General features: G+C 39.4%; 5 protein-coding genes across 17 annotated transcripts in view; 2 read left to right on the top strand and 3 right to left on the bottom strand.

The window, feature by feature from the left end:
• The window catches only part of herc1 (HECT and RLD domain containing E3 ubiquitin protein ligase family member 1), a 70,591-nt gene extending 60,892 nt beyond the window's left edge, over positions 1-9,699 (bottom strand). For 7 of the 8 annotated variants that reach the window (XM_074658228.1, XM_074658277.1, XM_074658271.1 and 4 more), the window contains exons 1-2: positions 9,471-9,699; positions 1-747 (exon numbers count right to left, since the gene is read on the bottom strand). The exon at positions 1-747 is cut by the window's left edge and continues 230 nt beyond it. In XM_074658228.1, the coding sequence (XP_074514329.1) occupies positions 1-721 (721 nt within the window). In that variant the 5' untranslated portion in view covers positions 722-747; positions 9,471-9,699. The other variant, XM_074658236.1, reaches the window with a different exon arrangement.
• A 6,497-nt stretch (positions 9,700-16,196) lies between these two features.
• Positions 16,197-36,121, bottom strand: dapk2a (death-associated protein kinase 2a). 4 transcript variants are annotated; one of them, XM_074658310.1, is made up of 11 exons: positions 36,000-36,121; positions 32,392-32,624; positions 29,808-29,893; positions 29,433-29,550; positions 25,274-25,495; positions 24,052-24,190; positions 20,855-20,984; positions 19,457-19,532; positions 18,622-18,774; positions 18,200-18,245; positions 16,197-17,548 (listed from the first exon to the last, which is right to left on the bottom strand). In XM_074658310.1, the coding sequence occupies exons 4-11, from the start codon at positions 29,492-29,494 to the stop codon at positions 16,892-16,894; spliced, it is 1,485 nt and encodes a 494-aa protein (XP_074514411.1). In that variant the 5' UTR covers positions 29,495-29,550; positions 29,808-29,893; positions 32,392-32,624; positions 36,000-36,121; the 3' UTR covers positions 16,197-16,891. The 4 variants fall into 4 exon arrangements, with proteins under 4 accessions (XP_074514411.1, XP_074514420.1, XP_074514440.1 ...); XM_074658319.1 differs by having other exon boundaries at positions 32,444-32,624; XM_074658339.1 differs by lacking the exon at positions 32,392-32,624 and having other exon boundaries at positions 36,000-36,106.
• On the top strand, positions 32,398-37,593 carry sh2d7 (SH2 domain containing 7). The gene is made up of 6 exons (XM_074658298.1): positions 32,398-32,603; positions 33,064-33,153; positions 33,262-33,427; positions 35,113-35,355; positions 35,657-36,505; positions 36,593-37,593. Exons 1-6 carry the CDS (start codon positions 32,461-32,463, stop codon positions 36,635-36,637), a joined length of 1,536 nt encoding a protein of 511 aa, XP_074514399.1. The 5' UTR covers positions 32,398-32,460; the 3' UTR covers positions 36,638-37,593.
• Positions 37,594-41,132: 3,539 nt separating this feature from the next.
• On the top strand, positions 41,133-52,204 carry LOC141782275 (ras-related protein Rab-11A). Its single transcript, XM_074658418.1, has 5 exons — positions 41,133-41,317; positions 43,352-43,547; positions 44,143-44,336; positions 45,684-45,764; positions 48,368-52,204. Exons 1-5 carry the CDS (start codon positions 41,278-41,280, stop codon positions 48,502-48,504), a joined length of 648 nt encoding a protein of 215 aa, XP_074514519.1. The 5' UTR covers positions 41,133-41,277; the 3' UTR covers positions 48,505-52,204.
• A 3,235-nt stretch (positions 52,205-55,439) lies between these two features.
• LOC141782119 (multiple epidermal growth factor-like domains protein 11) overlaps positions 55,440-71,389 on the bottom strand; it is a 156,109-nt gene continuing 140,159 nt past the window's right edge. Inside the window, exons 19-26 of one of the 3 annotated variants that reach the window (XM_074658180.1) lie at positions 67,767-67,895; positions 66,156-66,284; positions 65,482-65,715; positions 64,807-64,961; positions 63,863-63,932; positions 63,473-63,526; positions 60,652-60,870; positions 55,440-57,960 (exon numbers count right to left, since the gene is read on the bottom strand). In XM_074658180.1, the coding sequence (XP_074514281.1) occupies positions 57,752-57,960; positions 60,652-60,870; positions 63,473-63,526; positions 63,863-63,932; positions 64,807-64,961; positions 65,482-65,715; positions 66,156-66,284; positions 67,767-67,895 (1,199 nt within the window). In that variant the 3' untranslated portion in view covers positions 55,440-57,751. Of the gene's footprint in view, positions 57,961-60,651; positions 62,717-63,472; positions 63,527-63,862; positions 63,933-64,806; positions 64,962-65,481; positions 65,716-66,155; positions 66,285-67,766; positions 67,896-71,389 lie in introns of those variants that run through there. The other 2 variants (XM_074658170.1, XM_074658162.1) reach the window with 2 other exon arrangements.

Below are 71,389 nucleotides of genomic sequence, written 5' to 3'. Positions count from 1 at the left end.
TGGTCACCCCCTTCAGGAAAGTGGTGACCTGGGCCAGGCAGTCCAGGCCCATTGGCGGGATCTTGCTCTCGTTGGCCAGAGAGAGGGGTGGCAGGGAGCTAACCACATCAATGGCGGTGTGAATGACATCATTACACAAGTTTATGTTGCCCCCGGGACCTCCACCGGGGCTAGGTGGGGGAGGCATCATCCAGCTCTGGCGCAGCAGAGCAAACAGAAGGCTGAGGCCCGTGCGAACACCCATCTCGATGAGGGCGTCGGTGCTGGAGCGCGGCCGCTCGCTGACAGAGTGCAGATCAGCCGAGCCCGAGTTGTTCTCTGGGGAGTGCTGCTGCTGCTTGACCTTTCCCTTGTCGTGGTACTTGTTGGAAAGTGCGTAGAAGATGCGCTGGAGCACCAGCACACGTTTGCGCAGGGCAGCGGCAAAGGGGGAGTCAGAGCAGACCATCTTGGCCAAGGCCAACTGGCTGCTGAGCAGAGCGTCCAGGTAGTGCTCCTGCTCATCGCTGGAGAGGGATTCACGTTCAAAGTCTGGAAGCTGGGGGCCTTTCAGACACAGCACCTGCTGGGGCAGCAGTACGGCCTCTTTGTTGGCCAGCAGCTTCGAGTAGAGCACCGAAACTCCCTCCCGCGTGGCTATCGACTCGCTGTCCTCCGTGATCCATGAGCTGTTTAGGTGCTCCAGCCATTTGAGCTTCACCGGGGGGATCATTAGAGCCATGGCATGTCACTCTGGAGCCATCAGTCCTGAAAACATTGAGTCGGCATCATACAAAATGTTAATATCAAGCTGGTGAACAGCAATTTGTGTTTGCATAAGCTGTCTTTCCTCAGGACTATATAAAATGTTGGGTGAAAAAACAATATTCTTCAGTTACAGGTTATCAAAAGTTTCCAGTTTGCAAAATTCATCTAAGCACTGACCAACTTAACGCTGCTTCTTCACTGGATAATCATATGAATCAAGATGAAGAAACAAACATTATCCTTAACATGGACCTATGTGCTATCAAAGCAGATGAGGTAAACAAGATAAATACGACCCTTTATATATCGAGACAGAAAATAGTGCCAGTTATCTATATCTAGGGCTGAGTATTGGCAAGAATCTGCCAATACAATACGTATCATGACACTGGGGCATGCAAAAAACTGCATGATTTTTGTCCAAAACTGCATGTGATTATCATAAAGTGGGCATGTCTGTAAAGGGGAGACTCGTGGGTACCCATAGAACCCATTTCATTCACATATCTTGAGGTCAGAGGTCAAAGGAACCCTTTTAAAATAGCCATGCCAGTTTTTCCTTGCCAAAATTTAGTGCAACCTTGGAGCGTCATTTAGCCTATTTCCTGACAAGCCAGTATGACATAGTTGGTACCGATGGATACCTTAGGTTTTCTAGTTTTATATGATGCCAGTACCTTCACTCTAGCTGTAAAACTGAGCCCACTACAACCTCCGAAAGAGCGAATAGCAGCTGGGCCCAACAGCGGCCGTCAGATTTTTAAAAGGTTAAGGTTGTTTTGGAGAATCAATATCGAATCGATATAGTATCGCACCACAAAATATCGCGATACTCATGTGTATCGATATTTTCTTACACCCCTAACGATATCTGCCCAATAGAGTAGGACTGTCTGTTGACTGAACATTTCAGATTACCAGTCTTATACTGTCCACCATGCTGCAGTAACTGTGATCTGAAAGCAGAGCACTTCTCTCAGTGAAACTACTCTGGTTAAATAAAGGTTTTAAATGCTTTATCATGTTACTCAAAAGTATTATTATTATTATAAAATTATATTTGCACACTGATTACATTCTATTTCATCACATTTGTCAGTTTACAAAGTTTAGCCATACATTTGATAAACTAACAGTCTGTATTGTAAACACCACACACGTGTTGACCTTTGCATAACAGGTCAGAGAAGTCCAAACTTCAAACAAAAAGTATGCCCATGCTCATAACGAAAGTAAAAATATGACACCAGTTGCAATCTAGACCTGGTTCTCTGTAGCCAACCCTTTATCTTGACATGAGGTACACCAGGTATTAAGATGTGATGAGTAAAGTGTGTGTTGTGGGTCAAAATTAAGGCCAACATCCCATCCAAATATGTTTATTAAAAACCCCAACTGGCATTCTCTAGTGGAAGAATATATTCAATACTCCTTGAGTAAAGGGGTGATAAGTAAACTCAACAAATTCTGACAAGGTTCAAATTGAAGTGTGTGTATGGGAGGGACTGAGGTGCTACGAATAATCTATCTGAGCAACCAAGCATTTTATACAGCAGGATTCACCAGCAATAATCATTCACCAGCACCAGCAAGACCTCTTTGGGATGAAGTCAACAAAAACTGAATATGCATTTTGTTACATAACCAACCACAGATTAGATCCCTCATAGATTTAATGTAATCAATGTAAACAGCCTATTATCTTACTGCTGAATAAAACCCCATTCAGACACAGCGTCTGCACTGATCTATTTGACTTGAGAACATTAACTGCAATAACCATCCATGGAAGAAGCATATGGATTGACAAGACGATGGATCTGCCGACAGACAGACTACTGCCGACTATCAGTCTGGCTACATCCTGTAAGGTTGAATAGAGTAACATACAACTCCAGGCTCAGACAGCACCTTGTAAGATTTTAGCAAATCCTATGCAAGGTATAGTAACCAAAACATAAGGTATAGTAACCAAAAGATAATGTATAGCAACCAAAAGATAAGGTATAGTAACCAAAAGATAATGTATAGCAACCAAAAGATAAGGTATAGTAACCAAAACATAATGTATAGCAACCAAAAGATAAGGTATAATAACCAAAAGATAAGGTATAGTAACCAAGGCATAGTAACCAAAAGATAAGGTATAGTAACCAAGGTATAGTAACCAAAAGATAAGGTATAGTAACCAAGGTATAGTAACCAAAAGATAAGGTATAGTAACCAAAAGATAAGGTATAGTAACCAAAACATAAGGTATAGTAACCAAAAGATAATGTATAGCAACCAAAAGATAAGGTATAGTAACCAAAACATAATGTATAGCAACCAAAAGATAAGGTATAGTAACCAAAAGATAAGGTATAGTAACCAAAAGATAATGTATAGCAACCAAAAGATAAGGTATAGTAACCAAAACATAATGTATAGCAACCAAAAGATAAGGTATAGTAACCAAAACATAATGTATAGCAACCAAAAGATAAGGTATAGTAACCAAAACATAATGTATAGCAACCAAAAGATAAGGTATAGTAACCAAAAGATAAGGTATAGTAACCAAAAGATAATGTATAGCAACCAAAAGATAAGGTATAGCAACCAAAACATAATGTATAGCAACCAAAAGATAAGGTATAGTAACCAAAACATAATGTATAGCAACCAAAAGATAAGGTATAGTAACCAAAACATAATGTATAGCAACCAAAAGATAAGGTATAGCAACCAAAAGATAAGGTATAGTAACCAAAAGATAAGGTATAGTAACCAAAAGATAAGGTATAGTAACCAAAAGATAAGGTATAGTAACCAAAAGATAATGTATAGCAACCAAAAGATAAGGTATAGTAACCAAAACATAATGTATAGCAACCAAAAGATAAGGTATAGTAACCAAAAGATAAGGTATAGTAACCAAAAGATAAGGTATAGTAACCAAAAGATAAGGTATAGTAACCAAAGTATAGTAACCAAAAGATAATGTATAGCAACCAAAAGATAAGGTATAGTAACCAAAAGATAATGTATAGCAACCAAAAGATAAGGTATAGTAACCAAAACATAATGTATAGCAACCAAAAGATAAGGTATAGCAACCAAAAGATAAGGTATAGTAACCAAAAGATAAGGTATAGTAACCAAAAGATAAGGTATAGTAACCAAAGTATAGTAACCAAAAGATAAGGTATAGTAACCAAGGTATGGCAACCAAAAGATAGGGTATTGTAACCAAAAAATAAGGTATATTAACCAAGGCATAGTAACCAAAAAGTAACCAAAAGATAAGGTATAGTAATCAAAAGATAAGGTATAGTAATCAAAAGATAAGGTATAGTAACCAAAAGATAAGGTAAAGATAAGGTATAGTAATCAAAAGATAAGGTATAGTAACCAAAAGATAAGGTATAGTAATCAAAAGATAAGGTATAGTAATCAAAAGATAAGGTATAATAACCAAAAGATAAGGTATAGTAACCAAAAGATAAGGTATAGTAACCAAAGTATAGTAACCAAAAGATAATGTATAGCAACCAAAAGATAAGGTATAGTAACCAAAAGATAATGTATAGCAACCAAAAGATAAGGTATAGTAACCAAAACATAATGTATAGCAACCAAAAGATAAGGTATAGCAACCAAAAGATAAGGTATAGTAACCAAGGCATAGTAACCAAAAGATAAGGTATAGTAACCAAAAGATAAGGTATAGTAACCAAAGTATAGTAACCAAAAGATAATGTATAGCAACCAAAAGATAAGGTATAGTAACCAAAAGATAAGGTATAGCAACCAAAAGATAAGGTATAGTAACCAAAAGATAAGGTATAGTAACCAAAAGATAAGGTATAGTAACCAAAGTATAGTAACCAAAAGATAAGGTATAGTAACCAAGGTATGGCAACCAAAAGATAGGGTATTGTAACCAAAAAATAAGGTATATTAACCAAGGCATAGTAACCAAAAGATAAGGTATAGTAATCAAAAGATAAGGTATAGTAATCAAAAGATAAGGTATAGTAACCAAAAGATAAGGTAAAGATAAGGTATAGTAATCAAAAGATAAGGTATAGTAACCAAAAGATAAGGTATAGTAATCAAAAGATAAGGTATAGTAATCAAAAGATAAGGTATAATAACCAAAAGATAAGGTATAGTAACCAAAAGATAAGGTATAGTAACCAAAGTATAGTAACCAAAAGATAATGTATAGCAACCAAAAGATAAGGTATAGTAACCAAAAGATAATGTATAGCAACCAAAAGATAAGGTATAGTAACCAAAACATAATGTATAGCAACCAAAAGATAAGGTATAGCAACCAAAAGATAAGGTATAGTAACCAAAAGATAAGGTATAGTAACCAAAAGATAAGGTATAGTAACCAAAGTATAGTAACCAAAAGATAAGGTATAGTAACCAAGGTATGGCAACCAAAAGATAGGGTATTGTAACCAAAAAATAAGGTATATTAACCAAGGCATAGTAACCAAAAGATAAGGTATAGTAATCAAAAGATAAGGTATAGTAATCAAAAGATAAGGTATAGTAACCAAAAGATAAGGTATAGTAATCAAAAGATAAGGTATAGTAACCAAAAGATAAGGTATAGTAATCAAAAGATAAGGTATAGTAACCAAAAGATAAGGTATAGTAATCAAAAGATAAGGTATAGTAATCAAAAGATAAGGTATAATAACCAAAAGATAAGGTATAGTAACCAAAAGATAAGGTATAGTAACCAAGGTACAGTATAGTAACCCAAAGAAAAGGTATAGTAACCAAAAGATAAGGTATATATCCAGACAGTAGTACATGAGACATCATGTGCCTCTGTGTCCTCTGGTGTCCTCTGGTGTCCTCTGGTGCTCCTAAAGGCATCTGCAAGGTTTCACAGAGGAAAACAACCAATCAGAGCTGATCTGGAGCCTGCCAGCAGCTGCTCAGAGACTGCTCGGCTCTGATTCGGTGTTTTTCTTCGGTGGAATCTTACAAATTTCATTGGAGCACCAGAGGACACAGACAAACCTGATTTTCCCACAGGTTATCTGTCTCATGTACTCAGGATATTCTGATAGTTTGAGCAAATAGGACAAAAAGTTATTGTATTAAAGTTACCAACTGAAGCTTTAAAGTGATGAATACATTAATGCACCAATAATTATTATTCAGTAATATAATAAACATTATTCTGAAATGGGCCATTCTGCATAATGAGTACTTTTACTTTTGGTACTTTAAGTATATGTTGATGCTAATACTTTTGTACTCTATACAGAACAGAGCTGCACGCTGTTGTTCTTAAGTTTGCTCCTACTTTGGCTGTTCAGGGTGATATGGGATGGACTCCTGGCTCAATAATGCGAAAATGTGAAATGATAAGACTGTGGAATTGTTTATGTCAGAATACATGGTCAATAAGAGTAAATCACATAATGCTCCATGGGCTACAGAACTTCATGCTAGTTTTGAGCAAGCTGAATTGCAATATATGATTAGTAATAGTTTATCATGCAGCATGAACACAATTAGAAGAAAGTTACTTGCTAGATTTGAAGAAAAATGGTTGGAAGATATATTGTTAAAACCAAAATTACGAACATAATATTCAAATCAAGCACAATTATGGCACTGAAGCTTATGTTATAGCAAACTTATCAAGGAGTCAAAGGTCTTTAGTTGCACAGTTAAGAAGAGGAATCCTTTCTTGAAATGAAATGTCTGTTCAAAATCCAGAAATGTTTTGGTGCTCGGATGATGACAAAATGGAACGGCTATTTAATCTTAATGCTTAGAAGTTGGATTCTTTTGTTTCTGAAGCTTTGGGATGTCAGGATGGCTTATTTGTTTAGTACTATTTGTGATTTATGCTGCTAGTTTCTGCCTTTGTCTTTTTCTTCATTTTCAAAATAATGGCATCTTGTAAGCCCATCTGGGCTGGGCATATTATTTATACATGACACAATAATAAAATAAAATAAAATAAAGACTTTTACTTAATTGAACCTCAGGTGTTGCTTCTCGCTTTACCCAGTCCTCGTATTAAAGGCTCCTATCAAAGAGAGCTGTTCAGTATTCTTACATTTGCTGCCCGGAAAATATATATCGCTTAAATGGATTGATGATAAACTACCAACATTTTAGGGGTGGCATAAACTGATATTTGTGCTAATACCAATGGAATATCTAACATACAGATTTAAATGTGAAATGGGTGATTTCTTTAAGACTTGGCCATCTTTCTTTAAATATGCTGTTAAAAGACTTAAAAATATTGTACTAAATGATCTGATGGATTGCAATATTGAAAATGTGCAAAGTGACATTTTTGCGTTGTAAGGTGATATTTATTTACTGACTTTTTGTTTTGTTTTCTTATTTTTCTTAAATTGTTCTGTTGTTAAATCACTGACGATTGTAATCAACTATAACAGACTGAGAGCCTCCTTATCCTTACACATCACACACATAGATGCTATGACATTTTCCACTACATATTTATTTGATTGTGTACATTTTGAGTATATTATGTGTTATGTGTACCATGTGTTGGGGATCACGGTCTGATGTTTAGTTCTTGTGGCCCGTGTGTGTTGGTGTAATGTTGGTTTTGTCTGTGTATAAAAGCGTAATAAAAATATTGTTGGAAAAAAACTGGACTGAACACAGGACCTTTACTTGTAACAGGGTATTTCTACACTGTAGTATTACTTTAAGAGTACTTCTTGCACCACTGACTACAGCCTGAGCTACTGTAAATCACCCTGTTTGTGCTGCATGCTTCCTTTCATGGTGCCTGTTCTGCTCCAGCTTCTAGTGAAGGTGGGTGACTTTCTTCAGACTCCTTCCCCGTGTTGACAGCCACACTGATTACACTGATTACACTGATTACACTGATAACACTGATTACACTGATTACACTGATAACACTGCAGCTGTTTAGGTGCTAGCTAGCTGTATGATAAGGCAGTTAGCAGCTAGCTAGCTACTGTTTATGTTAGTTAGCTAGCTACTGTTGATGTTAGCTAGTTAGCTACTGTTGATGTTAGCTAGTTAGTTAGCTACTGTTGATGTTAGCTAGTTAGCTACTGTTGATGTTAGCTAGTTAGTTAGCTACTGTTGATGTTAGCTAGTTAGTTAGCTACTGTTGATGTTAGCTAGTTAGCTACTGTTGATGTTAGCTAGTTAGCTACTGTTGATGTTAGCTAGTTAGCTACTGTTGATGTTAGCTAGTTAGCTACTGTTTATGTTAGCTAGTTAGTTAGCTACTGTTTATGTTAGCTACTGTTTATGTTAGTTAGCTAGCTACTGTTGATGTTAGCTAGTTAGCTACTGTTGATGTTAGCTAGTTAGCTACTGTTGATGTTAGCTAGTTAGCTACTGTTTATGTTAGCTAGTTAGCTACTGTTTATGTTAGCTAGCTAGCTACTGTTGATGTTAGCTAGCTAGCTACTGTTTATGTTAGCTAGTTAGCTACTGTTTATGTTAGCTAGCTAGCTACTGTTGATGTTAGCTAGTTAGCTACTGTTGATGTTAGCTAGTTAGTTAGCTACTGTTGATGTTAGCTAGTTAGCTACTGTTGATGTTAGCTAGTTAGTTAGCTACTGTTGATGTTAGCTAGTTAGTTAGCTACTGTTGATGTTAGCTAGTTAGCTACTGTTGATGTTAGCTAGTTAGCTACTGTTGATGTTAGCTAGTTAGCTACTGTTGATGTTAGCTAGTTAGCTACTGTTTATGTTAGCTAGTTAGTTAGCTACTGTTTATGTTAGCTACTGTTTATGTTAGTTAGCTAGCTACTGTTGATGTTAGCTAGTTAGCTACTGTTGATGTTAGCTAGTTAGCTACTGTTGATGTTAGCTAGTTAGCTACTGTTTATGTTAGCTAGTTAGCTACTGTTTATGTTAGCTAGCTAGCTACTGTTGATGTTAGCTAGCTAGCTACTGTTTATGTTAGCTAGTTAGCTACTGTTTATGTTAGCTAGTTAGCTACTGTTGATGTTAGCTAGCTAGCTACTGTTGATGTTAGCTAGTTAGCTACTGTTGATGTTAGCTAGTTAGTTAGCTACTGTTGATGTTATCTAGTTAGCTACTGTTGATGTTAGCTAGCTAGCTACTGTTTATGTTAGCTAGTTAACTACTGTTGATGCTAGCTAACTAGCTAACATCAACAGTAGCTAACCAGCTAACATCAACAGTAGCTAACCAGCTAACATCAACAGTAGCTAGCTAACTAGCTACTGTTGATGCTAGCTAACCAGCTAACATCAACAGTAGCTAACCAGCTAACTAGCTACTGTTGATGCTACCAAGCTAGCTAGCTTGGTAGCATCAACAGTAGTTAGCTACTGTTGATGTTAGCTAGTTAGCTAGCATCAACAGTAGTTAGCTAACTACTGTTGATGCTAGCTAGCTAGCTTGGTAGCATCAACAGTAGTTAGCTACTGTTGATGTTAGCTAGCTATCTTCCCTCCCCGTCACTCAGCTAGCATAAAAGCATCAACATACCTGATTATAAAACCCCGAGGTGTGACAGGTGACAGGTGAAGTAATAACCAGTCAACTCGTCAGAGCTGTGTCCTCACCTGTCTCTTCAGAGCTGTGTCCTCACCTGTGTCCTCACCTGTCTGAACCCTCTGCAGCTGGAGCTGTTCAGTGCTAGCTGGGTGATCTGCTGTCTCATAGCAGCTTAGCATGCTAGCTACAGTAAATAAAGCAGCAGCTCACCAGTAACCTGTCAAAGGCCTCTTCCTCCTCCTCCTCTTCCTCCTCCTCCTCCTCTCAGGGTGCGCTGTGCTGCTCTACACTAACAGTGCATCGCATAAACACATAAACACATAAACACGAGCAGTCCAGTCAGATATCCGTGATGAGGTGTTTACTGTGGAAGGAGACAGATCCTGCATGTTCCACCATGTCTCCGCCTCTCTCTCGCTCTCGCTCTCTCTCTCGCTCTCTCTCTCGCTCTCTGCCGGAGCTCCACTGCAGCCAGAGGACCAGAGACCAGAGAGCTGCTCTCAGTCTCAGACCCAACCCCTCACCGAGCCCCAGACCCAACCCAGGACCCAACCCAGGACCCGTCTGTCGGTCTACCTGTCTGTCTCTCTGACAGGCCTATATGTTTGTCTGTCTGTCTCTCTGCCTGCATGTACACTCACACAGTCATCATCACGCCCACAAAGACAAAAGAAACACACAAGTGCTGTCAGCTATAGTGTCCAACACTGCCATCTGTTATATGTCTTTATTATACGGTATGTTTTGACAGTTTCTGCTGCTATTGCATGGATTGCTCGATTAATTCAAATGTGAAATGTAAAATATAATAATTTGTAGGCTATAGTTCAATTATTATGGAGTCGTAGGAGTGCCATAATAAAGATGAGTAACATGTGTAAATATAAAGAGGAATAAATAAAACAATAGATGAGTAAATAAATAAATATGTAAATATGAGGAATAAACAAAAAAATATATAAGTAAATACAAAAATGTGTATATATAAAGACAAATAAATAAAAGAATAAATAAGTAAATAATAAATGTGTAAATATAAATAAGAATAAATAAAAGAATATTTAAGTAAATTAATAAATGTGTAAATATAATGAGGAATAAATAAAACAATATACAAGTAAAAATTTAAAGACAAATAAATAAAAGAATAAATAAGTAAATAAAAAATTTGTAAATATAAAGAGGAATAAATAAAAGAATATACTAGTGAATAAAAAAATGTGTAAATATAAAGACAAATAAATAAAACAAATAAGTAAATAAAAATGTGTAAATATAAAAAGGAATCAATAAAAGAATATATAAGAAATGTGGAAATATAAAGAGGAATAAATAAAATAATATATCAGTAAATAAATAAACTTTCCTGTCTGTCTGTCTGCCTGCATGTACACTCACACAGTCATCACGCCCACAAAGACAAAAGAAACACACACAGCGGTTTAACATGACAAGTGCTTTCAGCAGCAACACTGCCATCTGTTATATGTCTTTATTATACAGTTTATTCTGACACTTTCACTGCTGTCATTGCATGGATTGCAAGATTAATTAAAATGTGAACAATTTGTAGGCTACAGTTCAATTATTATGGAGTCGTAGGAGTGCCATAATAAAGAATAAATCTGTTAAAGAATAAGAAAATATAACTATAAAGAGGAATATATAAAAGAATACATAAGTAAATTAATAAATGTGTAAATATAGACAAATAAATAAAACAATATACAAGTAAAAATATGAAGACAAATAAATAAAGGAATATATAAGTAAATAAATAAATGAGTAAATATAATGAGAAATAAATAAAAGAATATACTAGTGAATAAAAACATGTGGAAATATATGGACAAATAGATAAAAGAATAAATAAGTAAATAAAAGGTGTAAATCTGAAGAGGAATAAATAAAAGAATGTATAATTAAATTAATAAATGTGGAAATATAATGAGGAATACATAAAAGAATATACTACTGAATAAAAATGTGTAATTATAAAGACAAATAAATAAAAGAATATATAAGTATATAAATGAATGTGGAAATATAATGAGGAATAAATAAAATAATAAACAAGTAAATAAAAAAATTGGAAATATAAAGACAAATAAATAAAAGAATAAATATGTAAATAAAAACTTTTTAAATATAAAGAGGAATAAACAAAAGAATATATAAGTAAATGAAAAAATGTGTAACTATAATGAGGAATAAATAAAAAAATATACCAGTGAATACAAAATGTTGAAATATAAAGAAAAATTAATAAAAGAATAAATAAGTAGATACAAATTTGTAAATATAAAGAGGAATAAATAAAAGAATATTTAAGTAAATAAATAAATGTGTAAATATGAGGAATAAATAAAGAAATATACTAGTAAATAAAAAAATATGGAAATATGAAGACAAATAAATAAAATAATAAATAAGTTAATAAAAATGTGTAACTATAAAGAGGAATAAATAAAATAATATATAAGTAAATAAGAAATGTGGAAATATGAAGACAAATAAATAAAAGAATAAATAAGTTAATAAAAATGTGTAACTATAAAGAGGAATAAATAAAATAATATATAAGTAAATAAGAAATGTGGAAATATAAAGACAAATAAATAAAACAATAAATAAGTAAACAAAAATGTGTAAATGTAAAGACAAATAAATAAGTAAATTAATAAATGTGTAAATATAATGAGGAATAAACAAAAGAATATACTAGTAAATAAGAAATGTGGAAATATAAAAAGAAATAAAGAATAAATAAATGTGGAAATATAAAGAGAAAAAAATGATTAATTTATTTTCACATTTAATTATTTTTGTATGTACATGATTCTGTCTTTTTTGTATAATTTTAATTATTTAGTATTTATTTATTTTGATATAATGTCAATACAATGTATTCCTTTATTTTTCCTTAATCTTTTCCCTAATGCTTTTGCTTTTTCCTTATTGCTTTTGCTCTTCCTTGATAGGCGAAGCTGTCAATCAACTGGCTTTGGGCGGGTCTTCCTGCAGTCAGGAAGTCGATTCCTGCACACATGAACCGACATGAACCGATGCTTTGAGAAGCCTGAGAACGCCTTGAGCGAATTTCTTCAAATTTGGCACAAACATCCACTCGGGACTCAAGGATGAACTGATTAGATTTTGGTCATCAAAGGTCATAGGTCAAGGTCACTGTGACCTTACGTCCCTCCCATTCCCGTGATATCTCAGGAACACTCCATAGATCTCAGGCTCCCTCCATCAATTAAATATGTATAAAAAGAAAATAACGCAAGTAAGAAATGAGAATCCAAAACACAAACTAGTTAAAACATAGGGATAAGATATAAAATCAATTTTGTGGTACACAGGTTTACAGTAATTGCAAAATGAATAAACTGTAATATAAACAGGGATGTAGTAAATGGACCTCTATATTGTTGTGTTGTTTCCGTTTTTGCTCTTGTGAATGTTTCTTGTTCTTAGGTCTATATATGTGTCTGTATAAGTGACATATAGGTCCAGCAATAAAGAAGGGGTTAATGGAAATCCACTCAGTGGTGACATGATGTATGTCAAGTGGTGTCTAAAGTGTGTTTTGTGGTTATCTTGGCAGTGCAGACACAGAGAAGCCCAGCCAGCTCCCTCTTTATCTAGGAAGCAGATCCTGTTTTTTTAAATATTTTTTTGTTTACGCCTGTTTTGAGGAAGCTGACATTAGAGAGTATTTTCTGTATCTTTGTTTCCATTCTGGTGTTGTGGATGATGCCATAGAAGGAGGCTAACAGCTTCAATATTGTGAGTTGTCTTATCACCAGTGGCTCCTCTCAGCAGAGGTCTAAATTCTTTACACTGCAACACTTGACTAAAGCCTCAGCCTCAGCCCTGTGTATGCTCGTTCACCACAATCTGTAGTCATGCCTACTAGAGATGTGACCTCTGCACATAAACATTTAGAAAGGTTATAAAATCGTACGTACATAAAGTTGCATGATTGATTTTTGGCCAGAAAAACCCTCACATATTATCACCCGTAGACTTTATATAAAGATGGATGACATGACAGCTCCCAAAAGTGAAGCCAGAACATCTGGATCGCCCCCTGGTGGCTGGCTGCAGTATAGGTCATAAACCCCGCCTCCTCCATGTTAGCAGATGGGACATGAACCAAACTAAAAAGTCAAAGTACACGTCAAATACATTTTTCCCAAAGATGGTTTCTGTCATTTAATGCCCGGTTCAGACTACACGATATCAACCCGATTATAGCCCAACACGGCCATTGTAGGGGATCGGGAACGATAAATGGGTGTTGTGTGAAAATCGATCCTCTTATCTTGTGTAGTGTGTCATGGTACACGACAACCGACGCCACGTCTGGGACGCCCACCGCCACCCTTTGCGTTGACCAATCAGGTGCTCTCTCCAACGCTCAGTCGCAGTCAGGTCACTTGGTAATAAACAAACATGGCGAAAAGGAGGAGGGATGCCGAGTTTGCTGCTGTCACGTGGGACAACCAAACTGACCGAAGTATTGACAGCCCCGTACCGTCCTCTCTGTGCCACCCAGGAGCGCATCCACAACCGTTTTTACTTTCTTTTCTTTTTCTTTTCGCAACACAAGACCGCCAGCATCACACACAACGCTTCTGTCGCCATGATTGACAGTTGCTTCAACTGCCTCCCCGATGACGTCTGAACTCGCGCATGATCGTGGAATACGACGTGCCGTTATTGGTCGTGGTCATACGTGTAGTTTTGCCAGTCACCCGACCAAGACACTGCAAGAGTTTATGGCGCTGTGATCGTTAGATCTGACATGGTGACCATCGTCAAAGACAAAAATATCATGTAGTCTGATCCCGGCATTAGGTGGTTCTTATCACGCTGATGTATGTTCCAAGTGTTCACTACTGATCACTACTGCGCAGACTCTGGCAGAAATGAATATGGATTAGATCAGATGATGCTAGGCTGATATGTATGAAATCAGGTAACTGTCCGTCAAACCAATGACATGATTTTTGAATCACAAGGCCCGGCATGTTGGAGACGATTTCTCCACACTGTAGTTCCAAACACACAATACTCACCTTCCTTATAGTTCTGGTTCGGTCTGATGATGTTCATTTAGTAAATGATGGTCCCATTTAGAGTCGGGGCTACCTTGTGATTGACAGGTCGCTACCACCTCGTTGTCCGGTCTGGGAGTTTGCATTTCTGATCATTTACAAAGAATGTTTGCTGGCATAGGAGCCATTCAACAGCACCATGTTATTCACAGAGAGCTTATTTTTTCAGAGTGGTGTGAAAAGGTTAACAGCCATGTTCAGTTCAGTAAAATGCTTTTAAATGTGCCACTTTAAAGCGTGCCGAGTGGTAAACAGGCTTTGTGTTTTGTCTTCTGTGGGTTAAGTGTGTTGGATTTGGAGAATGGATACATTTTTTATCGCGTGTGTGCTGAGTCATTTTTCTAAAAGAAGAAACTGCAGGTGGTGGTTAAATATAGTGAGTGAGAAAAAACGTTTAAATAACTCAGAAGTGGGTAAAAATGAGCATCCCATGAATACATAAGTGCTCTCAGAATAGTAGTGAGTATCTACATAAGGTGAGGAAGCTCTCTCTCTCTCTGTTGATTTCAGGAGCTTCGCCTCCTGGTCTGAAGTCTGGTTCGTGTCCCAGCTGGTCTTTGTTTCTGATCTGTTCCAGCTTATCCTCGCAGACAGCAGCTAACGCCCCGTGGCTGACACACTTGTTAGCTCCATGGTTCAGCAGCTGGCCCAGGGTGTCTGCAAGTTCAAGTTTAAAGAGCATTTCACACAAATCATGAGACCATTTTCAACACCAAAAAAAAAACTGTGAAAATGAACACGAACAGTCCAGCAGCTTTTTCTGCATGACTGGTCTGAAAACTCATCAGGAAACACTGACATCAACTAACACAGCTATTCTTAAACTCTGCATTTAACTAATGTACAGTGTATTCAAGCATTACATTTTAAGACTTCTCTTTGTAGTAATTTTGTGTCTCTTTGTTGTCATTTTGAGCCTCTTGGTAGTTGCTTTATGTCTCTTTTATAGTTATTTTGTTTCACTTTGTAGTTGTTTCGAGTCTTTGTAGTTGCTTTGCATCTCTTTGTAGTCATTTTGAGTCCCTTTGTAGTTGCTTGGTGTCTCTTTGTAGTCATTGTGTGTCTCTTTGTAGTTGTTTTGTGTCTCTTTGTAATCGTTTTGTCTTTTTGTGTTTTTTTGCCCCTTTTTATAGTCACTGAGTCTCTTTGTAGTTGCTTTGTGTCTTTGTAGTCATTTTGTGTCTCTTTGTAGTTGCTTTGTTTCTTTGTAGTCATTTTGTGTCTCTTTGTAGTTGTTTTGTCTCTTTGTAGTCATTTTGTTTCTCTTTGTAGTTGTTTTGTGTCTCTTTGTAATCGTTTTGTCTTTTTGTGTTTTTTTGCCCCTTTTTATAGTCACTGAGTCTCTTTTTAGTTGCTTTGTGTCTCTTTGCAGTAATTTTTTAGTCGTTTTATGTTACTTTGTGGTCATTTTGAGTCTTATCCTGGTTGGTACGGAGGGGGGCGTTGACACTTTGGGCCTGTACCTGGTAGGCCCGTTCAGTAATCCATCCATGATTGTTGTAGCGATATTTCATTTTTTTCATGACCTGCAAGCACCTTAAATGCCCAAAATGCTACCAGCTCTGTTTTAGATCCAGTTGCCTTCCTGACTCAGTAATGTGGAAGTCCACAACAAAGACTCATAAATCCATAAATGTAGATTTAAGTGAACACTGTGCTGATCTTCTGTACGTGCCGATGTTCACGAGACTCCTGAAATAGCACTAATGTTGGGTGCTACAATCTAGTACAAATTTACAAAGTAAACAATATTGTGTAAGCGTGCCTGTGTCAACATCAGCTGGCTGTCACAGTATTGATCAATCTGAACTCATGAGTAACATGCTCTTTAATGTTTGAATGAAGCCAATTTCATTTAAACACATTTGATGGGACATTGATTGATACAGTTAAGCAAATAGGGGGGGCGGATGTGACTCAGAGGGTACAGCGGGTCAACCTTTACTCACTCGGTTGGCGGTTCCATCCTTGGCTCCTCCGGCTCAGTTTTAAAGCCATAGTGAAGATACTGGTATCATATTAAATTAGAAAACCTAAGGAATCCATTGGTACCAACCATGTCATACTAGCTTGTCACGAAGGAGGCTAAATAACAGTCACAACTTTTTGAGCGTTTCAGCCCAATTTTGCCGAGGAAAAACTGGCATGTCCATTTTCAAAGGGGTCCCTTGACCTCTGACCTCCAGATATGTGAATGAACATGGGTTCTATGGGTACCCACAAGTTTTTTAAGAAATGTCAGAATATAATTATTAAATAATGTTTATAATAAAGTGATTTTCGATAAATTATGGGGTAAATATTGGGTTCATTTCGGCAGTAATTGAAAAGAAATTTAAAATAGGTTACTTGCTAATTATCACCTAATTAACATTAAATTTGCGGACCTGTTAAATGAAGTGTTATTGAATAAACTTCTTCTTTGTGAAGGTATTGTGACATAGCATCTGCTCCAGTCACCGTGATTTTAAATGTTTTTCTAATAATCATAAAGCATCTTATTCTTTATCTTTGCTGTCCGGATTCAAAGTCCAGGTTGATCCCGGCCAGCAGCTCTCCTCCACAGGAGCGGTTCAGCAGCTCCTTCAGGGCTTCGTTCACGTCGTTGTTGAAGACGGTGGAGAAGCTGCAGTTGGGGTACCCGCCACCTCCTCCTCCATCCAGAGGAAACGAACCCATCACCTCCTGCACCCACTTCAGCTCGTCGCTCAGCTCCAGACGCAGCGCGTCGAAGTGGTTCTGTCTCTCCTGGAAGCGGCTGCTGACGGCGCCGAGGCCGGAGCTGAAGGCCTGCATGTCGTCCTGCAGGCTCCTCTTGAAGGCCTCCACCTTACGGAACTCGTAGCGGATCTGCGAGAGCTCGTGGCGCACGTCCTCGCTCTCCTCCTTGTACCAGGCCTCCTTCTCGTTGTATATAGACACCATGGCGTCGATGTCCTCCTGCAGGGAGTCGTGGGCTGCTGCCAGGCTGACGAACGAGCTCTCCATCTGGTCTATGTCCTCCACCACCTGGGCGAAACGCTCAAAGTTTACATAGGTGTTGTTGGGCGGCATGCTGGAGTGGGACTTGATGGTGTACTCCCTCAGGCGCTTCGTCTTCAGCTGGCGCCGCTCCCGTTTCTTCGGCTCCTTGGCTTTATTCTCCTCCTTGTGCTCGTTGGACTTCAGGGTTTAAAGAAGGGAGAGTTAGTAACTGTCATCTAAAGGAGGGAAGAGCACGCAGACACAGATACAGACAGCTAATCCAATTATATACTACGTCTACGTCAGAAATGTTCTACACATGGGATTGTTAAAAATAATAAGAAGAGAAGAAATCATTGGTAAAAGAAACTGGAAGCTAAGCATCTAAATGTGTGCAGATTTAAACAGGAACAGGTTCCTGTTTCAGTGTCAACGTCACAATAATGCAGCCAATAACAAGCTGTTAATAGAGAGGTGAAGTCCCGCCCCCTGTGGACCACCATGGGACTTTATTTCGGAAAAAATATGAACGGTAGAAACGGAGAGAGACAAATATTCTTTCGATCCCGTTTGAATTGCTCCATGTTTCTGATGACTGGAAAACGAATTCAACATCCAGGTTCCGACAGTATTCTCCCATCATGCAACACAGTGGGGACATCGACTAAACGGCAGTTTGAAATGTTCTTTTGGGGCCAAAACTATTTCAAATGTAAATAATATGTTTGTAATATGTGTGTCTGAATTATAGTGTTTTTTTATCTCATATCAAACATCAATACGGGCGATACAGGTGATGCATAACTTTTGAACAGCAGCGTAGATTTTAAAAAAGGTTATTCACTTTACCTTGATCCATGGGTGATTAAGAGCATCTTGGATTGTTAATCTCTTCCTGTAAGAGAAAAGTAATATTACTAAACTACTACAGTCACAGAAGGGTTATGTGATTCTGGAGAAGATTACAAAACTGAAATTAACTTTAAGATTGCCCTGAAGTAGCCTACTACAGGCTACAAATAACACAGGAAAGCACATTAACTATTAACACTAAACATACCACCTTAACCCTATAATGTTCCAGTGTGAATAGTATTGGAGTATTATAGACCTACTATAGAAAATGCATAGCCCAAGTATAATAATAATAAATCAATAGGAGCAAGAGATTGCGGATACCGGCCGATACACACGCCAACATGTGAATAAGAGGAGTACTGGCACTTCTTATTTTCCACTTCAAGCAGTGTACGTTAGGCTTGAGCTCTTACATCTTATCCTTCTCCAACAGCTGGCTGATGAATTTCTTGGCCAGCTCGCTGGTGTGGCAGAAGAACTCCTCATCAAACTCATAATTGATGGCAGAAATGTTCCCCAGTGTGTCGTGTTTGGTCTCCCCCAGGAACGGTGAAGCTCCACTCAGCCTGGAACCAAAACACAAAGAGGTTCATCATCATCGTCACCCTCTTTGACGGCAGCTGCTGCTGATGCTGTATAACGTGCAGTATACACTAACCCAGGGGTCAACAACCTTTACTATCAAAAGAGCCATTTTAGAATGAAGGTAACACAGCTTATAGTCTAAGTATATAGTATATAAGTCTAATGCAGTGAGGGCAAATGTACTACAGAGTATTAGGAACACATTGAGGGAAAAAACATCTGAGATTTACACAATAAAGTCATAATATTACGAGAAAAGAAGTTGTAATATTAGAAGAATAAAGACATAAGTTTACGAGAAAAAAAGTCATAATATTACGCAAATAAAGTCATTACTTCACGAAAAAAAAGAAAATAACACGTAAAATTACTACATTATAATATGACTTTATTCTCATAATATTACAATTTTCTTTCTCGTAATATTTTGACTTTATTCTCGAAATCTCAGATTAATTTTTCCCTCAATGTGGCCCTAATACTCCGTCATACCGTCGTACCGTCGTACCAAAGACCTACAACAATGATAAATACAACAAAAAACAGTTATTAATTTCCATTTTTATAAGTCCATAGGGAGCCGCTGGAGAGGAGCTAAAGAGCCGCAGGTTGCTGACCCCTTCACTCGTCTAAGTTACATTATGGTGTGTGTGGTTAACTTGCAGGATGTAGGTGATGACCCCGATGCTCCACATGTCAGCTTCTAACCCCAGAGGCTCGTAGTTGACGATCTCCGGTGCTTGAAAGACAAACAGATGACGGGCAGAATGCTGTTAAAGCAGCTGGAAAGTAAACAATTCAGTTTCACGTATGAATGCTTCCATTCACATGATGGGTATCCAATGAAGTACTCTGTTGTTATCGGTATTACTTTACAGGTACTGTTATTGTAATTCTTTTAAAAGGTCCCATATTGTGCTCATTTTCAGGTTATTACTTGTATTTTGTGTTTTGACTAGAACATGTTTACATGCTGTAATTTAAAGAAAATACCTTTATTTTCGTATATTTTCTTATTCTCGTATTGTCAGCCTGAATATACCTGTATTTACCCTCTGCCTGAAACGCTCCGTTTTAGCTCATTTCAACGGAATTGCAACGGAATTGCGTTGCTAGGCAACAGCTTGGGTCCATGTTTACTTCCTGTCAGCTGATGTTATTTACATACACTGCAACAGGAAATAAACTGGGACACATTTAGAATGTTTATGTCTAAAACTGTGTAATGGTCTAAATATTGTATATTTGTGACATCACAAATGGACAGAAATCCTAACGGCTTGTTTCAAACGCACAATTTCTGAATAAGGGCTGTGTGTATTTCTCCGTATATTGAGCGTTTTGATAGTTTAACAGTATTTATATAGCACTTAAACCTGCTTTATAATATAAAAAGACACGAAAATCGCCCTTTTTACAATATGGGACCTTTAAACAATACCCAGCCCTATCCTCGTCTTACTCTCTGAAGACAGGAAACCTCCTCTTGCCCTCTCTGTTGATGTGTGAGTCACTCAGATAATTGGATGAATACTTGCATTTGAAAATTTTTTATTTTAAGTTGTTAATTAGAGTCAAGATTATTACTATAAATGGCAAAACTGTATTAATGGGCCCCATTAATGGGAGGCAATAGGACCCACTCTTCTTATTCTTCCACGCCATCTTTCCCTGTTACCTTTTCTTTTAATTTCCTTATTTCTTTTTTCTACTCTTTTGTCTTTTGTTTCATTGTGTGTTTATCTTCTTTTAACTTTTTCCCTTTATGTATGTGTGTATGCTTGTGTACGTATATTTATAGTTTAAAATGTTTTATATATTGGTGGAATCCCTGGACCGTGTCTGTCTGTCTGGACATTTTCAGCCTGGATGGACATTAACATTACAACAGCTACAGACACTGGAGATATAATACATCTCAGCATGCATGAGCATCTGATTATTTGCAACATTTTTCTTTCATTTTCTCTGACTGTACGTCAGCAGGTGTATCGGGGTGGAGGAATTTAACCTGCGTTTAGTTGTTTTCTTGGTCGTGTTTGTGTTTACGTGTCGTCTTACCTACAAACTCCGGTGTTCCAAAGATGTTTTTGAACTCAACGCCGGCTTCGATCTTGTGGGCGAGACCGAAGTCGATGAGTTTGATTCTCGGCAGCGGCACGTTCTTGTCCAGCAGCATGATGTTTTCAGGCTGCAGAGGAGAGAGAGACGTTTCAAATGTTTGAGAAAAACTACAAATGACATAAACTATTACACTGTTTCCTGCATGATGTTTATTTTACATTGCAAAACAATAAAATGAGTATAAGTATACGTTCTGTTACAACGGAAGTTGTAAAACTGTCTGTTCATGAGAGCTTCATTCGCAGCTATTCATTTCAAAGTTACTGTGCACACAAGTCAAAGTCATATTTTCTAGATTAAACACAGATAATTGCTCCATCTAGTGGAACAAATCTCCCTCCTGTATTTTACTAAACTCTCTCCTGGTGAGACCGAGGTGATGGCCAAACGGTTCCAGTCAGTGAACTGGAAAAACATCCAAAACCAGCTTCTCCACTTTACAGAGAAAGAAACTCAGAGGAGTCGAGAGGAACACAAAATTAACTTCCATTATTATTTAAGTGTAAAGTTATGTTTTGACCATGGAAACAGCAGAAAATAATCTCACACAAGCTCCATTTAGTAGCGGTTCTGGAGCTTTTGATCATATCACATGATCCGTCATCAGCAGGTGAAGTTTAGACACATCTGGCTCACAAATTCTCACAACGGAAAATGTACAAAATGTGAAAGAAAATCTTCCACTTAACCCACACTTATTATAATAATAATATTAATATTAATATTTTCTCAAATGGTAAAATTTTGATGATTTATTGATGAATAACATAAATGTTGGATGAGTGTTTTGCTTCCAAGATAACAAAATAAGTAATCATAATTATTTTATTTATTTATTTATGTCGCAAGGCTTTTTTATTTAATTCACAAAAACAGAAATACGAAAGGCAAGTTATTAGAGAGCAAGACGTTTTAGTTGTGAGTAATTCAGCAGCATGAGACGAGGGGAAATAAAAAGAGACACCTGTTAATGTCACATGAATACATTCACTAACTCATTAACGTCTCCTTTTCTTCACTAATTCAGTTTTGTCTGCTGGCATTTTCACAAAAACGTAGGAGAAATAAATCTTAGATAGATTTTGTTTAGCTTTAACTCTGTGATTGTTTTGATACAAGAGCAGTAAAGAGTTCAGTTTCTACATCAGCAACATTACAGGTACTTTTATCAAGGATCCAAGACATCGGGTCGTGTGTTCCTTCCTATGATTTAATAAGCATAAAAGGAAGTAATCTATTATGTCTAAAGTTCCGAAAAAAAGTTAGGATACGCTCTGGAAACCTTTTTTTTCATGTTTCCATTTCTGTCTCCCTTTTTTAAATCATGGCTTTATGATAGTTATTAAAGTATTCTACATGTTCTGATCTAAGAAGTGCTACTAAATGGACGCTGTGGGGAGATTGCTGTCTCAAAAACCAGAAGATGAGGCGTTCCTGAGATATCACAAGAATAAGACGGACATGAACTTTGTGACCTTTGACCACCAAACTCTCATCTTTGCGTCAAGTGGACTTTTCGTCAAATTTGAAGAACTTCCCTCCAGGCGTTCCTGAGATATCACGTTCACGAGAATGGACCGGATGGGCAGACAACCTGAGAACAACATGCCTCCGGCCACGGCTGGCGCGGAGGCATAATAACTGTCACATGCTTTGACAGCTGCTTGTCTCTTGATGTGACTGATGTGACCTCAGGATATCTCATTATTTGCAGATTTATTTTGTTGTTGTTGTTGTTTGTTGATGTCTAATGGTTCGTTTCCTTTTTGCTTTTGTCTTCAAATCACATAAATGGTCCATTAATAATAGTTTAATCTGGGATAATCGCTGAGCGTATCTCTGAGAGAAGCCTCACAGAAGATGCTGAATCATCCGGAGTAACAACGTTTGATCGTGAAACGAGCTTTTTACCGCTTTGACAAAATGTCACGGCGGAGCTGAACGAGGTCATTTCAGAGTGACTTTTGTTATGGAAATTGTAGAATTAAAGGTTTATGAAATGTAATCAGTCTTGAATTACATAAATTGGGTATCACTGTAAAGCTGAGACTCTTGTGGATCCAATGAGCCCAACTGTATTCATGTGAGATGATGTTAGTCCCCATAGGAGACATTTCATTGACCTCACTGTTTAAAATGACCTGTGGTGACCTCTAGGATAATCACAGCCTCATGAAACTTTACAGCCACAAACTAGAGCATTCAAAGAATGGATGGATCAGACTAGAGACCTAGAGCATTCAGAGGATGGATGGATCAAACTAGAGACCTAGAGCATTCAGAGGATGGATGGATCAAACTAGAGACCTAGAGCATTCAGAGGATGGATGGATCAGACTAGAGACCTAGAGCATTCAGAGGATGGATGGATCAGACTAGAGACCTAGAGCATTCAGAGGATGGATGGATCAGACTAGAGACCTAGAGCATTCAGAGGATGGATGGATCAGACTAGAGACCTAGAGCATTCAGAGGATGGATGGATCAGACTAGAGACCTAGAGCATTCAGAGGATGGATGGATCAGACTAGAGACCTAGAGCATTCAGAGGATGGATGGATCAGACTAGAGACCTAGAGCATTCAGAGGATGGATGGATCAGACTAGAGACCTAGAGCATTCAGAGGATGGATGGATCAGACTAGAGACCTAGAGCATTCAGAGGATGGATGGATCAGACTGGAGACCTAGAGCATTCAGAGGATGGATGGATCAAACTAGAGACCTAGAGCATTCAGAGGATGGATGGATCAAACTAGAGACCTAGAGCATTCAGAGGATGGATGGATCAAACTAGAGACCTAGAGCATTCAGAGGATGGATGGCTTTCCTAGCTAGATTGACAATAAGGGGGTTTCTGAGCAGTTTACACAACACAAGTGCTCGCCATCCAATCATGTTTATTACAGATTTATGACTAGAAGTCCTTGACACACAGCGCTGAGCAGCATCTCAAATTAAATCGTCAGGTTCCCAGCTTTCAGATGATGTACACCACTTCTATGTGACATCTACTGTTGACCTGCTATCTCCCCCTAAAGACACCCTGTACCCCCCTAAAGAAGACTAAAACGGGTCTATTGTGGGTCTACAGCACATGTAGTTAAAAAGCATCTTGTCTTGTCTGGACAAACCTTGAGATCAAAGTGGGCTATTTTCCTGGCGTGGAGGTAGTTGACCCCCTCGAGGATTTGCTTGATGAACTGAGTGGCCTCTTCCTCGCTCAGAGACTCTTTCTGTGCCAGGAAGTCAAACAGCTCACCTCCAGAGACCCTGGATCACAGACACGCATCATCATCCAACATGCTAAAAATCACTAAATCAATGCAGAGTAACTCTGTGGAGAATGTTTTACATGCTCTAAATCAGCATAAAACAAAGTGAGAGGCTGATATTACAGGAGGACATGAAAACTCACACTGGTAGCATATAGTTCCCTCTCTTTTTCTCCAGACTCTACATGCAAAAACATCGTTTTTTCATGCACAAAACATCCAACATACACATTTAGGTGTACATTTTACTACTTTGTCTGTTTGTGTCTGTAGATTTCTCCTAAATTCATCAAACGTTAGCATTAGATAATGCCTCATTTACATATTTAAACATAACATTTTGTCCGTCGCCATCTTGATTTTTTGCAACCTGAAGTGACACTACAGGGTGGAGCTACGTACAACTGAACGCTGGATAAGACGTTTTTAGGTGACCAAAATGTTGTAAAAAAAAAAAAAAAAGTCATAATATTACAAGAATAAAGTCATAACTTTACGAGAAAAAAAGAAAATAAGTAAAATTACTACTTTATAATATTATGACTTCATTCTCATAATATTATGACTATTCTCGAAATCTCAGATTTATTTTTTTTCCTCAATGTGGCCCTAATACTCCGTCGTACCATAGACCTACAAATATGATAAATAAAAACGAAAATGTAAAAAAAAAAAAGTTATTAATTTCCACTAATTCTTTTTAAAAATCCACAGGGAGCCACTGGAGAAGAGCTAAAGAGCTGCAGGTTGCTGACCTCTGGGCTATGTGAACCCTGGTGGGGAGCTGCATCGCTCAAACTAATGTAAATATTCTACATGTTTTGTGCATCATTTTGTGCACGTATTCCAAAATTCAGCACATTTGGCATGTTTGAAAACTTAAAGATTAAAAGTTTAGAATTTAAAATAAAGTTTTGCAGCACAGCGTGAGTTTGTAATGACGAACTCACCAACTTGACATGAGCCAAAAGGACACAGACTGTTATAAAGAGGCTTTAGATGATGTCATTAACTGTCTAACAGCAGCGCTCTGAATAATTCCAGTAAAGTGATGGTCTGTCTGTCTGTCTGTCTGACTCACAGCTCCAGGATGAGTACCACGTCGGTGCGGTTCTCGTAGACATCGTGCAGCGTGACGATGTTGGGGTGCTGAATCTGCTGCAAGATGTCCACCTCCCGCTCGATCTCCTCTCGCCTCACCCCCCGAGAGCTCGCCATGCTCTGACGCTTCTTGATGAACTTGGCGGCGAATTCCAGACCTGTGCTTTTCTCTCTGCATTGCTTTACGATGGCGAACTGCCCACTGAAACACACAGAGGAGGAACCACAGAGAGTTAAAGACAGGCTGGACTAAAGTAGATTTTATTAACTGCTAAAAAAAGACACAAAAAAGAAACAATGTCATCATTACTTAATTTGTCCACCAGACAAGTTCGTTTTTCTGCTGTAAAATTCAACCATTTTCTGTAACCGCCTATCCTATTCAGGGTCGTGTGGGGGCTTGAGCCGATCCCAGCTGACATTGGGTAAAGGCTGGATTCACCCTGGACAGGTCGCCAGACTATCAAAGAGCTGACACATAGAGACAGACAACCATTTACTCTCACGTTAATTTTTAAGTATTGCGATTCGATATTACGATTTATTGTGATTATTGTTAACTTTTTTACCACTAGACCATGGGAACAAGTTGAATCATACACTTCTAGGCACTTTTACTTTAGAAAATATCTAAATTAATCCTGTAAAAATGTTTGATTTTCAGCATGTATGTAGTCAGAGATGTCGGAAGTCAAATACATGAGTCATTGTCAGGAATTATTTATAATTCAGCAACCCAAAAATCAAAGAATGAAGACATTTCCCTCACAAATTAGTGGTATTTTCTTTTTGATTTATAAGGGATATGTAATGTTTTATACTTGTGTTGAATATAATCCAATCAATCTTATTTCCATAGATGTATTTTGTATATACAGTTCCTTTTGTTAACACCTTATTTTAAAAAACCGGACGCATTCCCACGTGTCTACTTCCTCTAACTTCTCCAAGGTGGTCTCTAGCTCTCCCGTCAGCTCCCTTCTCTTTACCCATCCACGGTCAGCTCCATCGGGGCCGTTTCAATGCAGAGAACATAAATGTCAGTATCTGGGTGCTCTACAGTCATAGCGTCGGCCCTTTTGACCACGGAGACGAGAGCGACGGCCGGCTCGACCGCAACGTTACCGCCATACCAAAACGTTTCTTGTCCATGACAGAGTTAGCATGCAGCTTTAGCTCTGCTCTGTCTAGCTCTGCTTTTCCTGTCAATGTGTGAAACCCAAAGTGTTTCCATCCTTTACTGGATGTGTAGTGTTTACCACGCTGGATTTAACATGTGAGGGTGCAGGTCGTATACACGCTGACCCTTCAACGGTTTCTACTTTGTTCTTTTGGCAGAAGAAAAGTCTGACATATGTCCAAAAAAATTCTAAAAATGTCCCAAAGTTATCCGAAAAAAATGTCTGAAAAAGGCTGAAGAAAGGCCGACATATATCTAGAAAAGAAAATCAGAAAAATGCCTGAAATAATGTCTGAAAAATTACCAAACAAAATTCTGAAAAATGTCCAAAACAATGTAAGAAAGTAGGCCAAAGAAAGGCAGAAGAAAAGTCTAACATGTTTCCAAAATTATTCCAAAAAATGTTCTAAAAATGTCCTAAAGATATCCGAAAAAATGTCTGAAAATGTCCGAAAATATGTCTGAAAAAGGCTGAAGAAAGGCCGACATACATCTAAAAAGAAATCCGAAAACTGTCTGAAAAAATGTCTGAAAAATTACCAAAAAAATTGGAAATATGTCCAAAAAATTTATGAAAGTTGGCCGAAGAAAGGCAGAAGAAAATTCTGACATAAATTATAAGTCTGAAAAATGTCCTAAAAATATCTGAAAAAAAATCTGATCAAATATCTGGAAAATGTAAAAAACGGTCAAATAGTCAAATGTGAAAAAAAGTAAAAATGTAAAAATGTAAAAAAACAACACAAAAAACCCCACAAAAAGGTCGAAAAATATGCTGATGAAAGGCGGACATATTTCCCCAAAAATGTCCGTTTCGGCTCGCTGTGGTTTGTTTTGGTTGACGGATACGGAATGGATATGACATCACATTACTCAGACTGCAACAATAAAAGCGGTAACTTCCTTCTACCTCCACATAGACTCAAATAAAGCAAATATATCGATTCTGGCATTAAAAAAAATAATAATAAAAAAATAAAATTGCAATACATAGGTGAATCATTTTTTTCCCAGCCCTAACAGCTGCATCTGTTTATTTCTGGTTTACTTGACTGGTTTGTAATCTAACACTCCACTTCCTCATTATCAGCCAGTCTGGGAGCAGATATAGCCGCTGCTAAAGATAGACGAGTCCTTTAACGTGCGTAACAGTTGTTTCTCTACTGGACGACACACAGCAACTAAACTATCAGCACAAAACACACGAGACAGTTAATGTTTCTCCTACCAGGAATATTTCAGTGTAATCTGAGGTTATAGGTAATCTGTAATCTGTCAAAGAGGAAGCTCAATTTGACTCCTGTTAAAAAGGAAAATAGAAAAATACACCACTGAGTTGCAGGAAGCAGTTAATGATTCAGGGTAATTTCCATGTTGTTATTACAGCACAGCAGTAATAACTGCTTGTTGGTGCTCTGTTTTCAAATATTCCATTCTAAATGATATCATGACAAACTACATGATTACTTTTATCAGGGTTATGTTTTTCTTTATGATGATCAAAGATGTTGTATATCAAATATTACTGACGTCTGATAAAGTACAATACTGGAATAATATGGTAATTATGTGAAGAAGTTGTGCCACACTTTACACCAGTCTAATAATATATATTCAAAGGATTTTGAGCTGTAAACAAAACAAGACAAAATATTAATTCCAATAAATCATAATTTCCCAGAAGTGGATTCTTCATAAATAATTTCTTTATATATAAAACATTAAAATAAAATAAATGACAGAAGATTTCCCACTGAAATAAATGAATATATAAATAAATACAATGTATAGAGGTAGAATATGGTGCTAGTTTTTATTTGTTGCTCAATTTTGTTAAGATTTATGTTTTTATTATTTTTATTCATTATCTATCAATCTATTGCCAAGTTTTTGTAACGCACGATAGGCTACATTTATTAAAGTAGTTATGAACTGCATTCACACTATTGGTTATTTGGATTCTGATTTACATTAAAGGTCTTATTGATAATATTTTATGTAGATTAATATTTTAAAAATAAATGATACATCTACAGAACCTTTAGAAAGGTGCCAAATAAAAGTATGGCTTTTCCTGAAAAATAAATAATTATGATTGTGAATTAATCATTTAAAACATTTTGGCGGGTCCAAAATTAATGTTTTGTTTACCTTTACCAAAAAGAAGTTTATTCAAGTGTACTATTAGTATACTTCTTTTAAACCTAAAATAAGACAGTTTACTTTCAGTTTACTTTTTATGCACTTATCAGAGATATTGACAAGTATACAGAGAAGTCTAAGTGTACTTGGCTTATACTTGTACTTAATCTTTTGATCGAGATATACTTAAGAATAGTGAAAGTTAGTATACTAGTCTTATTTAACTAGTAGTTTGCTGAATATACATTAAAGTGCACTTTCATAAACTATAAAGTGGGCTACAATTATATACAGGAATTTTATGCAGTTTTGTTTTCTAATATTATTATTTCTTCAAACCATTATTGCTACTGACAAATTTAGATTTATATACGTGTATGTGCACTAGATATGTGTTCATTGTTTATATAAATATATTATTATTTTAAAATTTAAAATTTTCTATTCATTTTTCTTCATTATTGCAATCATTACTTTGACTGTATCTTTTATTTTTATATTTCAATTTACTCATTATTATTATTATTATTATTATTATTATTGTGTAGTTAAAGTATATTTAATACAAGGATAGGTTCATTATCAATAATATATCATTACCACATTTTTTCTATAATTATTAATTTCTTATGTAATTTAATTTAATTTAATTTAATTATTATTTATCTATTTTTCTGATTTCAATATATGTTTTCAAAACAAACAAAAAAATGTTAATGCAATTTGGAATTAAATTGTAAAATAAGCCTTTTGCTAATAAAAATAAATCTTTTAAAAAAAAAAATAATTTAAAGAAATAATGCATGCATGTCTGTACCTTCCCAACTCTTCACCAATTTCATAGAAGTCCTCCACTTTCTGCTGTTTGAATAAATCCATGTCTGCAGACTCTTCACTGGTGTGTGTGGTGAGAATAAAACTTCATCTCTATTTACCTGAAATATAACAAAACACTTATTTTATCATCTGGAAAACATTTTTCTACAACTCTTTAAATAAATAAATAAATAAATAAATGCAACATTACAACATTTAATGAAACGGAGAGATATTAAAACATGACTTTATATCCTGTTATAGAGAATGTAACTGCAGTTAAAAGTTGGACCACAGACTGTTTGACTGAAACAAGAAACTATTATTGTAAATGTCATAAATAATACAACAAATAATACAAACAGAAATGTCTCACCGTGTGAAACACTTGATCATGGACACCATGTCCTCCTGCTGTCCTGTGTGCGTCTCTAACGTGGAGAGCAGAGTTCACCAGCACCACTAGAGGAGAGCGTCATGCAGAACTCCATTAAGAAAACTACACATTTAATGCTGCAGCTTATAACTGAAAACAGGAAAATTACAATACATTTTCAAAACCTAACATATTCCTATGATGTAGTGCACAAAGTTGAATGTCAACAGTGAGTCAAGCAAAGCAGAAGTGTTTGAATTGAAGTTAAATATTAGTTTTATGTGTTCACACAGCGCCTTACACTCTTACCTGATAGCATACACAATTTAGCCAATTTATTTTAAAAAGATGATTTTAGGTGTTTTAATTTCATGCCGAATAGAAGACTGACCCGTTACAACTCAGGTGATTTATTCAAAAGTGTTAAATGAGGTACGTAGCTCTGCAGAAAGGTAGGTAAACTTTTAATTTGCAATAATATAAATGAGGTTTGGCGTCATCGTGTCTGTGTGTGCGCGCTCTGCCTCTTGGCTCGACCATCTGTTCAGTTTGCGCGTGAATTTATGTCACCTGTTGTCTCGCGCGCTCCAGCACACTGTCAACACTGAAAATCAGTTGTTTTTTAAATTATTTTTTTATTATTTTAATAAGGCTGATTAACATAAACATTTACATTTTTTGTTTATTTTAATAAATATAATTTTATTTATTTATTATTTTTTCACCCTGAAAATTGTCTCTTTCATAGGGTACCAGAAAGGTGAATGCAAATTCTGATCAATAAAATATTAAATTATTATTATTATTATTATTATTATTATTATTTATTTTTTAATACTTGCGCCCCTCCCCATACAAGTATTTCTGTCCCAATCAAGAACAAATTCACTTTTATAATAATATAATTAGCAAAATAATAGTCAGTGGTTGAAGTAACTAAGTACATTTACTCAAGTACTTACATTTTTGAGGAACTTGTACTTTACTTGAGCGTTTCTATTTTATTTCTTCTGACTTCTACTACATCTCAGGGGGGAATATTGTACTTTTCACTCCACTACATTTGAAATCGGAAAACTTTGCAGATTATGATTTTACAAACATGTATGATCCATTTTTATACAGAATAGTGTACAACCTAGTAAAACATCTCAACCTGCTGTGATATTAAAGCAGCAGCAGGTAGAAATGGAGCCAATATGATTAAAGAAAGTTATTTAAAAAAAAAAATCATGTTCCTCTGTGTCCTCCGGTGCTCCTAATGGCATCTACAAGATTTCACAGACCGGAGGAAAACAACCAATCAGACCCGAGCTGGAGCATCGTCTCTGAGCAGCTGTCAATCACTCGTCAACTCCGACCAAACGGTCAAACTAGGCAGCGTTGATCAAATATGAATCAATATTCTGTTTCTGTAATGCCTATTTCTCTCCTCAAATGTTCACAGGAACATCTTGTAGTGTACGGTTTAGCTGTAAAATGAGAAAGTTTGTGTGACCCGGCAGCCATGTTGAGATCTGCTGAGGAAATACCAAGCACCACCCAGCAGCCGGAGCACAGCCAATAGGAACGCTCTCTCTCTCTGAAATGACCTGTGATTGGTCAAAGTCTCCCGTCACGGGCTAGATGATCTAAAGCCTGAAAACAGAGCAATGAGGAGGAGCAGAAGTCTAGTATAGTAGTATAGTCTAGTAATATGCTGAAAGGTTATTATGGGATCACTGCCCAATGATGCCAAGCTTTAATGCAGCGTGATGTGCAGAATCCAGTTGTTAAAGGTCCCATATTTGGAAAAAGTGAGATTTTCATGTCTTTTATATTATAAAGCAGGTTTAAGTGCTTTATAAATACTATTGAACTATCAAAACGCTCAATATACAGAGAAACACACACAGCAGCCCGTATTCAGAAATTGTGCGTTTGAAACAAGCCGTCAGGATTTCTGTTCATTTGTGATGTCACAAATATACAATTATATATAGATCATTTCACGGTTTTAAACGTAAACATTCTAAATGTGTCCCAGTTTATTTCCTGTTGCAGTGTATGTAAAAAACATCAGCTGACAGGAAGTAAACATGGACCCAAACTGTTGCCTAGCAACACAATTCCATTGCGATTCCGTTGAAATGCAGTAAACGGAGTGTTTCAGACAGAGGGTAAATACAGGTATGTTCAGGCAGACAGTATGAGGGAAATAAAATTTTTGTTTTTTTAACATTACAGCATGTAAACATGTTCTAGTAGAAACACAAAATACAAGTAAGAGCACGATATGGGACCTTTAAGTAGGGATGAAGTTGCATGTAAATCACATCATTACAGGCTGGCTGAGTCTCTATAATGAGACTGTGAGATCAGATCTTTGTCCCCACGCCGTGATCAATACAAACACACATTCATGTTCCAACTCTTCCAGTTTACACATACATTTGGGACCAGGAACACAGATAGTAAAATGCAACCTGCAGCCCAGTGAGAGCTGGAGGAGTCACTGACTGAAACAATACCACTATTCAGATGACGAGAGACACCCAATGGAAATAGTCAAATGAGGCACCTGGACTTCCTGTAGAGAGTTTACCTGAGCAAAGAGCATGCTGTTACTACCACTGCTCCGTCAGCTGCCCACACACCTGTGAGGACGGAGAAGATGGCGGGTGTAGACCTGAACATGGAGTCATCGGAGGGAGGCCTGAAGGAGCTGGTGCTCAGGTGGTTCACTGAGACTCAGGCGCCGCTCATCCTCAACAACGGGAACTTCCCTGACTGGTTTCAAGGCTTCGCCGCACGAAAGTAAGAAAAAGAGTCCAGGATCTGTGGTGACGGAGGGAAGGGAAAGTTTTCATTTGAATGCATTGATAGTAGAGGTTTACACTTGTTCAGGTCTTATAGGTTCTAACAGGAAGTGGTGCTTGATTTGCCTTTATTTTAATAGATTTCATTATGTGACCCGAGTGTGTTTTATTCCTTATGAATTCAACTCTCTATTTGTAAGACTAATATTTGTTTATTTTAAAAGTGACTTGCTTTTAATTCGAGGAACAGATGATAATGGACTTCCAGATATTAAAGCTGTTTTTCCAGGGTGAGAAACCGATAGAACTGACAGGATCAGTCTCTGAGATGTATCATCAGCTCGTATCTCTCCATTATTCCCTCTCACGCACATCACTCAGGGAAAACAGAGGTTTGTATGACGTGGCGGTGTTATATTTAGACCTAATTTGCCTGTTTAATTGGTTGTGTCTGGCAGGGACACAGAAGATCTGCTGAGAGATAAAGCTCTGGGCTGTTTTCTCATTCGCCTCAGTGATAAAGCCGTCGGCTACATCCTGTCCTACAAGTGAGCCAAATCAACTCTGATCAACATAGACAACAGTTTGCTTCTTCTTCTTCTTCTTCTTCTTCTTCTTCTTCCTCTCTGATTCATCTCTGTTTCCTCCTCCAACAGGGGCCAGGACAGGTGCCGCCATTTTGTCATCACCCAGAATCCCGATGGGCAGTTCTCCATATCGGGAGACAGTCAGACGTACCGCAGTCTCAAAGAGCTCATCGAGCATTACAAAGTCAGCCCCATCCAGCCCTTTGGAGAATACCTCACCTCCAGTTGTTATGAGGTGAGGAGGGGCCTGTTTGTTGTAGTTGTGTTATTCCTACTCCTACTGTACGACCACATCGTTTGCGATGTAAAGCCAAAGCTCACGGTGTAAAGGGACTCTATGTAAGAATCAGAAATGTCTTGTTAACAGCGACACCTGTGGCCGTTAAGTCAACGACAGTCAGCGTCCTGTTGCTCGCGCTTGTGCTCGCTCTACATAGACATGAAGGAGCATCGCTCAAAACAGTGAGGAGACACACGTCAGCTAAAAGCACAATATCACTCTATATTTCAGCTGCTTGGCAGTAATGTTAGCTGACCAGACGAAGGTCTCTCCATGAATCAATGCTGATCCTAGTGTTGGCTTTTCCTGCTTCAGCCTCCCGACCGCGGCCGGGTGGAACAGGGGAGACGCCGGAGTTTTGGTCGGAGACGATAACGTTTCTCTCTGCGGAGTCCCGTCACTTCACAAGACACGGGAAACCTCTGTTGGTCTGGAGGAGCTGCAGCAGTTATTTCTGCACAAACGTCCACTGTACATTCACTAGATATTCTCAGAGCTAAACTAACTCTTCTGCAGTGTGGAGTGTGCAGCATGCACATGAGAGGTGGAGAGAGAGAGTGAGAACGAGCGCGGTGTGTGAGTGAAGGTAAGCAGGCAGAGGAGCAGAGGAGCAGATACTCTGGTCCTGGAGACCAAAGCTACGGTCTCCTCCGCGTCCTCCGACCGCGGCCAACACTGTTTAACAGCTTCACTAGATACAACCAAGAGGTTTTGGTGCTTCCGTGTAGTTTGTGTTGGACTCTGAGTCTGAACAGCGGAGACACATGTGAGTGTGCATGGGACACCGACCAGCAATGCGATACGTTGCAATGCGATACAGCAATACGTGTAAGAAGTTACAAACAGTCCCTTTAAATGAAGTTTTCCATCCTTTTGTGTGCCATATCATTTACTGTTTTTTTTTTTTTTGTTTGATGCACCTTCTTACCTGAAGCACAGACTTTGATTAACTCTGCATCTAAAACAGGTCTGTAATTTTAATCACAGCAGGTTTTAATTATAACAGGTTAAATCAGACATTAATACACTTCAACACTCCAGCTTCTAAATCTGAGAGGCCATAATAATAATAATAATAATAATAATAACACACCGCTGGTTTAATTTCACCCCTTACAAAAAAGTACTTCAAGTTTATTTTATGAAATAAAGTAAAATAAAATTCAAGTATATTTCCCACATATACTTTATGTAGTAAGTATACTAATATAAATGTACTGGTGGTATACTTGTAAGTGTCCTACTTCAATACTTCTTGGGACTAAATAAGCCCACTTTTTAGTTTATGAAAGTGCACTTTAAAGTTTACTCTCAGTAAACTACTAGTTAAATAGTTTTTATACTACAAGTATACCAACTTATACTTTTCTTAAGTATATCTTGATCAAAAGATTAAATACAAGTATAAGCCAAGTTAGACTTTTTTGTATACTTGTCAGTATGAGCCAAGTATACTTTTGCTAAGTATATCTCTGATAAGTACATAACAAGTAAACTGAAAGTATACTCTTATTTTAAGTTTAAAAGAAGTATACTAATAGTACACTTGAATAAACGTCTTTTTGGTAAGGGTGGTGCCGTCATCATTTCCATGTCTCACTTGTGAAAAGAGACCAATAACAACGGTTGTTCCTCTCCAGGTGAACGAAGGTGAGCTGTACGATGTGGTGAACTACAAAGCCAGAGGGATGCCTGGGGTGAGCGTCCAAGCTCTGCGGACTCTGTGGGACCACAAACATGATCGCCACAGCGACCCGGGCACGAACCAGAGGATTCAGCAGCACAACGACGGTCCTGCAGTTCAGCTGCCTGCACTGCCACTGAAATCTAAGAGCAGAAAGCTGACGGGAGCGGCGTCTGTAGACACAACGTCCCTCTCACAGGTACCAAGGACATGAGAACTGAGGGATTGTTAGTTGTGCTGCACGCAAAGACAATTTTAGAGTTTTGTACTTCATCAAAAGATCTAGGTCAGACCAGGGGTCAGCAACCTTTACTACTAAATCCAAACCCGTACTGGGTTTGAATTTAATGTATTGGCTTCATATCGCAATATATTCCAGAAGTCTGAAATGCAAAAAGATGTCCCACATTAGGCTAATTCACCCTAAATCTTTAAAATGCCAAATAAATGAGGAGAGATTGTTGGTGTCATCCATATCCTGATGTTGTGGTGTCTTTCAGGGCATTCCTCCAGTACCAAAGAGAGGCCTTCCTCTTGGCTTCACTCTGAGTGACACAACATCACATCCAAGTGAAACCCAGACCGACCCGAACAGACCAGAGACACCCAGAGGAACCGCAGACCCGGCAGATGACCCGCTGATGTCTGACACAGACTCGTCTAACACCCCTGACACCAACTATCCAGGTGATCTTTGTCCACCAGGTTTCTCTGAGCTCACACAGCTGGTGAGCAGAAGCAAATCTCTACCGAGACTCAGCAGCAGCAGCAGCATGGAGGAGGAGGAGGAGGAGGAAGAGTACTCGAACCAGCTCAGTCACTCCTTCTCAACATCTTACTCACCTTCTCTGCTGAAGAGGGTCACCGGTCCCACCTACTCCCTCCACGAGCCGAGCAGCTCCAGCTCGGAGCAGCAGGCTGCTGATGCAGAGATGTTGAAGTCCAACCCGCTGTACCAGATCTCAGAGCGGGCTGGAAGAGGGAGGTCAGCTCCACAGGCAGAAGGAATGTACGCCGAGGTCCCCCACAGATCCCCCCGAGATGGGCTGCCTGATAACACCTACTCCCTCCACGAGCCGAGCAGCTCCAGCTCGGAGCAGCAGGCTGCTGATGCAGAGATGCTGAAGTCCAACCCGCTGTACCATACCTCGGAGGGGGCTGGAGAAGGGAGGTCAGCTCCGCATGGAGAAGGCATGTACGCCGAGGTCCCCCACAGGTCCCCCCGAGGTGAGCTGCCCGATAACACCTACGAGCAGATCCCCGGGGAGGCCAAGGCCGCCCCCAGCAACACCTACGAGTCGTTGGACGACTTGAAGACCAAGAAGTCCAAATTCACCTGGAAGAAAAATGTAAGTCAGAAAGTAAAATCAGAGTTGTTGATGATATTGAGAGCAGAAATATATGATTTAATGTCTGTCTCTTTTTTCTGTTTGCAGAATGTGAAATGGAAAAATTTCCTCCCTGATTACAAGAAGAAATAAAAGGACTCAATGACTGATTGATATTGAGACAGAAATGGAAAGAGCATTACAAATAAATCCCTTTTATAATGGCATTTTATTAACCCTCTGAGACCCACAATAGACCTGTTTTTAGTCTTCTTTAGGGGGGTACAGAGGGTCTTTAGGGGGAGATAGCAGGTCAACAGTGGATGTCACATAAAAGTGGTGAACATCATCTGAAAGCTGGGAACCTGGAGATTAATTTGAGATGCTGCTCAGCACTGAGTGTCAAGTTGTTCTAGTCAAAAATCCGAAATAAACATGAATTAATTAATTATTTAAAATGAATTGTAAAAGTGTATAAGGGTTTAGAACACTATGATAGAAGTAAATGATGTCCATCTCCATGCTCCATTATGTCTCATAAGTTGTTGCAGCAATTTTTACATTGATACCATTTGTTACACAGATTTGGTGCTAAATTTAACCATTTTTTACCCCTCGAGAATTAATAAAAATGACCAATAATCCCTCCAAAATACCACATTAAGACACCAAGACCTTGAGGAACACCGTAGAAGAAGACATGCTGTGATTTGGGATCAAAAACTTTTGACATTTTGGAGATTTCTGCAAGAATTGGCATTTTTTCGGTGACTTGATGGCGAGCACTTCTGTTCAGAAACCCCCTTATTGTCAATCTAGCTAGGAAAGCCATCCATCCTCTGAATGCTCTAGGTCTCTAGTCTGATCCATCCATCCTCTGAATGCTCTAGGTCTCTAGTCTGATCCATCCATCCTCTGAATGCTCTAGGTCTCTAGTCTGATCCATCCATCCTCTGAATGCTCTAGGTCTCTAGTCTGATCCATCCATCCTCTGAATGCTCTAGGTCTCTAGTCTGATCCATCCATCCTCTGAATGCTCTAGGTCTCTAGTCTGATCCATCCATTCTCTGAATGCTCTAGGTCTCTAGTTTGATCCATCCATCCTCTGAATGCTCTAGGTCTCTAGTTTGATCCATCCATCCTCTGAATGCTCTAGGTCTCTAGTCTGATCCATCCATCCTCTGAATGCTCTAGGTCTCTAGTTTGATCCATCCATCCTCTGAATGCTCTAGGTCTCTAGTTTGATCCATCCATCCTCTGAATGCTCTAGGTCTCTAGTCTGATCCATCCATCCTCTGAATGCTCTAGGTCTCTAGTTTGATCCATCCATCCTCTGAATGCTCTAGGTCTCTAGTCTGATCCATCCATCCTCTGAATGCTCTAGGTCTCTAGTCTGATCCATCCATCCTCTGAATGCTCTAGGTCTCTAGTCTGATCCATCCATCCTCTGAATGCTCTAGGTCTCTAGTCTGATCCATCCATCCTCTGAATGCTCTAGGTCTCTAGTCTGATCCATCCATCCTCTGAATGCTCTAGGTCTCTAGTCTGATCCATCCATCCTCTGAATGCTCTAGGTCTCTAGTCTGATCCATCCATTCTCTGAATGCTCTAGGTCTCTAGTTTGATCCATCCATCCTCTGAATGCTCTAGGTCTCTAGTTTGATCCATCCATCCTCTGAATGCTCTAGGTCTCTAGTCTGATCCATCCATCCTCTGAATGCTCTAGGTCTCTAGTCTGATCCATCCATCCTCTGAATGCTCTAGGTCTCTAGTCTGATCCATCCATCCTCTGAATGCTCTAGGTCTCTAGTCTGATCCATCCATCCTCTGAATGCTCTAGGTCTCTAGTCTGATCCATCCATCCTCTGAATGCTCTAGGTCTCTAGTCTGATCCATCCATTCTCTGAATGCTCTAGGTCTCTAGTTTGATCCATCCATCCTCTGAATGCTCTAGGTCTCTAGTTTGATCCATCCATCCTCTGAATGCTCTAGGTCTCTAGTTTGATCCATCCATCCTCTGAATGCTCTAGGTCTCTAGTCTGATCCATCCATCCTCTGAATGCTCTAGGTCTTGATTTGACAGATTTTGATAATTGAATGGATCATTTTTTATGTGACGGCTCAGATGATGAAATAATGTTTAGAAGTTGTGAAGAGGTCGACAGTTTCACTGAGAATCAACTCATCAGTTTTGATCAGCAAGACGTGCAAATGATTATTGTACTGACTCTTTTGTACACATGTGCCAAAACACGTGTAATTTGCTTTAATGAATAACAAATTAAAATCTGTTGGGAACAAGAAATTAATTGTTTAGAGATTGTTGTTGTTGTCGTTTGACCCTGTCTAGACATTTAGGAGCAGTTTTGCAGCCTCATCACATTTGGATTAACTCCAGAAGGAAACTGCATTTTGTCTGATTTTCTTTCCCTCATATTTATTCTACTTCATTAATTTGCTTGTATTTAATTTGACTTCTTTGTAACACGAGCAATTCTGTTCACAAATAAATAATTGTATTTATTTTGTTGTTTAATTGCACTGAACTGCACGGTGGGGCTTCAACTAACGATGATTTTCATTGTTGATTAATCTGTTGATTATTTTCTTGATTAATCGATTTGTTGAAAAAGAAATGCAGCTACAACAAAGACTGGGAGACTACTTATAAGTGGTGGAAGACGATTCAGAGGTTTTTTGCCACACAGTTCACGTGAGTCTCACAAGAAACGTGCGGCTCAAAAAGAGTGTAGAGAATAGAGTAGCCTATTAAAGTGTGTGAGAGTTTGTAAACAATTATTTTGATATGAATTTACTTCAATTCATCAAGAATTTTCTACATTTTTGGATTCTCCATTCACCGTGGAGGCATGAGAGAACAACACTTTTTATTATTTTCTTTTTTATCATTACAAAACATCAAGTCAAATAGCAAAAGTCTCTTTATGTAATACAAAAATCATTGGCTAAGTACTATAAGTTATGGGATAAAAAGTATACTTTCAGTAACTAAAAAGTGGGCTACAAATATATACGAGTATACTTGCAATATAAAAACTATTAAAGGGACTGTCTGTAAAAATCAGACAGCGACACCTGTGGCCGTTAAGTCAACGAAAGTCAGCGTCCTGTTGCTCGCGCCTGTGCTCGCTCTAAATAGTCATGAACGAGCATCGCTCAACACAGTGAGGCGACACACGTCAGCTAAAACCACAATATCACTCTATATTTCAGCTGCTTGGCAGTAATGTTAGCTGACCAGACGAAGTGATGCTCGTTCATGTCTATGTAGAGCGAGCACAAGCGCGAGCCCGACGCTGACTTTCGTTGACTTAACGGCCACAGGTGTTGCTGTTAACAAGCATTTCTGATTCTTACAAACAGTCCCTTTAAGCATACTTCATAAAATAAACTTGAAGTATACTACTTTTTCGTAAGGGACTTTATAAGCCTACTTCTACTCCCCAACATCTCAGAGGCAAATGTTGTACTTTTTACTACATATATATATATATAAATAACTTTAGTCACATTGCAGATTCAGATTCAGATAATATAAGACATAACTGCACTAATACATGATTATACTTTAGTACAGGGGTTCTCAACCTTTTGTAACTCGAGGCCCACTTCCGATTGTTCAAAAATTTCCGAGGACCACCTTCCCAAATAAATAACAAACTGGCCTGTAAATATGTGTTATGCCACTGTCAGGTGTAATGACCCACATAGATATTCAGCTTACCCTCACCCATCACTGCCTGCCATTATGATTCCAAAGTATTCAGGGTCATATTTCCTCACCACACACTTTTACTGGTTTCAAAAATGCTCAATTTGGTGTCATCATCTGTGACATATATATCTGTAAAGGGGAGACTCGTGGGTACCCATAGAACCTATTTTCATTCACATATCTTGAGGTCAGAGGTCAAGGGACCCCTTTGAAAATGGCCATGGCAGTTTTTCCTCACCAAAATTTAGCGTAATTTTGGAGCGTTATTTAACCTCCTTTCCGACAAGCTAGTATGACATGGCTGGTAACAATGGATTCATTAGGTTTTTCTAGTTTCATATGATGCCAGTATCTTCACTCTAGCTTTAAAAGTGAGCCCGCTATAACCTCTGAAATACAGAATAGCGGTTAATCTAAACATTAGGCAGCACCTTCGCGGCCCACTGGGTGGCTCTCCGCGGCCCACTGGGTGGCTCTCCGCGGCCCACCACTGGGCTCCGGCCCACTGGTTGAGAATAGCTGCTTTAGTAATAATATATTAGATTTATATAGCGCTTTATAGTAATCTCAAAGACGCTTTAACATAGTCGGGGGGAAAACGGTGTGAGACAGACAGACAGGAGACGAACGACAAAAAGCGCCATACACGGGCACAATCACATCCAGACACACGGACTGGGAGGGAGAGGGCTATGGGTAAGCAGATGAGAAGAGATGTGTTTTGAGGCGGGACTGGAATGTGGTGAGGGAATCAGAGTCTCTGATGAGATTGGGGAGTGAGTTCCAGAGTTTAGGAGCTGCGGAGTTTGGACTTGGGGGTGGAGAGTAATTAGAGGTTAAGGCAGCCAGCAGCTCCCTCTCCCCTCCACTAGGGGTCGGAGGACTGCGTGTGTGAGCTGCGCTGCCAGAGAAGAATCAGCAGAAGAAGAAACCCCGGAAGTACATGTTCCCGTTGGAGATAAACACAGAAGACCAGCTTCTGCTCATTAAACCACATTAAACCACTTTAAACCTCACTAAACCTCTATTACTGGACTAACACTTCCTCTGTGAGACGATGGGCACCAGAGATGACGAGTATGATTATCTGTTCAAAGGTAAAGCTAAGGTTTTCATTATGTATTCTGTGGTTAGTTAGCTGAAGCAGGCTGAAGCAGGCCAGCTGATCACTGACAGGCTAATGCTAATGCTAATGCTAACCATGCTAACCATGCTAACAGCCCACCTTTGTGTCTGCTCTCTCTGCTCTCTCTGCTGGTTTCTCTCTGAGCTCTCTGAAACATGTCAACACGTTTCATTAACTCACATGACTCTAAACAAGCCTTCGTTAAATAACAGAAGTATAATGATCATCTTGTTTATCACGTTATGAGAGTTATAGTTAAACTACAGGGCGGCTTCAACCAGCTAATGCTAGCCGTTAGCCTGTGTTAGCCTGTGTTAGCTCGTGTTAGCTGCTCTCAGTGGGCGCGGACCAGCTGCACGGACACACCTTTAACGTTCACCAGACTGAGTGTTCGCAGGATTCATTAACTGCTCTGCTTCAACAATAAGCTCTGTCAGTGTAAACATGCTGTCTGTCTGAACACCTGCACAGAGATGCTATTGGATGTTTTAATTATCCTGGAGATATTAGTAATTATTAATTATATATCTTAATTCTTTACAGCTACATGTTTTATATTTCATGTTACAAGTGTTCTGTGTCATCTTGATCACACTCAGAAGTACTCTTTTATATAAAGTAAAAGTAGTTATACCACAGTGTATCCAGCTGCCTTTGATTAAAATAAATAAAGTCTCTTTTGTGCCACTGTGTTATTCCAGTGGGTTTGTTTTTATATTGATAACAATGCATTTTCAAACAATGTCAGAATCATGTAAAACAACTTAATCAAATCTTTCATCATATAAAATCAATCTTGTTACAAGTAATTAAGTACAAAAATATCAGCATCCAAATATACTTAAAGAATGGATCCTCTCAGAGTTTATAATATATATATATCTTATTATTGGAATATTATTACTGATGCTTTATCACATAAGCAGCATTTTAATGTTACAGCTGGTGGAGGTGGAGAACATTTTAACTACTTTATATACTGTTTATTATACTACTTAATCTGTAGCACCACTGTATCGCATTTTAAAAAATGTATCATATGTTTTGTTTGTAAAATCCTAATCTGTAAACTAACTACAGTTGTCAGATAAATGTAGTGGAGTAGAAGTATAAAGTAGCTGAAAATTTAAAAACTCAAGTAAAGTAAAAGTACCTCAAAATTGTACTTAAGTACAGTAAATGTATTTATTAACGCAAACTGTACGTTGTTATACATAAACTGATATACAGAACAACATACTAAATATATATGGTGTTTGAAAATATATTTAATTATTAGGATATAGTAATTTAAAAGACTTGCAGATTAATTATGAATGTGAATATTGGTTGATTTGATTGAATTTGATTCTGTCAAACAATATTCACAAAACACACTTGTTCAAATATTCACACGATGACGTAAATAAATTAAAGATTAAAAGTGAATCTTATGAAAAAAATGTAATGGGTATTAAAGAGCACCCAGTATAAAATGTAGAAGCAAGCGTTAATGCTGTATGTTTGAGTACCAATATTGCACCTACCAGTGAGTTTGTAATATTGTGTAATAACTTTAAATTGCACCACTAATACTAGGGCTAATCATTTTTTTTTGTTATCGATTAATGTGGCAATTATTCTCTCAATTAATCAAGTGATCATTTAGTCAATTAACTGTCAAAAAAGATGTGAAAAAATGTCACAATATCCTAAAGCCCAAGATGACCTCTCCAAGTACCAAAAGTCCAAAACCCAAATATATTCAGCTTAATGTCTCAGAAGACAAAGAAAAGCAGCAAAATGAGAAGCAGGATGCAACGAGTGTTCTGAAATTTTAACTTGAGAATAACTTAAACAATCTCACAAAGTGAGATCAGTGCACACGGGTATAATAATCTGCATGAAATCTCTTAAAAAGTGGCCGTTAAAATGTACGTAAAAACTGAAGAAAGAAAGATTGTACATTTCCTGATGTACATTCTTCTTATCGGTTGTGTTAAAATGTGCTCTCTGTGTGTCTCAGTGGTCCTTATCGGTGACTCGGGTGTGGGGAAGAGTAACCTGCTGTCCCGTTTCACCCGCAATGAGTTCAACCTGGAGAGTAAGAGTACCATCGGAGTCGAGTTCGCCACGCGCAGCATCCAGGTAGACGGCAAGACGGTGAAGGCCCAGATCTGGGATACGGCCGGCCAGGAGCGCTACCGCGCCATCACGTCAGCGTGAGTATAGAGGACGAGGTCGGCTGGGCTTCGTTAGCGGAACTCACAAACTAGGGCTGCGTATTGGCAAGAATCTGGCAATACGATACGTATCATGATACAGGAGGTTATGATCCAATATATTATGATACTGTAAGCAAGGCCATATATTGGGAGCCAGTGGGACACACACACAGTTTCCATTCATATGATGGGTATCGAATGAAGTACTCTGTTGGTATCAGTTTCACTTTACGGGTGCTGGCATCGTAATTTTTAAAAGATACCCAGCCCTAGTTGGTACCTTTTTTTTATTTAGTTTTTTTCTCTACAATGAATGTACAGATTATGAAGTACTGCTGAGCTCTTTTGTGACCCCGGAAGGCCTGTTTTCACATAAATATCCATAAAAGGTAGTGATAACGTCAAGGCAACCACAGAGTCCATGTTAGAGAGCTTTCAATCGGTCATTTCCTGCAATTTAACACCAAACACTCCTCAGAAATATCAAGCTGTTTACAAATGACGGCCAATCAGCTGCAACACAATAGCTGGACTAACACACCACAATGACTGTTAAGTGATGTGGCTCACTGTGCATGTGGCTGTGCTGCAGGTACTACCGCGGGGCGGTGGGCGCCCTCCTCGTCTACGACATCGCCAAGCATCTAACTTACGAAAATGTGGAGCGCTGGCTGAAGGAGCTGAGAGATCACGCCGACAGCAACATCGTCATCATGCTGGTGGGCAACAAGAGCGACCTGCGTCACCTCCGGGCTGTTCCCACCGACGAGGCGCGGGCTTTTGCTGGTAAGACGGGTTCTTTTTTTTAATCTTTATTTAACCAGAAACACCTTGTTGAAAAAAAGTGTCCTGGCCAAGATAACAATGAGATACAAACTACGTAAACAGAAAACAAAAACGCCACAAAATCAGAACTATTTCTGTTTTGATTACAAAATCATGAATACCTTTTCTACTACGATCATGTGAGATTTCCTCCAAAAGAAAATCACCTAAATGGAACCTTGAAACAACCCGAGAGCTTCACTATCCAAAACAATAATTTAGTGGGACTAATAGTGCAGTCACACAAAAAGAGATGTTGCGTCGCGTGGGTTGGACCACCGGTATCATTTGTGTTCATTCGCGCTAGATGAGCCGGAGTGGAGAAAGAGCTTGTCTCCATAGATACCAACAACTTTTCTCCCTCCATTTCCTCCATCAACCATGGAAGAAATAACCACTGTTGCTGCTTTGTACATGTTGGTGAAGTCTCAGATATGTCAGATAACCAAACGCCGTCGTGTCTGGGTTCATAACGTCACCCGGCAGCGAGCTGTATTCACATTCAGTGCCATTGCACTGACTGTATCTAGCAAGCTACACGTCACTACTGCGGTATGAACCCAAAATAAACAGATTGTGCTGTGATTTAATTGCAATAAATGGATCAATTTATGCCGAAATAACTGCATAATGATGCCGATTGGTAAAAAGTCTGAATTCATGCTTTGTCAGGTCTGTCCGCAAGACGACGAGCTAACAACTTTAAAATGCTTGTTTACTGAATGGAGTTCGGATGGATTAGTACCAGGCTCTGCAGCTGCAGAGTTTGGACCGGTCTCTGTACAGATGTGATGTACTATCGTAGCTCTAGGTGACCACAGACACATACAAGATTTATTTCCTCCATTTCTGATTCAACAAGGTCAGGATGTCAGTGACGTCAGGAGGACAATCTCAACGCTGAGAGGCTTTAGAGACACAGCGTCACGTGAATTTCTCTGCGTGAAAAGTTTGCGTTGCTCTTGTTGTGAATGCACCATTACACATTAAAATACCACAATACATCTGCATTAAGATTTCAGAGACCAAATTTTTGCAATTTTTCAGATCTGTTATGTGTGAAATGATTACAGCAGTTTTAAATACATCTACGTTTATTTGTAAATTAGATTAGATTATTCCGTGTATTTTACAATTCCCTAATGATTCTGGTTAATGCATTGAACCTATAACGGAGAGGAAATGTTGTTTTTGTGGCTGGTACCAGTTTCACATTCACATGTATGTGTTGAACGGGTCAAACTGGCGGCTGCTATCTGTGGAATGCTGCTTATTTCACTGACGTGCTGCTTGACTTTTGGCCTGCAGAGAAGAACGGTTTATCTTTCCTGGAGACGTCGGCTCTGGACTCCACCAACGTCGAGACGGCCTTCCAGACCATCCTGACAGGTCTGTACTGTGTTTGTGCCTCAGCATTCATCCAGTAAGCTCCTCCTTCACTGCTAACTCACTGGAGAACAAGGCTTCACATGTACTGAGGAAATGACACACGGCGTCCTCCCTTTTTATGAGGGTGATTACAGCGAGAGGGAAGTCAGGTGGACGTCTGCTGCTGGCCAGAGATACAGACAGACCAGAAGCACACAGCTGCTCTGGCTCTACTTCATTACATAACGCTGCCTGATGGCTTATCTCTTATATCTCTGAGGAGTGGCAGACCTTTAGTTTGTCACGAGTGAAATGACCGATTGTGCTGTTGGTCCTGCTGCTGTCGGAGCCATTGTCTGTTATCTGTTGTGTAACAGTGTGAATGACAGGATACACAGATAAGGATACTGATTGATATCAATATTAATAAAGTCATCTAACTAAAAGAGTCAGCTTAGAGACATTTAAAGGACACGGCTGCCGTTATTCTCTATTTCTCTTATTGTCAATAAATCCCATAAAAAAAGACCAAAACCAATAAAGTCTTAGTCCGTCTAGGGCTGCACGATTATGGCCAAAATGCTAATCACGATTGTTTATCACGATTATTCATAGATTTCAGGGACAAAATATATTTTTTTTCAATTTCACATTAAAATAAACAGATCACTGCTGTCATTTCCATATTGTGCTTCATTACCGTCAAAAACTCTAAATGTTATCCTTTCACTTTGTTACTGTCATCTATAGCGGTTATTTACATAAAAAACCCACAAAATTCAAATAAATTATTGTATTTTTATTTAAATATTTGCTTTGATTTAAAAAATCTTGGCATTAGTAGTTCTAATGATGTATTATAATCTGCTTAGAGGTAGTGTTGGGAAGTTAAACAACTCATAATTCTCCCTCTATTATCTATTTTATATTACTATATTACTGACATCTCCTTCAAACAACTGGAATTATTCAAGTTTCGCAACAAAAACTACATTTTACAAGATTAGAGTAGAGCGTGAACGCACCATAATGTGCTCCGTGCTGTCGGCAGACGAGCTGGTCGCTGTGATGACTCTGAGCAGCATCATGGGAAGTGATTACAATATTAGCCGCGTCTGTTTGGTTTGTGCTACGTTCACAGCTGTAGCGTTGCTGGAGGCTTCGTGCTCGCTGTTGTCACACACATATGGTCTGTCAGTGCGGCGTAACGTTAGTGAGTGTGGGGTTGTTGGTGGCGTTAGCAGTGTGTATACAGTTTATTTGTCGGTGAATAAATGCTACAACTCCTCAAGACCAGAGCCAACTTCCTGTGTCTAGCAACGCCGGCTCAGACTCTCTTAAGGTGGGCTGTTAAGGTGGACCAGCTATTGTCCTTTAAGTGATGAGCCTCTCCTCTGAGTTTTGCTCAGCTTTTTATTTAATATTTAACATTTCTTTTAACCGTTTAACTGATAGCGTTAATAGGTTAAATTCTTAAGGTCGGTTAATTATTAACATCCCTAATCTCTCATTAAAGGTCACTTTGTTTTATCATTTGTAAACCAGGACAGCAGTTAATTTCAAGGTTAATGTGACCCTTGCATACTGTGGTAGATTGTAAAGCAGACAGGGAGAGATGTTGCTCTGTGTCCTCTGGTGCTCCTAATGGCATCTGTAAGATTTCACAGACCGGAGGAAAACAAGCAGTCAGAGCTGATCTGAGGTCTGCTGTCCAGCTGCCGTCTATGAGAGCCGGCTGTCATTCACTCTCGAACTCCGACCAAACGGTCAAACTAGGCAGCGCTGATCAAATATGAATCAATATTATGTTACGTTAATGCCTATTTCTTTCCTCAGATGTTCTCAGAATCATCTTGTAGCACGGTTTAGCTGTAAAATTAGAACGTTTGTGACCCGGCAGTCATGTTCAATTCAATTTATTTTTATACAGCATCAAATCATAACAGAAGTTATCTTGAGACGCTTTTTATATAGAGCAGGTCTAGACCGTACTCTATATTTTAAAGACCCAACAAGAGATCCCCCATGAGCATTGCATTGCAGTGTGCTGTGGCCAGGAAAAACTCCCCGTTTAGCGGGTAGAAACCTCGAGCAGTACCGGGCTCTGGTTGGGCGGCCATCTGCCGCGACCGGTTGAGAAACAGTTGAGGAAATACGAAGCACCGCCAACCAGCCGGAGCACAGCCAATAGGAACGCTCTCGCTCTGAAATGACCTGTGATTGGTCAAAGTCTCCCGTCACGGGCTAGATGTTCTAAAGCCTGAAAACAGAGCCATGAGGAGAGCAGGAGTCTAGTTATCTCTCAGAACACCTAAATTACAATATGCTGAAAGGTTATTATGGGATTTTTGCCCAATGATGCCAAAAATATACTGCCTACTGAAGCTTTAACGGTTAAATGGTTAATTATTAACATACCTAATCTCTCATTAAAGGTCACTTTGTTTTGCCATTTGTAAACCAGGACAGTTACTTTCAAGCTCAATGTGACACTAGCATACTGTGTGTTGTGGTAGATTGTAAAGCAGACGAGGTAGAGATGTGTGTATGTGTCCCATATGTGTATGTATGACAGGGAGAGATGTCGTGACTTTAAATAACGCTGTGACCCCCCCCCCCATCAGAGATCTACCGTATCGTGTCCCAGAAGCAGATGTCGGAGCGTCAGGAGAGCGACATGTCCCCCAGCAACAACGTGGTCAACATCCAGGTGCAGCCCACTGAGAACAAACCAAAGATGCAGTGCTGTCAGAACATCTAGCCCGGCCACGGATCTGCTGCAACCATCCCCCCTATCTCTCCTCTCTCCACAGTCCCCCCCTCCCCCCTCTCCTGGCTCCCAGCTGCCCCGGCTCACATCTCCTGAACCCCCCCGCCCTCAGAAAATAGACTGCCTCAGCGTGCTGTTTGGTGACGGAGTGACGAGCCTCAGCTTCAACGCTGTGACCTCGACTCTGCACCTATCTGTACCTGCCCCTCCCTCCCCCTCCCCCTCCCAAACCCCCAACTCCCCCCGCCCTACCCTGCCCCCCCCCCCCAGGTAAATATCTCCCAGTATAAGACGTCACCGCGTGGGGTGACCCCCCCCAAGCAGAGCCCCTCTGTCGTTAGGCTACTGCAGGACAGCAGGCAGCAGGCATTTCATATCACGTTAGAGTTCATTCCTGTAGATGCGCTGACATGTCACACAAATGTCTTAATATATGAATGTGATTTTGTTTTCTTCATCCTGTTGATTTCTCCACGTTTTTTATGATCTTTACTGTCTCGCCTTTCATATATCTCCTGTACTACCAGGTAGATATATGAATTTAAAGCACATCAAAAGTTGCTCTTAAGTGTATTCCCATATACAAGCTGTCATTAGCCCCCCCCCATCCCCCCCCACCCCTCTCTCCTCTTTAGTGCAATGTACTGTTTTTGGAAAACCACGTGGATGTAATTGAGCGCCGTGTAGACACGCGTGCTCCGGTAGCGTCGCGCCATTTGATCTGATCGCTGTGAATGTGACGCTATTTTGAAACTTTTTTGCCGTGCTTCAGTCGGCGCCGTGGAAAAGACGCGCTCCGCTCCGCTCCGGGTTGTGTGAGCGTGCATGTTTGTCGTCGCCGTGTTTTACAGCAGGTGGCGAGGTCGGGGCCGGCTTCGCATGTCTTGTTAAAAGATGGCGCTCAGCTGTGCTGCATGTTTTTATCAGGCGAAAGACTCAATCTGGACTCTGTGTGGAACACTACCGTCGTCTGGAGGGCGTGTCAACACGACTCCTGTTCACGTTCTGATTTTCACGTCGTCCTACTTCTACGTCTGATTTTCTGATGGAAGACGCGTTTTGTTTTTCCTGCTCAAACTAAACATTCATTCTTTTGACTACAAACTATGCAGAAACTAGCACATGGCTGTTTGTGTTTCTTAGTGCAGCACCTCTATAGCAAATGAAGGAATTTAAACAGCAGAAGTTAACTGATGTTCTCTTATGATACTTAATAATAATATTATAATCACAAATCTCCTGCAAAACTCTGCTTTGCATGTAACCACAGAAGTGTAGTTAGGACGCCACCAGAGAGAAACCTCTCGGCTGATTTCATGAGCGTGAAACTGTCACAAATCTTTTGCACTGAACCTTAAAAATAGTTCACTTTTGTTTTAGGATTAGATTTTTTTTTGCTGCACATATACTGAGAACCTGGACCTTCTTTATGTCAGATAAAACAACCAAAATATTATGTTCAACGCCGCAGAACATCGGCTGAGTCTCAAAAGTCCGTTTTTTTTTATGAAGGAACCGAGGAAACGCTTTTACGGGATTCAGCCACATTCTTGCCAACCTTGTGGTCACAGTGCCTCCTTCACCGTGTGTACCTGTCTCACTCAACTGCTAACAACTCGCCATCATCATCATCATCACCCTCTGTGGTGAGCCGTTTAAACATCTAATAGCTAGAGATATCTACAATTAGATTGTGACTTAGAGATCTCTGTAGTTCAGTTCTGACTGTCCTAAATTACAGTTCCAGATCTCTCAAACCTCATTATGACTACAATACAACAAAGCCCAACAAATCATCTGAACAGTGTCAGCAGAAGCTTTTGCTAACTTGGACAGTTCGGTAAAGTTGGAACGATATTCACAGATTCAAGCTTCAACGTTGTTAAAACACCGTAGTGAGGTAGACGACGAGCTGCAACCTCATTTTACTCACAACGAGCCCTCAGTCCTCCGAGCTGGACACATGACATCGGTCTCTATGTGCGGCCGGCTGTGAAATAGAAAGAGCTCATCATCGAGGAATCTGTGGCCAACGAGAGCTTCGTTCATTGGAGAGTTGTGGTTGTAGATTTATTGTCTCCAGACACACTTTATAAACTGACACGGCTGCATCTCTGCAATGTCATTTCACCAACGTCACAAGTCTGATTCTAGATATCTGTAATCACATATCTAAAATTAGAGTTTTGCCTCCTCAATATAGAATTAGGATTATCTTGAATAAGTGTTTTGACTGGACAAAATGACGTTGCAGATATCTCTAATAGCTATTAAAGGTCCCATATTGTAAAAAGTGAGATTTTCAGGTCTGTTATATAATAAAGCAGGTGTAAGTGCTTTATAAATACTGTTAAACTATCAAAATGCTCAATATACGGAGAAATACACACAGCCTGTATTCAGAAATTGCGCGTTTGAAACAAGCCGTTAGGATTTCTGTCCATTTGTGATGTCACAAATATACAATATTTAGACCATTACATGGTTTTAAACGTAAACATTCTAAATGTGTCCCAGTTTATTTCCTGTTGCAGTGGATGTTAATAACATCAGCTGACAGGAAGTAAACATGGACCCAAGCTGTTGCCTAGCAACGCAATTCCGTTGAAATGCACTGAAACGGAGCGTTTCAGACAGACGGTGAATACAGGTATATTCACGCAGACAGTATGAGGAAAATAAAGTTTTGTTTAACATTACAGCATGTTAACATGTTCTAGTAGAAACATGAAATACAAGTATGGACCTGGAAATGAGCACGATATGGGACCTTTAAATGTTAAAACGGCTCGCCATATGTCCCTCCTCCTCTTCCTCCTCTTCCTCACCCAGCCGCGTCGTCCCCGTCACATTACGCCTACGTACACCGAGCTGCCTCTGACTTCAACACAATGCATGGCTTTCTGTTACGACTACAACTCCGTGTCGTATCGCCTTATGTAGCTAACATTGTCATTTACTGTCCCTGAAACGTGCTGAGGGTTCGGGGGTGTGGCGAGCTACGACGACGAAGAGCTATAAACGTTGTGTCCTGTCTGTGAGCTGACAGACGCCTCGCTAACAAACCTCCTCGCTAATAAAACTCCCGCGTTGTGTATTCTGATGAGTTTCCAGGTTAAAGCCGCGTCAGTGTGTGATGGCGTTAGACATACAACGCCTCACCTTGGTGAGAGTGTGTGAGAGTGTGTGAGAGTGTGTGTGTGTGTGTGTGAGAGTGTGTGTAGAGGCAGAGGGTAGATGGGTAGCTCTGGAGCGTGGGAGCCCGGCTGGCAGCGCCAATGGCGTTTCTGTGAACAGACGGCGCCGCCAGCCGAGCCTCTCCAGACTCACTCAGCTGGCAGGACATGTGATTGTGATTCCGCTCCTGAAAAAAATCTGATTTCTGATCCTTGTTCCATGTTTCCTCCATCGTTCTGTGTTTTTTATTATTAAGAAATGTGTTTTTGATTTTCTTTATTTTATTTGTGTTTCTTTTTTTACTATATTGAATTCTCTATAACTGACTGTAATTCCAGTGTAAACGTGTTAACGAGTGAAATGATGTCATTTCAGTGGATCTGGAGGGTTAAATGTGAGAGGGGGGTCAAAACGAATGCTTTTATGTTTTGTACAGGTCGATAAATTGTACAATTGTGTCTATATCTTAAGTTATCAGTTCATCTTAATAAAGCGCACCAGTCATAAACCTTTAGATCATCTGCTATTTTTACTTGTGATATTCTTACATTATATAATTTTATTTGTGATATTCTTACATTATCTGATTCATGGAAACACTTAAGTAGTAGTAGAAGTATTTTATATATCAGTCCTTTTTAATAATTTTCCAAATATAATGCAGAATAAAGGCATTCAATTAAAGGGAAAATATGACTATTGAAAAAGTGTAGGCTGAAGCTTAAACTCATACCTAACCTTTTTACACATACCTACATATACTGTATATTATATTATATTATATATATACACATATAGATAGATACATATATACAGTATATATTAGGGCTGTCAAAGTTAACGCATTAATAACGTGTTAACGAAAAATCGTTTTAATGCCACAAATTTCTTTAACGTAACTTGTGATTTTTAGCTAGAGTGAAGATACTGGTATCATATAAAACTAGAAAACCTGATGAATCCATCAGTACCAACCATGTCATACTAGCTCGTCATGAAGGAGGTTAAATAACGCTCCAAACTTACACTACATTTTGGCGAGGAAAAACTCATGTCCATTTTCAAAGGGGTCCCTTGACCTCTGTCCTCCAGATGTGTGAATGTAAATGGGTTCTCTGGGTACCCACGAGTCTCCCCTTTACAGACATGCCCACTTTATGATAATCACATGCAGTTTGGGGCAAGTCATAGTCAAGTCAGCACACTGACACACTGACAGCTGTTGTTGCCTGTTGGGCTGCAGTTTGACATGTTATGATTGGAGCATATTGTTTTATGCTAAATGCAGTACCTGTGAGGGTTTCTGGACAATATCTGTCATTGATCTGTGTTGTTAATTGATTTCCAATAAATATATACATACAAATATTTAATCACAATTAATCACATGATTGTCCATAATTAATCACGATTAATCGCACTCTTTATCTGTTCATTATCATAAAGTGGGCATGTCTGTAATTTTATTATCAAGTTTGGATTCATCAGGTTTTCTAGTTTCAGATGATACCAGTATCTTCACTCTAGCTTTAAAACTGAGCCGCTACAACCTAAAAATCACAAGTCGTGTTAATGCGTTAAAGAAATTAGTGCCGTTAAATTGAATTTGCATTAACACATTAACTTTGACAGCCCTAATACATGTGTGTATATTCTTATATTTTCCTTTAACTTCTAGGTTTAGGCCAGTCTTTCCCAGAGACTGGGTTGGAGGAGATTTTATTTCGGTCGCCAAATAAATTTGCAGAATTTCTTCCAGTCTTTTATTTAAAATGTATATCTGCAGTTCATCTTTGAGCCACATGAGGGAGCCTGAAGGTTCCTATTCTGATAATTGTAGCCTACTGATAACACTAAATCTTAATATTATAGGCAGCGTAGACTCTGTTTGTTTTACTGATGAGAGGAAGAAAAGGAGAGCCCGTTAACTTTAACTTTAATATTCACTCACAGCTGGTTTCAGAACAAAGCAAAGAAGTCTCAAAGGATCCTGAAGTGCAGAGTTTCTGTCTGACAATATCTGCTGAAATGAGGTCTGCATTAACTGGAGGAAGGACCAGAACGCCCTGCATGTACAGTTCCCCTCCTCTCTATAATCCCTAAAGAAAAAGGCGTCATCACACTCTGACTGGCCAAAAGAGGAAATGAACCAAGCTGCTCTCAGTTCTTCATGAGGAGTCAACAGGTGATCTGAATAATCCTCATATCAGCTCAGAGCAACCGAGACATTCAGCTAAAAATAATTAGGAAATAACAGCAAGTACCAAAGAATGACGGACTTCTACAACAACATGATGAATCATAAAACAACTGATGAATCAACTACAATCAATGGCAGCCTTAATTAAACCCACATCAGCAGTTAGTGGGATGAAACACCTCTGGAACAACTTTATCTGTGTTTATTTCCATTTAATTGACTTTTTCTTTCTCACAAACTCAAATAAATGAGTGTACTCACCACGTGTACTGTCTCAGAACATTATCTCCATTTTCTCTTTAATTAGCACCAAATTACAAAGTTTTCTAGGAAATCACACAGAGAGAGAGAGAAGTACAGGAGCCGCCAGATAAAGCGTCACTATATATCTGCTTTTATTAATCAGAACAATGTGCTCTAGTGTGATTCCAGTCTGACTGAAAGACTGAAAACAACCTGACAGGTGTGTAGAGTTGATCTGACTGATGAGGCCTCTGATTGGCTGGAGGAGAGCAGAGCAACACATGAGGTCATTAAAGGAACAGTACGTAACATTTAGGGGGCTCTTTTGGCAGAAATGGAATGAAATGAATATCAATAAGTATGTTTTCTTTAGTGTATCATCAGCTGAAGATAAGAAATGTTTTTGTTACCTTAGAATGAGCCGTTTATATCTACATATGGAGCAGGTCCTCTTCATGGAGTCCTCCATGTTTCTACAGTAGCCCAGAACGGACAAACCAAACTCTGGCTCTAGAGAGAGACATTCATGTTTTCTCCTACACGCCTGGCACACGGGAGACGTTCCAGTTGGTTGCAATCAGCAACCTCACCGCTAGATGTCGTCAAATCCTTCACACTGAACTTTAAAGGTCTAATCAGTCCAAATCAGTGTGTAAGAGCCAAAAGATGATGCTGACATACTGAGGTTGTGGTGTAATTCACTTTTAGGAACACTAGGTGGCACTGTATTAATTGACTGACCCAGCCACAGGTATATAGATAAGGAGGTGTGTTATTGGCGTCAGGGTTTAGCCCGGAAGGGCAAAGGGTTTTTGACCGCAGGGACGCTGAATTGTTTGCCGTGTTGTTGTTTGCTTGTTGCTAACCGGACATTCTTCTTTACTACACTATTAAGAATAAATGAACTGTTATTGTGAAACCAACAAGCGGCCTGAGGATCAGTTTTGTTCAGCACAACAGACAACTAAAGGTAACATCACCAGCGAAAAGCGCGTCAGTCCAGGGCTAATCACCTCAGTAGCTACAGTAGTAGACTTAGCTCCTACACAGTGAAAACACTGGCCCAATTCCAAACCGCCCCGTACCTACCCACTTCCACTTTGTTTGTGTGTTCACATGGAGGGTCCGCCATGTTGAGTGCCATCCCAGAAACTTAATAGTGACAGAAACTTAATACAAACTCTCTCTGGGCAACATTATCAGTAAACATGACGTCAAATATCACCGTTATGCAGACGATGCACAATTCTACATCTCCATTTCTCCCAACAACAGACAGCTGTTACTACCAGAAGCTATATTATTATTATTATTATTATTATTAGGGTTATTGAAGGACAGCTGCTGTGTAACAAGACATGACACCACTCCCCTGAGCTATGACAACTTTATTGAGTTTAGGACCTGAAACAAAAAGACCAACAAGCAGCAACAACTCGGTACATCTACTGAAGCTGAAACTATCGTTTGGGTCAAAGCCGAAGGAAAGACGTACGGGCAAGATAAAGTCAGAGCGAATGGAACAAAAGTAGGAAAAGAAATACATGAGAAAACAAAGCTGTTCACATCTGATTGTCAACATGTCCTGTTATTGCTATTTGCCAAAGTCTACTGTAATTATTATTTAATTAAAATCACCTGTGTGTGTGTCGCTGAAAAATCACGGCTCTATTTCATGTGTAGTTTGAGAAACAGTTGCCAAAATATTAGAAACACATTTTTATTGAGTCTACGGATTCTGTAATGACATCATTAGCCGTGTTTCCATTCAATTGTCAAGCGAATTTTAAGCGAACTATTGAAATGTCAAAAAAAAGAAATTAGGCGCGTTTCCATCAGCTGGTTTGGAGCAAACTCGGCTACAGCGTAGTTTGGTCAGATGTTGGCGCTATCGGCTACACATGGCTGTATTCTGTCAGTAAACAGAGTAAAAGAAGAAGAAGAAGAGGTTGTGAACCGGAAACAAAACAATTCATTTTGGTCATCTGACCCATGGATGTATGAAGAGAACTGGATACAGCGTTCGTCCCGATGAAAGTTGCTTAGTGGCGCATGAAGCAAAATAAGTTTAATTTTCGAGTATCCGGATCTTCCGGCGATCTTCCGCATCCGTTGGGCCCATAGAGCAGGCGCAGTAGTGTTCCCTTTAACTCCGCCTCCCAACAGCTCGCTCCAGCCTCGGTCTCGGTCTCATTCACATGAACGGAGGAAGGGAAACAACTCTGGATTCAGCTATTAGTGCTTTTTACAACTTTTAGGAGCTAATTATTTAAATAGGGACTATTCATACTGTGTTCATACTGGGGGAAAAAAATGATCCGCTGAGTTACAGATGTCTGTTTCCCAAAGTAAGTCTATGGGAAAACGTTTTTTCTGCCTAATGGCATCACATGACGGACACGTTTTATCGAGTTTTGCTGTTTCCATAATGCTTCAAAATGTGCATAAAAATACGTGAATGGAAACACGGCTATTGACGGCCATCAGCCTTTTTATCTTTATATAATTACCTTTGACCTCGCTGCAACAAACACATCAGTGCATTAGAGCTGAAACAATCAGTCAGTTAACTGCAAGTCTTTTCATAATCGATTAATCGTTTTAGTCATTTCTTCATGTGTGATAGTAACTGAATATTTTTATGACAATTTATAGACCAAACGATTGATCGATTAATAGACAAATAATCAGAATAATGAGAATAATGGTTAGTTGCAGATTGGAGTTTCTCCCATGTTGACAATAATCAGTTTGCACCAAAAGGACATGATAAGGGGAATTCCTGGCTAAATATTATATCTTGAATAATCTTTGGCATGCACGTGTATTAAGCTCGACAAAACGAAAGGAAAATCACAATAATAATAATCACTAGTGTACAGTAAGTGTACAGCCGATACAGCACTCTGTCTACAGTACATACAAAAAGAGAACTGTTCAGAGAGAAAATACGGATCCCCGTCAGGATCTTTAAATATGTAAACAGGAAATAAGAAACCATGTGTAAAAATACCAGAAGTATACAGGAAGTGGAGATCTGACCGGACGGCATCTCTTCACAGACTTTAAGGGGAGAATATTGGAGCACCTTTTCTCCGCAGATGTCCACACTGTACACGTTGGTTTGTTTGGGAGAAATAATGCCCGTATGATGCGTCTTCAGTGTTCAGGTTTGGTCGATCCACTCGGTCCAGGTGTGAAGAGGACCTCAGTCTTCATTTAGAGTACTTGTACTGCAGATAAACTCCGGGTTTAAGAAGCGATCCCACCCAGATAAATATACATTAGTAACTCAGTCACTTGTTTCTTTTACGAGCATCTTTGCATCTTCTGACGTATCATGACATCAGCATACCAGAATAAAGGTAAACTTGTGTGTGTACGTCGGCGTTTATTCCCTCTGTTGACGTTTTGTTGATGAGGGGAGTTTACAATACAACACTAATATGAAGTATTGATCGGCACGGAAACAGTCTGGATATAATACAGAGATAAATATCAAACAGCAGTGCATCAGTCAGACGTCCCAGTTCACAGTTTCCTGGTTGTGGATGAACTGGGAGCACTGGTCCAGTGTCCAGTCTGGGTGCTGGGTTCTGGGTGCTGGGAGGGGGGGGTCTAGAGCAACGAGCTGGTGGGGCTGCCGGGCAGCGGCGGGCTGTGGCTGCTGTGCAGGGTGAGGCTGTGGCTGTGGGAGGGACTCGGGCGTACCGGCAGCAGGTCGTAGTGACTCGGGATGTGGCTGTTCCTGGGCAGGTCGTACGGGTTCTGAGGGTAACTGGGAACCACCACGCCACCGCCGCCCTGGATGATACTGATGGTTGGTTCTGGGGGAGAGAGACAGGAGAGGGATTCAAGTATTTAGTTGATTAATCAGTTAGTCATTCAACATGATTTTTTTTCATAATTTTTCCGATCCAATCCAAATATATTTTGGATTGTTGTTTCTCTTTTTTTCCCATTTTATTTATTATTATTATTATTATTATTATTTGTTTCCCTATTTTTTTATTATTATAATTATTATTCCTATTCTACTTTTTTATTTCTATTTTTCTAACTTTATCTCTCATTTTTATTTATTTATTTATCTATTTATTTATTCATTTTCAAAACACATTTAAAAACAACAAAAGTTGACCATAGTGCTGAACATTTATACATAAAAAACCCATAAAAACAACACAATAAAACACTAAGACCAATTTAAAACCAACAGGTTATTATAATAATAAAAGCGTTAAGACCAATAGGAAAGGAATAAAGGATTAATAAAAGGCAACTCTCATGCCGAGCCAAAAGCAAAGGAACAAGGAACACGGAACATGAATGCGTTTTGAGGTTTGATTTAAAAATAGGCAGAGTGGAGGACAGCCGAACACGTGGAGGCACAGCGTTCCAGAGCGTTCCAGAGCGTTCCGGAGCGTTCCAGAGCGTTCCAGAGCGTTCCAGAGCGTTCCAGAGCTTTCCAGAGCGTTCCAGAGCGTTCCGGAGCGTTCCGGAGCGTTCCAGAGCGTTCCAGAGCGTTCCAGAGCGTTCCAGAGCGTTCCGGAGCGTTCCAGAGCTTTCCAGAGCGTTCCGGAGCGTTCCAGAGCGTTCCGGAGCGTTCCAGAGCGTTCCGGAGCGTTCCAGAGCTTTGGACCCGTAGATATTTATACATAGACGTCGCTTTGACTTCTGGATTGTACGTCAACGTGGACGCCATATTGGACCGGGCAAGGCTGGCCTGTAATCCTGTACAAGTGAACGGGGGAGCTGCCGTTCTTCTGGATAAAAAGCACGATAACATTATCACTATTTACTTTGTTTCTCTTTATTTTATTTTATTTATTATAATTTTTTTCCCCTATTTATTTTTGTTCATTATTACTCCTATTCTATTTTTTTATTTAAATTTTCTAACTTTGTCTCTCTTTTTTTAATTTTATTTATCTATTTATTTATTTATTCTTTTTCAATTCCATTTCTATACTTATCTTCTCTTCTCTCCTAATATAAGTATAAACATGTTATTTTTTCTCCCTGTACATTTATGTATTCTCATTCCTACTTAATGGAACAACGTGTGGACATCGGGGGACGCTCACGAAGCTCACGGACTGCCTGCTAAGGACACTTTAAGACACCCTGTTGTGTCTTAAACATGTGATTGTGCCGTACGACTCTACAAAAAAAGCACAACAACGTCTCCATTTCTCAACCGATTTCAACGAGTCGTTTTCTATTCAAACGAGGAATATGATCTATGATCTACGAGGAATAACGTTAAGTTAACGTTAAGTTAACGTTACGATTTAAAAAAAAAATTCCCAAAGATTTTGGTGAAGACTGTTAAATACGTTAACGTCTGAAACCCGTTATTTACGATGGCTTGCGTCGCAAATATCTTTATTTTTAATCCTCAGCCTTTTTTCCAATTTTCTGTTGAACTCGTCTTCTTCCACTCTAAGAGAATAAGTCATTCTGCTCCATCACAAATATTTATTATATTAAATCTAAGCACTGTCTCTATCTCGGTGGGTCCATTACAAGCCCATTTCTTGTAATGTAATTCTCTTCCTTCAGCACCACATTAGTTATATTGCTCTCAGGTATAAAATGGAACTTTAATCTTCTTGAATATTATATATCCTAATACCTTGCTCAATACTGAACTCACTCTATCCCAGAGTAGTTTTAAACTGTGGTTTTATTACTACTTCTAGTAAAAGATCTGAATGCTTCTTCCACCACAGCTGGATATTACTTCTGAATGTGGCTGTTTCCTTTTGTTTTTTACCTTAAAGATTTATTTATGTGATTGTTCACCTGTGTTACAGTCTGTGGTTGAGTATACTGGGTGATGATTTAGCGTCATCTATTGATACTTTAATCCGTCCTGATGTTTATAATTTACATATTCGGGACAATATGGGACAAAAAAATAGGGGACGCAAGTTAAAGGTCCCATATCAGCTCATTTTCAGGTTCATACTTGTATTTTATGTTTTACTAGAACATGTTTACATGCTGTAATGTTAAAAAAAACTTTGTTCCTCATCCTGTCTGCTTGAATATACCTGTATTCACCCCTCTGTCTGAAACGCTCCGTTTTAGTGCATTTCAACGGAATTTCAACGGAATTGCGTTGCTAGGCAACAGCTTAGGTCCATGTTTACTTCCTGTCAGCTGATGTTATTTACATACACTGCAACAGGAATAAACTGGGACACATTTAGAATGTTTACGTTTAAAACCCTGTAATGATTTATATATATTTTTATATTTGTGACATCACAAATGGACAGAAATCCTAACGGCTTGTTTGAAACGCACAGTTTGTGAATACGGGCTGTGTGTATTTCTCCGTATATTGAGCGATTTGATAGTTTAACAGTATTTATAAAACACTTAAACCTGCTTTATTATATAAAAGACATCTCACTTTTTTACAATATGGGACTTTTAAAGGAGCAGAACTGAAGTTTGAAAATAAAATCAAAGGATCCAAGCAAATCCCCGTCGCCGTATAAACGTACCCATGTCGTAGACGTTCTTGGTGGGAGCGGTGGTGGTGGTCGTCGTGGTGATGATGGCGGCGGAGCAGCAGTGTGTCATGTGTTCGTGGTGAGCCGGCGACTTCATCTCCACGTAGCTGCTCTCCGAGTGTTTACAGGCGCCGGGCGCGTCGTTGATGGTGGCGTACGGGTTCTCACTGTTGAGGGAGCAGGTGCTGGACAACGAGCCCTTCATGTAGTCTGAGAGAGAAACACACACGCACACACACACACACGGCGACCATTTAAACCTCATGTGATGAGGAGAAATAATAACGATCTGTATAAACTATTGAACATGATATTACAGCATCCTTATTGGTGGTTGAACTCTTGTTGAACTCAAAATACTCCAGAAGAGGCTGCTCTTAACCGTCACTGAAGGTCTGTGTAAGCTCTCTAGCAGTTTATTCATTAAAGGATGATGTTCTCCTCTGAAAGACTAAACTACAAACTCTGGATGAGTTTTACAACCCTTTCTAAATGATAAAACAAGCAGCTTTTCCATTTCCTCATGAAAGGTTATACTTTTTTCCTGCATCGTATAAATGAAACAGAGTGCCTGGTTATTACTAGAGTTACCATAGTGACCAATCTCATGTGTGATAACAGGGATAATCAGCAGGGCTGGTCACTCTGATGTCATGTCAGAAATTTCCAGCTGTTATGACTGATTTCTGTTTTTGGCTGGACCGCAGAGGGCTGTCACTGAGAATGAAGTTACAGGATTGGTCGGCTGAGCTGTATTCACATACAGTTCCATTACACTGACTGTATCTAGCAAGCCACACGTCGCTACTGCGGTATGAACCCAAAATAAACCGACTGTGCTGTGATTTAATTGCAATAAACGGATCAAAATGATGCAGAAACAACCACATTATGATGTCGATTTGTAAAAAGACCGAATTCATGCTTTGTGAAGTCTGTCCGCAAGACGACAAAAACACAACTTTTAAAATGCTTGTTTTCTGAACGGAGTTCGGATCGATCAGTGCCAGGCTATGCTGACATTGTAGCTACTCCATCAACACTCAACATAACGTCATCGAGGCACAAATAATCAACGCTGATAAACTTCAATCAAACATTAAGAACTGTTCACAAAACACAATAGACATGACCGCTGACTATTTGTGTAACAATTTAGCCACAAATTCACATGCTGACCAGATACGGTCCAGAGAGATACTCGGTTTTGACCAAGTCTTGTTTTTAAAAGGTCTCAGTAGTTTTTAATCAAACAAACAGGAGGAAGTAGTGCATTTGATGGGGACTATTTTCAGCGGCGGATTAATCCACACTTGGTGCTCTAGTGAGTGTTAGTGGCAGCAGGATGGTGTTTGTGGGATTGAGTCATATCAATCACCACTGTGTGCAGGAGGAGATTTGTTATTTTTTAACAGGGACCCGGCTCAAAAAAGTCACAATTTCCAATCCGTCTGCTACTTCAGCACCACGGACAGCACCACGGATCTATCAACACACAGCACAGTTATTAGACTCAAACCTGAGTCAGATAAAGGATCAATGAGTCTGGATGAGACCAGACTAACATAGTCTGCTCTCTGGGGGATGGAGAGGGGGGATGGCAGGTTAACAAGGAGGATGGCATCACTCTTTCATATCGCCTACTGGCTCTGTGTGTGTTCATGGTAATGAAGGAAAATGTCACCCAGTGCAACCGCGTGCCTCATCGATGTGTTTTTAATGCAGCTCTATGGAGCACAGAGGAAGAAGATGTATTGGCTACCGCTTTTGGTTTTAGAAGAAAAATGTAGAATATGACCAGACTTATCCTGCAAGAGACACACATGTTAGGGTGATCAGTGCATCGCCGGACAACAAAGGTGACACTGCAAGCCAACATCAACATTCAGAAGCAGTTAAAACAGCTGAAGGAAAAACAAGTGTCAGGAAAACAGCATTCAGTTATTGTGAAGGAGAGATTTCCTCCGGGTGAGTTTTGGGAGTGATGGGGGTCAAAGCAGGAGGAGGACTCCAGCAGAGAGGGAGAAACACACAGAGGAGAGGAGTCGGATTCGTCCTGCAGAGACACAAACACAACGGTAAGCTTCATATCAACAAGAATCAATTACAGTCGTTACATTCAAGAGACATTCAGAGCATTCAGGTACAGACTCGGATCTGTGAGGGGGTTTCATGCTGCATCTCTTCTCCTGCTCAGCGCTATCTCATCTACTGTACATGTGAACTTTAACCTATCCAAAACCACAGGTGGGTAAACAACAGTACTCGGTTGTAATTCACCTGTACTTCTGTTAGAGATTCCTACATTTCCCTGAAATCCTTTGGACAATCCTTTGGTGTGCTTTCTACACGACTTATGGATCACATATTTGGTATTTAGAAATTTAAACTGACGCATGTTCAGTTTCCTGTCTGAGTCTGAGTGCTTTCAGGATGTATTTGTTTTTATCTGCTGTTTTCCTCTTTGCTTTAATACTTTAATATTATTGTTACTGGTTTACTGGTTACTGGTTTAAACAGATAATTAAACAGAAAAGTAGTTTGATCAATTAATGAATGCCCACATTTATTTTTAATATTAATTTTGCAACATTTATTTATTTATTGAGTAATTTATTCTTTCATATATTTAGAATTTTGGCAGGTTCCGTCCTCCATAGCTGTCAGGCTCATCTTCTCTGAGCTAAAACAAGCTGAGGTTCAAAATGCAAGAGAGGCAGTAATTGGTCGAGGGGAACTGTTCGAGCAAGCTGGGGGTGGGGGGGTCGGAGGTCGATGAGGTCACACGGGCTCAGTCCACCTCACACTGTACCTCTGTAGCGCGGCTCCACATGGTAGCTATAGCGCCGGTCGATGCAGTAAACACCTGCACAGAAAGCAGAGAGAAAAGGTCCTGAAAGGTGCAAACAAAGAAAAAAAGAAACACAACGGCTTGTATGTGCTCTTGATTATTTATACTCCATTACTGTTGATTCATATGGGGTTTAAGGAGGATAAAGGAGTATTTATGAACAACTGTTACAAGCAGTTTTACCCTGATATGTCACTCAGTTTGAATTTTATCAGCCCATTAAATGGCTGTGATTGGCTTTGTTGAATACTCGATTCTGATTGGTCAATTACGGCATTCAATGGTCGGTTATTTCTTTATAACAGACCAATGCTATGTACAACAAAGCAGGATGGTGAAAGTGAGACTGACCCAGGTCACTGAGGTTACAGTAGGCCCCCCACTCTGGAGCACTGTTCCTGTGGCGTTTCTTTGTCTTCATCTGGGGAATACACAAAGAATGAGACCATATTAAAAAAGCACTTTTAGAAATTAAAGAAATGACACCGTGCCCTGATGAAATGACAGTGTAATTCTTTGTAGATGAAACAGGCTATTAAGATTTATAGATACGATTTTAGGAGGAGAAAAGGAGTTTTATTTACATTTCTTAAGTCAGTCAGGGTTTCCCTTCTGGCACATAATAGTTTACAGATTTTAAAACAATTACAAATGACTTCAGCCCCGTTTCACACTGGAACTTTTAGCTCCACGTTTAGTTGATTTTCAGGGAATAACCCCACAAACTGGGGGCTAACCGTGCTCCGGAGCAGGGCCCTGGGCTAAAGTCGGGGTTTGGCTTGTACCAGTGTGAAGCTTTCTTAGCCCCAGGCTCGGGTTCAGATTAAATATATATTGCGATTTTTAAGTATTGCGATTTATTAAATTTTTTCCAGCAACCCAAAAATCAAAGAATGAAGACATTTCCCTCACAGATTAGTGGTATTTTCTTTTTAATTTATAAGAGACATGTAATGTTTTATACTTCTGGTGAATATAATCCAATCAGTCTTATTTCCACAGATGTATTTTATATCTACAGTTCCCTTTGTTAACACCTTATTTTGAAAACTGGACGTAGTCCCACGTGTCTAACTCCTCTAACTTCTCCAAGGTGGTCTCTAGCTCTCCCGTCAGCTCCGTTCTCTTTATCCATCCATGGTCAGCTCCATCGGGGCCGTTTCAATGCATTTAATGAAATCTGAACTATTAAATGTCTCTACATAGACCAGCTGATATCACATCTACAACATTCAGCAATGAATACTGGTCAGCACGCTGCAGCCCAAGAAGAAGTCAGAAAGTGTGAGACCCACCTTGGCGGCGCTCCTCTTGTCCGGCTTGGCGTAGTGAGCGGCGTAGGTGCATGGCCCCCCCAGCGTGCGGTAGCTGGGGTTGGAGAAGCAGCGGCCTACAGAGCTGTTACTGGGGGAGGACTCTGGAGAGGAGAGCAGGCCTGTACACTGCAGCCCTGCTGCCACCACACAGCATCAGCACATGTTCTCACTGTACATCCTCCTCCTCGTCTACACATCAACATCACATACATGCATGTGCACACACAGTGCACAAGGTATCTAAGCACTGAGGGTCCAAAGCTGCAAATTAACAAGAAGGAAGTTCAACTGGAACCAAGAGGAGGAGGTTCAGTCTCATAGGACAAACACTCACATTCATGTCCTCACACAGTTTAGATCAGCAGAAACAATTACTTCATTCATTTATGAAGGAAAAATGCCAAACTGCTGCTTCTATCCTCTAAAATATGACAATTTGCTGCTTTTCTCTGTTCTATATTATTGTGAAGTGAATATCTTTATCCTGTTGGTAGAAAAAACAAACAATTTAAAGACGCACTCTTGCGCTTTGAGCACTTTTTCACAATTGTTTGACATTTTAAAGACTAAACTACGTCGTAGTTCAGGTTGTCCAGTGTTCCTGGATGTGAAAAGGAGGAAGACGTTAAAGAGCCAGAGATCCGGGGTTCTCACCTGAGAGGGAGTAGTCGGTGGAGTTGATGTGCAGGGCGGGCGTGTAGGTGACATTCGGCACGTGGTGACCTTTCTCTCTCTGCCGGTAGCGGAACCAGACCACCAGGCCGAGCATGGCCATGATGAGCAGCAGCAGGAAGATGATGCCCAGGACGGCGCCGGCTGACTGGCGCTCTGATGCCAGCGCCGGGCTGATCTTGGTGTAGGGGTTCAGCTCCTCCATCATCAGAGCCGCTGAGCAACAAACAGGGACAGGGAACAGATAAACTATCAAAAACCAGAACCATATTCAAACCATAACATCTGATTCATACGTCTCATGTTAATGTCTGCATATTTTGTGCTACACTGTGTATAACTTGTCACCTGTTTGTACTATGTCACACTGAATAAAAAAATAAAACAACAAAGAGACTGAATTATCTGAAAAATATAAGATCATAAAAAGAGGAACTAATCTTCAAAAACGAGTGAATAACAAACACTGCAGACGTGTTGGTCCATCAGAGAACTCTTTGACCACTTCATCTCATATTCTGCTCTTCTTTTTAATCTCTAAAATAATGTATATATACGTCCTCTGTCCTTGTGCTGTACGTTTCATCTGGAGCTACATGTAAACCGCCAGCGAAGCAGCAGCAGCATCAAACACACTCCCCTCCATTAGCTCTCACCCTGGTCACAGCGGATGCCTTTGAAGCCGATGCTGCAGTAGCAGGTTCCCGTCACGTAGTCGCAGGTGGCGTTGTTCATACACTCACACAGCTGCTGGCAGCCGTAACCAAACGTCCCCGCAGGACACTCTGGACGGGGAGCAGAGGGTTTAATACGTCTTTACATCTCACAGCTGCATGCACAGATACGACAGCTGTCATGGGTCAGAGGTTCTCTAACTTTTTGAGGCCAGGGACCTCTAACAGAGGAGGAACACTTCCAAGGACCCCCTCATCATCATAACACCGATTAAAGCATATTCTTACTATGATTTACACTCTTAGATGTGATTGGAGCTATCTCTATTTCAAACTTTTCAACCTAATTAATTCAGACCTGTTTGATAGCGATAAACAGAAACACATTTCAATTCAAATCATGTTAATTCCACTTATATAATTTTAAAGAGAGGGTCATTTTAGTCAAATTGCATTTGGACTCAACTTGACAGCATGTTCTGTATATTTTCCAAGGAATTGATCTCAAAAGCTTTCAGAAAATGAACAGTAGAAAACCTGGTATAGTCCTAATGAATCCAGATATTTAAATCTACCAGTCTAAAGTTGACTTTCAGTTAAAAATAATGAACTTATTGCTGTAATCATATCAGAGATTCTATTGGCCCTTGGCTAACGTGCTTCTTTACACCTGTAGATATACACGTTTCACTGAGACAGCACAATTTTATAATTTATAGTAAATGATTTTGCGTATCCCCTGACAGATTGGTAAGGACTTCCACTTTGAGAATCACCGTCATGTGTAAACTCATAACTCTGATTATTCAGTTAAAGTTACATCGTCCCTTTGTAGCTCGACTCTCTTCAGCCTCTCATCTTGACGATGATAACAAACACTCTGAAATTAATGTGTCTTGATAATGAGCCAAATTTATAATTCATACGCTTTAGTTGTACGCTTTTTTGTTTATACGAAAAAATGAGTTTGACATAGTTAAATCATTTAATTTTCATGGCGTCTGTGCAACCTTTTTATTCACTGTGTCCATGGAGATGACGATGAAGCCATATATAGGAGAAAAGATAGTCCGTTGACTTCTCTGATAACTACATCACTGCATAACTCATAAATGTTCAGACTAGCTTGATATTAGTTTATTCATGTTGCTGTATATCAATTCAAAGATATTGATAGATACAGACACAAATGTTTTTTTCCATTTTCTTTATCCAGACCTGGAAATGACTAAAATCAAATACCATACTTTTCCAAACTGCGTAGGAACTAATAATTAATGTTTATTCCATTAAAATGCATTTTAATATGAAGTATGATAAGATTGTTTTTTAAAAAATATTTTTTATAATTGTTTAATTATGTGAACAGACTGTGTATCATGACAGCTTCATAACATCACAAAATAATGACATGGAGCGTAACATTATTTAGTGATGCTGATGAAGACGTTGATGGGATTATTGCTTGAAACCCAAAAATAGATGTTGAAAACCAGGTCGTTAACCTTTCACCCTGAATATCTGACATTTAGTCTCCACTTAACAACAACGAGGACGTGTGACTGTAAAGACACAGATGATGCAAAGACTCACTGAGCTCACAGCTCTGTCCGATGAAGCCCGTCCTGCAGGAACACTGTCCGCTGATGTGGTCGCAGTCCGCCCCATTCTGACAGCGGCACACTTCAGCACAATGAGAGCCGTAGAAACCTGAAGGACAGCCTGGAGGGACACAAACACATTCATGTGTTCAATGTGACACTTCTCAACATCAGCTATTCCACTCCTCAGACCGGAGAGATGATCCACACATCTGGAGCAGCTTTTCTGTGATTGGCTGATCTGATCTGTCACAGTGGATCCAACATGGATCATCTCTGCAGATTTAAACTCCTGAAGACACTCTGGGGGGGTTGTTTGTCTTTCCTCCTTCTTGTTTCTGGTGACGCATCAGCATCAGCATCAGCAACAGCATCAGCATCAGCATCAGCATCAGCATCAGCATCAGCATCAACATCAGCATCAGCATCAGCATCATCATCAGCATCAGCATCAGCATCAGCATCAGCATCAGCATCAGCATCAGCATCAGCATCAGCATCATCACAACAGCTGAGACACCAGAGGCCTGTACTACGAAGCGAGTTCAACATCTCCAGGGTATCTTCTGGTTATCTGGCTTCACTAACCCTAACAACCGAGATCACGCTAAACGGTCCTACGAAGCTGTTTATCAACTCAGTAAATCAACCCAGAGTTTCTCAGTCTGGCTATGAGTAAACTATATGAGACAAAAACGAAGAAGTTAAACACTTAATCAGGCCAAAAGTAACACAGTTAAAGCTGCCAAATTCAGGAAGAACAGCTGGCAAAAGAAAAAAACTCCAGATGTGTGAATGTGTAAATAAACAGATTTATTAATTTAACGGAACACTCAAAAATGAGATATAGTCGTCTAGATATAAATAGCTCTAAGAAATGTAATGGATGGATTACACCTCAATATGCCCATTAACAAATATGTGGCGTGTGTGACTATTTCAACCTTCTTTCAGCTGCGTCCCGTCTCCGGCTGTGTAAAACAGACTCAAGAGCAAGTAAAAAAATAAATATAAAAACATAATTCGAAGCGGTAAACACCCACAGCGTGAATCCAGCTGTCCTTCCTGCATCTGTCAGTTTAAACTGTGTTGATTTTAGCTGGATTATGACTTAAACTTCTTCATATGTGTGTAATATTAGCATATGATCTGCGCACAGAGCTCTGATTGGTCAGTAGACGGTGCTTTTATACGAGTTGATCTCTGATCTGGAACAGAACCTGCTCCGGAGCAGGTCAGCTGTTCAGCATCAGTTACCATGGAGATCTACCCCGGTAAGAAGTGATCCACCTTCGTAGGACAGAAAACCCTGAAGGTTTAATCCTGAAGTTACCTCGATAACGCCAAATCCCTCAATGCACATGAAGGAACATGATGTTCACACAGGTTGTAAACAAACCCAGAAACATACCATGATAATGTGGCCTGTTGTAAACATCCATTAGATCCATTAGATCCATTAGATAAACGGGTTTCTGGGTCAGTTTTCACAATATTATATATACTTTCTTTTGTTGTTTTTTACAATTCAATTGGTCACTGGTCACTTTCTTCAGTTACCATGGTGATCTACCAGAGTAGGAAGTGAACCACCTTCGTAGGACAGAAAACCCTGAAGTTACAGCTAACAGCTGACCCTAAATCCTGCTTAGCAGTCCAGGCCTCTGGTAGATGGTTGAGTGTGAGACGCTGCGAGGGATGAAATGGTATAAATATGAATGGGACGGCACTTTGCGGCGGTATATCACGTTACCTTGACGATGCCTGTGGGTTTTTAATTTACATTTTTACTGCCTATCTGAATGTCTTCCAGACTCCGGCCCTCTGAGGGAACTGTCAAAAAATCTATTGACTTGTTTTTGTCAAACTTCATTAAGCAGAATTAAAAGAAGTGGTTGATGAATAAACCAGGTGTGTAATATAGTTTAATGATTGCATTCCTCTGATTTCATGTGTTTTTAATGTACCATCTTAAATCCTTAATGTTTCTGTGTACATTTAAATACGCCTGGCTGAACACCCATTTATTTTATTTATGCCTCCGTGCTTCCCCTGGTAACCGTGGTAACCCTGTGTTTAACGTGACAACGCTATGCATTGTGAGTTATTCCCTTAAATTATACTGAATTATTAATTATCACTTAATTAATAGTAATACACCAAATATCTTTTCCCAGTGGAGGAGAGCTGCTCGTGACACAACGGCACAGTCTGAGCTGCGCTCGCCACAAAACACAGCATCACAAATCACAGCTTCACAGCAACGCCGTCGTGACTTTGGAAATAACGTGTTTCAGAGAGCAGTGGTGGCGTTGTCGCGTTGTGTCTGAAAGGACCTTCAGTGAGTGAAAGAAGGAGAGAGAAACGGAGAGAACTAAGAGAAAGAAATACTAAAAAATTAATGAATGAAAATGCTGAATATTAGTTTAAACCAGAGGGGCATTATATTCAGGTTCTTTCAGTTCTTTCCTGAGAATTAAAGTCAAATTAAAAGTAGGCCTATTAAACAAAAAAAAACACTGCTGCAGTGTATTTATTATTTTGTTATTTTAATTCTTTAAAAGTCACCAGAATGCAGGAAATAAAGTAACTCTAATGGACCCCCCGCTTTGAAATCCTCCCTATATCGAGGTCTTAAGGTTGGCAAGTATGTTAATGGATGATACATCAAAAATATTATATATATATATATATATATATATATATATATATATATATATACAGTATATATATATATACTGTATATATATATATCAAATTGGGTTTTTTTATTTTCTCATCGCTGCCACCTTCATGTCTGTGCTGGACTACGGCGATGTTCTATACATGCATGGATCTTCTCAGAGCCTACGCACGCTGGATACCGTCTACCACGGAGCTCTGAGCCGTTACGCACCACTGCTCTCTGTATGCTCGGGTAGGATGGTCTGCCTTGTCCACCCGTAGACGTGTTCTTATTTATAAGGCTATTCTTGGTCTGCTTCCATCTTACCTACGGATCTACATCCTTCAAAAAAGTACAGGAAGTTACCGTCTTCGCTCCCAGGACTTAATCCTACTAACTGTCCCCAAAGTCCTTACTGAACTGGGAAAAGAGTGTTCCAGTCTGCTGCTCCCTCTTCTTGGACCTTGGATAGCTGCTCTCACTGAATGTCTTTAAAGTGCTTCTAAAAGATTTGGAAACAAGCACATCTGGCTGCAGATGTTTTGAATGCTGATTCTGTAATTTGTCTTCGTTTTCAATTGTTATGTTTGTTTCATGTCTGCTACCGTGTAGCTGTGCTGCTGCCTATCTTGGCCAGGACACTCTTGGAAAAGAGATTTTTAATCTCAATGAGTCTTTACTCCTGGTTAAATAAAAAAATAAAACATAACTTGATAGGATCTGGTTCTGTTTCCTGAACTTAAAGGATATAGAGAAGCTGCTTGGTTTTTGTTAAACAGCATTCGAATAGTGGCGGCAAAATCTGATTCTAGGCCACAAAGGAAAGGAGGAGGTAAGGAGGGAAGGAAAGGAGGAAGGAATCTAAGGAGATAAAGGAATGAATGATGTGTAGTTTTTTTTATCTGCCACCAGATGGAGGTGCAGGTATGAGATACGCCGAGCAGAGGATT

The sequence above is a fragment of the Sebastes fasciatus genome, chromosome 2 (assembly GCF_043250625.1).
Source record: "Sebastes fasciatus isolate fSebFas1 chromosome 2, fSebFas1.pri, whole genome shotgun sequence".
NCBI lineage: Eukaryota > Metazoa > Chordata > Actinopteri > Perciformes > Sebastidae > Sebastes > Sebastes fasciatus.
This window is presented reverse-complemented; position numbering and strand designations above follow the sequence as displayed.

What these genes read in the sequence shown, in the direction of transcription:
- dapk2a (XM_074658310.1), bottom strand. Translation starts at nt 29,494, where the DNA reads ATGGATTTATTCAAACAGCAGAAAGTGGAGGACTTCTATGAAATTGGT. An exon ending in ATTGGTGAAGAGTTGGGAAG is followed by an intron (nt 25,496 to 29,432) that starts GTACAGACATGC and finishes TGTGTGTTTCAG; the next exon opens with TGGGCAGTTCGCCATCGTAA. An exon ending in GGGGTCATCACCTACATCCT is followed by an intron (nt 18,775 to 19,456) that starts GCAAGTTAACCA and finishes TTTTGGTTCCAG; the next exon opens with GCTGAGTGGAGCTTCACCGT.
- sh2d7 (XM_074658298.1), top strand. Translation starts at nt 32,461, where the DNA reads ATGGCGGGTGTAGACCTGAACATGGAGTCATCGGAGGGAGGCCTGAAG. An exon ending in GGCTACATCCTGTCCTACAA is followed by an intron (nt 33,154 to 33,261) that starts GTGAGCCAAATC and finishes CTCCTCCAACAG; the next exon opens with GGGCCAGGACAGGTGCCGCC. An exon ending in AATTCACCTGGAAGAAAAAT is followed by an intron (nt 36,506 to 36,592) that starts GTAAGTCAGAAA and finishes TTCTGTTTGCAG; the next exon opens with AATGTGAAATGGAAAAATTT.
- LOC141782275 (XM_074658418.1), top strand. Translation starts at nt 41,278, where the DNA reads ATGGGCACCAGAGATGACGAGTATGATTATCTGTTCAAAG. An exon ending in CGAGGCGCGGGCTTTTGCTG is followed by an intron (nt 44,337 to 45,683) that starts GTAAGACGGGTT and finishes TTTGGCCTGCAG; the next exon opens with AGAAGAACGGTTTATCTTTC. An exon ending in CTTCCAGACCATCCTGACAG is followed by an intron (nt 45,765 to 48,367) that starts GTCTGTACTGTG and finishes CCCCCCCATCAG; the next exon opens with AGATCTACCGTATCGTGTCC.